The 69,597-nt window shown below is 50.6% G+C and overlaps 2 protein-coding genes and 1 long non-coding RNA gene across 21 annotated transcripts; 1 reads left to right on the forward strand and 2 right to left on the reverse strand.

Annotated features, from left to right (window-relative positions):
- Positions 1 to 2,180: 2,180 nt before the first annotated feature.
- TAMALIN (trafficking regulator and scaffold protein tamalin) lies at positions 2,181 to 10,174 on the reverse strand. 6 transcript variants are annotated; one of them, XM_033866695.2, is made up of 10 exons: positions 9,921 to 10,003; positions 7,765 to 7,814; positions 6,957 to 7,064; positions 6,489 to 6,558; positions 6,106 to 6,160; positions 5,898 to 6,000; positions 4,659 to 4,752; positions 4,487 to 4,553; positions 3,849 to 3,915; positions 2,181 to 3,390 (listed from the first exon to the last, which is right to left on the reverse strand). In XM_033866695.2, the coding sequence occupies exons 6-10, from the start codon at positions 5,959 to 5,961 to the stop codon at positions 2,876 to 2,878; spliced, it is 807 nt and encodes a 268-aa protein (XP_033722586.1). In that variant the 5' UTR covers positions 5,962 to 6,000; positions 6,106 to 6,160; positions 6,489 to 6,558; positions 6,957 to 7,064; positions 7,765 to 7,814; positions 9,921 to 10,003; the 3' UTR covers positions 2,181 to 2,875. The 6 variants fall into 6 exon arrangements, with proteins under 6 accessions (XP_033722586.1, XP_073644752.1, XP_073644751.1 ...); XM_073788651.1 differs by lacking the exon at positions 9,921 to 10,003 and adding an exon at positions 8,283 to 9,912; XM_073788650.1 differs by adding an exon at positions 8,283 to 8,551 and having other exon boundaries at positions 6,106 to 7,064; positions 9,921 to 10,057.
- ACVR1B (activin A receptor type 1B) lies at positions 10,092 to 53,195 on the reverse strand. 12 transcript variants are annotated; one of them, XR_012324395.1, is made up of 10 exons: positions 53,038 to 53,195; positions 36,205 to 36,444; positions 35,125 to 35,373; positions 31,960 to 32,190; positions 29,219 to 29,386; positions 28,063 to 28,219; positions 26,612 to 26,736; positions 23,202 to 23,332; positions 13,496 to 13,601; positions 10,092 to 11,734 (listed from the first exon to the last, which is right to left on the reverse strand). XR_012324395.1 is itself a non-coding variant. In XM_019947188.3 (10 exons), the coding sequence occupies exons 1-10, from the start codon at positions 53,126 to 53,128 to the stop codon at positions 21,625 to 21,627; spliced, it is 1,641 nt and encodes a 546-aa protein (XP_019802747.1). In that variant the 5' UTR covers positions 53,129 to 53,195; the 3' UTR covers positions 21,487 to 21,624. The 12 variants fall into 12 exon arrangements, 11 of the variants coding, with proteins under 11 accessions (XP_019802745.1, XP_073644742.1, XP_073644745.1 ...); XM_019947188.3 differs by lacking the exons at positions 10,092 to 11,734; positions 13,496 to 13,601 and adding exons at positions 21,487 to 21,750; positions 30,585 to 30,707; XM_019947186.3 differs by lacking the exon at positions 23,202 to 23,332.
- LOC117314253 (uncharacterized) lies at positions 11,557 to 20,201 on the forward strand. Of its 3 annotated transcripts, none has more exons than XR_012324396.1 (6): positions 11,557 to 11,691; positions 12,281 to 12,593; positions 14,543 to 14,739; positions 16,604 to 16,701; positions 16,789 to 16,878; positions 18,414 to 20,201. It is a non-coding gene; the product is annotated as an uncharacterized lncRNA (long non-coding RNA). The 3 variants fall into 3 exon arrangements; XR_012324397.1 differs by having other exon boundaries at positions 18,436 to 20,201; XR_012324398.1 differs by lacking the exon at positions 16,604 to 16,701.
- Positions 53,196 to 69,597: the final 16,402 nt, after the last annotated feature.

The raw sequence follows: 69,597 nt of genomic DNA on the forward strand, positions 1-69,597 counted from the left end.
GGGAGCCGCTGTCTGTCATCACTGCAGAGCAGCTGTTCAAACAGGGAGCTTGGGGAAGCTCCGTTTTCTTAATCAAATGTCCTCCCTCCCCAGGACCAGGGAGGGCAGGGCAGCCAGGTGCGTGCGCCCTGGCTGGAGCCGACAGCCAGCCCCGAAGGGATTTGGTGAGAAGGACCCACAGATGCCAGCTACAGATGGTGCAGGGCAGGGGCCTCCCCACCCCACCCTCCAGGGCTGAGAGGTGGGTAGGTCGTGGTCACCCCTGTGCAGGGCTGGCCCCAAGGAGGCATTCCCATATATTGAGCACCTGCCACACGCTAGGCTGTGTGAGTCCCTGGAGCGGTGTTAGTAACACAGCTGAGTTTCCTGCCTTAGAAAGGCAAAAGGCAGATACAAAAGAAGTCAGTAAAATTACCAACTGAGAGTAAGTGCTATAAGGAAAGAAAAATAGAGGGCTCAAGGTAAAGCATAATGGGGACAGGGAACTTCTGATCAGATCACGAACATCTCTTTAAGGAGGTGATGTTTAAGATGAGATCTGAGGCTGGAGGAACCAGTCTTGCAAAGAAGACTGTTCCAGGCACAGGGAACAGTATGGGCAAAGGCCAGAGGCAGGAAAGAGCTTGGCATATTTGAGAATAGGACTAGAAAGAAGAGTGTGGCTTAAACATGATGAGTGACACAGAAGGAGAAACGATTTGCGCTTGAAGAGAACTGCAGGGCCCAGATCCTGCAGAGCCTCGTGCAGGGCATCCCAGTACAGTTGCAGAGGTTGTGCACTGCACAGAGGCTCGCAGCTGCCAAATCGCTGGGCCCGCGTGGCTGCCGTCAACCCACAGGAAGGGATGCGTTTTTGTAATTTGTCTGCCCAGAGGGACAACACATTATGGCTAGGCCACGATAAAGAGTTTGGATTTGATTTTTTTATTCCAGGGGAAACCATAACGGGTTTTAAGCGGAGGAGGGTTGTGACCCAATTTCCTTTTTGGAAAGATCACCCTAACTGCTGTGTGAAGGGGTGGTCCAGGGGTGAGAGATGAAGCAGGGAGCCATTCAGGAGGCAAGTGCAGTGGTGCAGGAGGGAGAGGCCTCCCTCCTGCCACTTAGACCTCTCAAAACCACCCCTTGTATGCTGATTACTGCCAGGGAGAAGCACTCAGGAGGCTCAAAACTCAGGCCCAACTCTGCCACCTACTTTCTGTGTGACCCTGGACAGGTCACTTGCCCCGGGTCACCTCAAAGAAGGTGGTGACCACCTCTTGAAGATGCTTTGAGCACACACTGTATTTATCGAGGCTCTATTATGCGCTAGCGTTGGGCAAGAAATAAAGCAGTGAGTAAGACAGGAGAGGTCCCTGAGTCCTGCTGTATGGAGTGTATATCCTAACAGGGAAGGGAGCCAGGCAAAACCCAAAACCCATCCGGGTCGAGACAGTTTCAGAAGGGGGTGAGTAGTATGATAGAAATAAAACAAGGCTCTATCAAAGCAGAGGGTGCGACAGTATTTTAGACCAGATGGGACGGCCTTGGGGAGGCCAAGCTGAGTGCCAAAGGAGTCAGCTATGGACGGAGCAAGTGCAGAGACCCCAAGGGCAGGGCATCTGAAGTGTACCGTGGGCGAAGTGGCCAGAGCAGGGAGCGAGAGGGGAGGCAAGAAAACGAGGCAGGCAGGAGTCAGATATCCCTGCGTAAGAGCTGGAATCTTATACTAGGAGTGATGGGAAGCTTTGAGGAGTTCTAGAGCAATGAGTGACCAGTGATTGGGCCTGTCACAGGTTGGGTGGGTGATGGCTAAGGTCTCCTAAGCAGGAGACCCCAGACCCCTGGGAGAAAGGATGCCAAGCAGTTGTTTACACAAGGATAGTTCAGAAGTATAGAGGAGCCTTGACCCCACCAGTTGTGGTATTTGGGGAGGGAAGTTCTAGATACATTAAACACGAGACCCAAGTTCTGAAGGGGTGTGGGGCCTCTAGTTCAGGCCCATACATGTAAGTTAAACTCTCCCAGTCTGTTTCCCTGGCTGCAAGCTCCGAGTAAATTAGATGTAAAATATTGTGTGTGTGTGTGTGTGTGTGTGTGTGTGTGTCTGTGCGTGCGCGCGCATGCTGGGGGTCGGGGTGGTGGAGTCAGAGCTTGCCCGAGCCCAACGCTCCCCCTCGGGCAGTCACCACACTGACACAGATGCAAAAAACCGTCAATTTTATACAGTCTGTGGTTCAGAAGCAACAATATGCAAAACGGTGGAACAGTCTGTGCTGCCCCCATCCCCCCAAGACAGGCCCATTCCTGTCCCCCAAGGGGCAGAGGACCCAGGACCCCTGCCAGGCAAGACCCCACTTAGTTACAGGCTCCTGGGAGGGGCCAAGCCCTTAGGGGTCAAGGCTGGGAGGGAGAGGGACCAGCGCTGGTTAACTGGAACTATGTCTGTGGGGGGATGGGGAAGCGACTGGGCATAGGCCATTTCTCCCCAAGGCCAAGGGTGGGGAGCAAGTAAAGCTGAGGAGAGGGCTTCGTGGGGCAGGGTCCTCTCACCCGGAGAAGGGGTTTTCTTGGACACCCCACAAGGCACTACTGACCCAGATGTAGGATGGCACGCCCCATCTTTGGCCCCGGAACCTCTCCCAACCCCGAGCTCGCCTAGCTCTCCGTGCCCACCTCCCACTGTGGTTCTGGGGAGGAGTAAAGGGGCCTGGGGCTCGGGTTCATTCACCACTCTGCACAAGCCAGGAAGGCAGGCCAGCTGGGGCTGGCGAGGACCCTCTCCCGCCGCCTTGGGCTCCCGGAGTCTCCGCGGCCAGGCGCCCGCCCCCGCCCCCTTTTTGCACTGGCTGGAAAGAATAAATAAATAAATACCTTCCCCCGCCCGCCCCCGCCCCTACAGCTGGCTCTCCTCCTCCTCCAGGGAGCGGTTGAGTCCGGGGATGAACTTGAGCAGCCGCCGGCGGAAGCTGCGGTACTTGGTTTTGCGCAGGCCGGGGCCGCACAGGGCCTGCTCGCGGGCCTCAGTCCAGAGAGCGCTCGGCGCGCCCACGCCGCCGCCGCCGCCGCCGCCGCCGCCGCCGCCCCCGGGGCCCGCGCACCGCACGCTGGCGCTGCGGCTCAGCACCGCCCGGGGCCCTGGGGTCGGAGCGTCGGCGGGGCCCAGGCCGGGCGCGCGCGCGGGGGGCGGGGGCGGCGGGGGCTCAGGCGGTTCAGCGCCCCCGAAGAAGCACGTGTGGTAGACGGCGTCGTCCGCGTCGCCCCCGGCCCGCCGCGCGCCGCCGCGGGAGCCCCCGGGGGCGGCCAGCAGAGGCCCGAAGGGCAGTGAGCCCGGGAGCAGGCCCGCACCGTACAGGCTGGAGCGCACGGACTCCAGCGTGTCATAGATGCTCGGGTCCTTCACCACGAGGCCTGCCGGGGCAGAAGACACGAGGGAGGGCCGTCAGAGGGCACGGGTAGGAGACCTCAGCTCCTTCCTGTTGACCATCTGTGTGGCCCTTGGGCAAGTCACAACCTTGAACCTCACTTCTCTTGTCTGTAAAACAGGAATTATACACTCAGATGCTTAGGAGGGTCACTTATGACACAAGAGCCACGGAAGGGGTCTGAAACAAACTCGTGGAGCCCTCCTGTTCCCATCTGTAAAATGGAGATGGTGCTATCTCGTACTTTCCTTCAGGGAACAACTGTGAGAATAAACTAAAAATGTGTGTGCATCAGCCTGGGGCAGCATTGCACCCAAAGTAGTAGCTCAACAAACCTTTCTTCACTTTGGAGGGGGAAGTAACCCACTAGTTCTGCGGGGGAAGCAGGAATGGGGGTATCAGTAGGGGTGCAAGTGGCCCTTCACACACCCCTAATCTACTCACCGTGCACCAGCCGCTGCTCCTGCACCATTAGGGACCTGTATTCTCCCCACTTCTCATACAGGGTTTGCTGTAAGAGACACGCCCCGCCTCACTGTCAGGAGCTAGCAAGAAACTAGCAGGAGGTGGGTACAGACTGAGGGATCAGGGAGTACACAGAAGAAACCTTAAGGTTAAAAGGAGGTTCAGGACTTCCCTGGTGGCGCAGTGGTTAACAATCCGCCTGCCAGTGCAGGGGATGCGGATTCCAGCCCTGGTCCGTGAAGATCCCACATGCCGCCAAGCAGCTAAGCCCGTGTGCCACAACTACTAAGCCTGTGCTCTAGAGCCTGCGAGCCACAACTACTGAGCCCGCGTGCCACAACTACTGAAGCCTGCACGCCTAGAGCCCGTGCCCCGCAACGAGAAGCCAACGCGATGAGAAGCCCGCGCACAGCAATGAAGAGTAGCCCCCGCTCGCTGCAACTAGAGAAAGGCCGCACGCAGCAACGAAGACCCAACGCAGCCAAAAAAATAAATAAATAAAATAAAATAAAAGGAGGTTCAAGCAGATAAACGACCCCTAAAAAAGAGTGCGGCCGGTAGGGGCAGGGGCTTGGGAAGAGGAGGGTGGCGACTGGACGTTATCTGGGCTGCTTTACCTTCAGGTACTGCAGACGAGCCTCCAGTTCCGCCTTCCGAATTGATGTCCCATACAGAGTTTCCAGTCTGAGGAGGTTGGGGAATCAAAGGTTAAGTGGGCCCACAGGGTGGGGAAACACTGAGAGAAGCTGAGCTCAGGAATCCCTCAGGGACCGCAGCACTTGGACGTACCTGAGAACGTTGCCAGACGCCTTAATGATGTCAACAATTTCCCGATGCCGGATGCCTTCCACGTTCAGGCCGTTGACACTAGCGATGGTGTCCCCTGCCAGGCAGAGAGGGGATCAGAATCTGCTCCACGGGGCATGTGGAAGAATTCCAGCCACCTTCGCCAGAAAGGGTAGGGGTAATGACCCCACAAAATTCTCCTGAACTCCCTACCCCCAGTCATGGTTCTGGGGAGATCGTGTCCAGGCCCGGCACCCCAGCAGAGGGGCCAAGGCCCTCAGACACCCACATTCTCACCTCACTCTCAGGAAGCTCTGTCCTCAAAGGCTGAGCCCTCCTGGCAAGCCTGGGCTGCCCCCAGAGCTGGTTATTTTGGTCCAGCCCACAGGCTGTCATGACACCCAGCCGAGACAGGAAGGGGGCAGGGTGAGAAGCACCGAGCTGGGAACTAACACCAGCCCCAGGCATGAGAAGCCTCAGCTCTGATACCCTGGGCCACTGCAGAGCCCCCTGACCTCAGGCAGAGCAAGGCACCATCTCCGAGGGCCCATTTCCCATCTGGAAAAGGGGGTGTGGACCCCTGCGGAGGCTACCATGGCGATTAGGAGGGAGGGTGGATGTGAAACTACTTTGCAAATATACCACTTAGCTACCAGGGGCTGCTGGTAAATAGGCAGGGAGGTAAGGGCTTAGGGAAGGAAATGGTGACAGGACTGGGTGGGGGTCGGTTGGCTGTCCCTTCCTGGGACTTGGGCCTCTAGATTTGGCCAATTCGAAGGGTCTCCTACCAGTGGCACCATTTCCTTGTTAGAGGAAGTATCACAGGTACCCCAGTTTGGGGCCAGGTTGGGAGCAAGACAGACCCTGATTCTCGATATCAAGCAGATCTAATGGAGTGGTTCCACCCCACCTCCTGCCCACGCTGGACTGCCAGATCGCCACGGGGAGGAAAAACAGCGGCACCAACACCTGCCATTTACCAGGCCCTGGCTCTGTGCCCAGGGGATTCCCTCACCACGCTGACGTGAGGACATGGTATTGCCCCCAATTTGCAGATGGCACTGCTCAGCATCACACAGTAAATGGCAAATTTGCCTAAGTCCAATCCGTGCTTCTTTCTGGCCTTCTCAAAATAGGAGGAGGAAGGGAAATTGTTTTCAGAAGAGATTTCTTACCCCCTCTGCTTGGGAGTAAGGTCATACCCCTCTTCCCAGAGCCCTGTGTCCCGGGTTCACGCCTCACCTGGTGTGAGCCCAGCCAGCTGGGCAGGGCTGGACTCATGAACCCGGCAGACAAAGGTCACCATCTCCACGCGCTGCTCCTCCCGGTGGTGAAGGCCATAAGTCTGTAATAAACAAGGGGACCCTCAGCCCAGCGGTGGGGCGAGATCCATCCAGCTCTCTGACCAGCCTCCCAAGCCGTCCCTCCCTCTGCACTCAGCTTCTCCCACCTGGATCTCAAAGCCGAAGGTCTGGTTCTCCTCCTTCTCCAAAGTCAGCACTTTCCTGCAGGAGACACAGGGGCCATCTCATCAAGACTGTCAGGATTAAAAGGAGCTTGCCAGTCCCAAAGCATGGCCCCCCGCTAAAGCTGGGAGTCTGCTCTGGTACATCCAGGCAGGGTTCCCTGTCTCCAGTGGCAAGTCACATTCATCACAGGTTGTCGGAATGTCCTTTTCCCATTCGCAGCTGAAATCAGCTTCATTGAGCCACACAGCTCAACCCAGCCCCTGGTGGGGGAGGCACGGGGACAGCTGACCCCCAGAACCGGTGGACTTGCTGAGTTTTTCAGCCACACTCCCAGCTTTCTAGTGAGCCCCAGAATACTACTTACTGATTTAGCTGAGGCCCCAAATTCGGCCACAGCCTGGAGCACCGTCCGCTGCAGAGCCCTGGGGAGAGGGCTGGCCCCACCCCCAGAGGCCAGTCACGAGGCTGAGCCCAGACCACAGCTGCTCCTCCCAGCTGCGGTGAGGCCAGCCCACCAGATGTGAGGGCTGGGGGGAGGGGAGCCTCGAGGCCGCCCCTTCCCGCACTGCAGGCCTGCCCACTGGACACAATGGTCTGGAGTAGCTCCAGATTCTCGTCTGCTGGGGGAGCCCAGAGTTTCCTCTGCCCACCCCCACACCCCCTTCCTTCCCGCCCAGCCAGAGGCAGAGTTAAAGCAGCCTGCAAAGGCCCCTTCAAGCCTCAGGGCCTCAGAAAGGCCCTGGAGACCCAGGCCTCTCAGTGCCCAACCTGACCCACATACCCCCCAAATGCTGAGCGGCAACTCCCCGCCCCAGCCTGAGCTCCTCCCTACTTTGAACGCAGGGCTTTCCCCCTCTACACGTATTGGGGCGGGAAGCAGGGTGACTTCTGTGTCTACTCCAGTGCTCTCTGGTTTTCTGGAAGGGTTGGCAAACTTTTTCTGCAAAGGGTCAGACAGTAAATATTTTAGCCTTTCTTTTCGAGCCCTAAATTATTTGACAGCCTCCGTCCTATACTGTTCTTTGTTTTTACTTGTACGACCCTTTCGAAATATAAAAACAACTCTTGGCTCAAGGCCAGTCTGGCCAGCGGGCCACAGTCTGCCGATCCAGTTTGGAAGAAGCCACGCCCAAATCAGGATGGGACCTGGGCAGAGTGGGGCCTGAGTCAGCACCTACTTCTGCCCTCACCTCAGACCCTTCCTAAGAGGCCACCACAGGACAGGACCAGCAGAGGACTGAGATTTGGGGTGCAGGGGCAGACAGACTGGAGCAGCTGGGCGTAGCCTGGCCATGGTTTGGGCCCTCGGAGTTTGCTGGGCTGGGAGGGCTCAGGGTAGCCCCGAAGACTTCCTGCTTCCCTCCTCCCAGATCCAGATCTCTCCGGGGAGGGGTAACTGGCAGGGACTGGGGGTGGGCTGAGGAGCACCTGATGACTCAAAAGTCCCTATCTCCTTCCTCTGCCACCCCCTTCACACAGCCCACACCTCCACCTGCCCCTCATTCCTAGCAAGGGTGCTGTGCTGAGAGGGTGGGAGAGTGACTCCCCCCTGGCTGGGCTGAGATGCTGTGTCGTGCTGCCCCCAACCCAGCGCCTCACCCTTTTGGACCAGGGCAGGGGCTGCGGTAATGGTGACTCACCGCTGCTGTTCGGGACTCTGGCTGAGGTTCTTCCAGCGCAGTCCCGAGCCCTGGGTGGGAAGGAGAGTCAGGAAGGAGCAGGTGAGAGGGAGCTGCCCGGGAGCAGATGGTGAGAGCCCTCCTTTGGGGGTTTCTCACCTGGGCTCTGGCCCTAGACCCAGCACCCCACTTCCTGTTGCCTGTGTGTCCGGCCCCAGCTCCACACTTACTCTGGTGCCGGCGTAGCTATCTGCAGAGTGCCGCCACCAGCACCATTCCACAGCTTTCTCCCTAAGCTCTATCCCCACAGCCGGAGGACTGTGGGGGCACAACAGTCTCCCGGGTTCCAGATGCATGAACCTCTAAGCCCTGTGCTGGTTCCCAACCTGGAGGGTAGGGGGTTTCATTACTCTAGATAGAACAGTCTCCACCCCCAGGGTGCACGTCTGCGGCGGCTCAGGCCCCCTAGACCCCACAAGCTGAAGCAGGGGCTCTTCCCAGCTGTTATTCAAGGAAGGGCAGGGGGCCCCTGGGCTTGCCTGTGAAAACACTCCAGAGGCCCCTGGGCCGGTCAGGTCTCTCCTCAGTTCTCATTCACACAGAGTGGCTCGGGGGAGCCGGGGTCAGAGGCCCAGGTCTGGAGGGCTGGACTCTCAGCCTGAACATGGAAAGGCAGAGGACAGAGGGGCCCAGCCTCCTCCCTCAAAGTAGACTGTTTCAGGGACCAACTATGGATTCCAGCTGCAGGTGGCCAACTGTGCCCAGCTCCACCTGGGTCTCTCAACATTGCCATATATTTTGTTGCTTTCTGGGACAAAAACGAACAAAAAAACAAAACCTTGGATCTCAAACTTGTCCATAAGTCTCACTATACTTAAGGAGAGACATTGGGAGGTTTTTTTTTTTTTTTTGACATGGCGGATGACAGAGCTGAGGGTCCCTACCTCTTTTGGGTCCTTGAGAAACTAAAGCAGTCTCTCTCCCTCCCTAAATTATTGATCCTTGGAAGAAGCCCAGTGCCAGACCAGCCCTTGTCCTGTGTGCCCCAAACAGCCCAGGGCCTTCCTGGTCGGTGCCCTTGTTAACCCTCCCCCCAGGCTGCCCCAAGGCCAGGAAGAGAAGGAAGCCCTCCTTCTCCAGAACCAAAGATTGGCCTCAGGGGTGGGGACAGTTCCCAAATGGGCCAGGGAGGAAGGACTGGGCCGCAGAGAGAGACCCCTTTGTCTTTCCACCCGATTTTCATAAAATGCAAATTCTCAACAAGCTGTTCATTGTGTTGGGGGGAGCCAGGGGCCAGGGGGAGAGGAGGGGAGCTGAGCTGGGAAAGGCCACCAGCCCCCTCTCCTTAACCTGGGTCTTGAGTTCCCCTTTCTGAGTGCTCGGGTCCCCCTCAGGCCAGAGGAAGAGCCCTGCGCAGGGGGAGACTCAAAGGGCGGGCGCGGCCCGCATCCTTCCTGCCCCGCAGGCGCCCTGCGACCCCTCCCACCGCGTCCGGTCGCGGCTGACTTCCAGGGACCGGTGGCCTCGAGCCCCGCACCTCAGACGCAGGGCAAGGCGGCAGGCCCCGAGTCCAGGAATCCGGGCGTCCCCTCGGAAGGGTCGGCGGCGCCGCACGCACTTCCCCCGCTAGAAGGCACGCGGCGCGTCCGCCGCCCTCCCCACCTGGAACCCGCAGACTCTCAACTTGACTGGGCGAGCGGCGGGACCCCAGCCCGAGGCCTCCCCGCTCCCACGGGAGAAGCCCGGGCGAGGCGTCCTGGGGACCTCGAGACGTCTGGACGCGGGGAGGCGGGGCTCGGGGGTGGCCGAAGACCAGCTAGGGCGAGGGGAAGGGGACCTGGGGAGGCGGCAGGAAGGAGAGCAGCGAGACGGGGCGGGGGCGCATGGGGAGTGGAGAGCCAGCCGCCAGGTCGGGGGCGGCGTGGAGCCGGGGTCGCGGGTATGGGGGATTGCTCCTTCTGAGCAGAGGATCGAGGGGACCCAGCAGGATCTGAACGTGTCCGTGGGGGATCAGCGGGCTGGGGAGGAATGGGGGAACTCGGGGACCCCAGGAGACTGCTGTGGGGGTCGGCAGGCGCGAATGGGGGCTGCTGCGGGTTGCGCGGGTCCTGAGGAAGGGACCCCGGAGGGTACCGAGAGCCGGGCGGGGGGCCGCGGGAGTTGGGGGGGATACGCACCTTTCGGCGGGGCAGGGTACCCCCGGACACGGCGAGCGCGCGATACAGCTCGGCCGGGTGATAGTCCTCCAGCGCCGCGTACAGCTCGTCCCCGGGGGTCCCAGGGCAGGCGGCTGCGGCAGGGGGGCCCGAGGCCGGGGTCGAGGTCGGAGGGGCTGGAGCAGCTTCCGAGTCGGGGGCCGGGGCAGCGGGGTCTGGGGTGGCCGCCGCCTCCTCTTTCTGCTGCAGCTTCCTGAGTCGGCGGAGGGTCATGGCTCCGGCGCCCCTCGGAGGCGGCGCTCGCTCCGCGCGGCGGGGCAGGCGGCGACTCGGGGATGCCAGCCGGGAGGGTGGTGTGTCGCCTCCCTTTATAGGCTCGGGGATCGGGGCGGGCGGGGAGCGGCCTCGCGGGGCCTCGCCCCCCGCACGGCCGGCTCCGCCCCCCCCCCCGGGGCGGGGGGGCCCAGCTGTCCCGGAGCCCCGCCCACAGCTCCCGAGGCATGCCAGGCTGGGGAAACTCTTGGGGACCGGAGTGCTCAATAGGGGGAAAAGCTAGCCTCAGAGGGGAGGGGGGTCCAGGGCATCGGGGGGCGGAGCATAGGTCTCCGTGATACCTGAGGGACGGGGAGCCTGTGAAGGGGCTTGTGCACGAGATTTGAAAATTTAGGGATGGATATCTTTGGAGATTCAAGCAGTCTGGCCGTGGAGCGACCGTAGGAGTCCTTAGGAGGAGGTTTGGAGGCCGCCCAGAGTAAGATTCTAGGAGACCCAAGAGGCTGCAGGAGACTTTAGGAAAGGAGAGGGAGGCAGGGGGAGGGGTGAGGTCCCTGATGGGAGGGAAGAGATGGCCCTGAACTAACTGTGCAGAAGCTGCTAGGGAGTGAAAGGGTCCAGGATTTCCCCCTTACCCAGCTGTCCCAGAAGAGTTCAAAGAGGCTGCCTCTCCTTCCCATGTCATGGGGAAAGGGAAGAGGGGGTAACCCAAAAAGTAGTGGACTTAATTCTGGCCTGTCCCCTCAGAAGGTCAGGAGTTGTTCCTCCTGGATAAACCTTTCCTCACCTCCTGATGTTGGAGCTCAGGTATCCTTTTCCCAGCCGATACATCCTTACTATGGGGGCTGACTCATGGCAGGGGATGTGACCGCGCTGAGTGGGTGCTCAGGGCTGGGGGATGGTGCTCAGCCATTATCTGACCTTTTTTGGGGAGCATCTTCCCCCCACCCCCGGCTGTGTTGCTGGTGGCTGCCAGGCCATGGGAGAGGTGGGAATGGCCCAGCTGTCGTCAGTGGTACCCGAATAAGAAGTGAGAGGAGGAAGTGGAAGGCCAGGTCTGGCATCTAAAGAGTGGCCAGCCACCGCAGGGCGTCAGCATCACAAGCCGGGGGCTCCACATCCCGACGTCTGCCACTGAACAGAAGCCAGGAATGTCCACATTGTCCCCTCCTCCAGTGTTCCCAAATCCGTTATGCCTTTCCAGCTGACATTTATTGTGCTGTGCACACTGTTCTGTGTAATCTTTTACATCTTCTACATCCATGAATGAATTCATTTGGTCTTTATAACAACTCTATGAAAACAGATACCATTATCATCCCTTACAGAGGAGGAAACTGAGGCCCAGAGAGGTTAAGTAACTTGCTTTAGGTCCCTCAGTGGCAGAGCTGATTCGTACCTGGGCAGCCTGGTTGCAGAGCTTGCAATCTAACCACCGTGTGATGCTGTCTTCCGCTGTTCTTCATTCACCCTGTGTTGAAGCCCTGCTCCGGGCCAGGTTACAGAGGCTCTTGGTCAGGTAGGGAGTGATACACGCACTGGTGCTGTGTTAGATGTGTGGCCTGCGGAGTACAGAGGGGCTAGTGGCCCAGCAGCCTGGGGAGACCAGGAAAGGCTTTCTGTCTCCTGTCTCTCTCAGTCCATGGGTCTGTCTCCGTCTTCTTGCTTCCTAGTCTCCTTGACTCCGTCTGTGTCTTCCCCACCCCCAGGCCCCTGGGGCCCCAGCCCCTACAGGAGGTGTGTGTGGGGGGTGCTTCTTCACCCTGCAGTGATTACACAAGTCCAGATGGCAGGATGCTCGTTGGGTGGGGGGCAGGGGGTGGATTGGGGACTGCCACGAACCAAGTGCTAGCTCCCTTAGTGCCTTCCTCTCCCTCCTCCCACCTTCCCCCTTGGCATCACCAAGTGGCCATCAGCTGAGGGGCCGAGGGGGCGTTGGTGGGGAAACACGGGACTCTATTGTGAAGCATTAGCACAGATGGACCCCTGGACCGTCTGCTGCCTGCTCCTGACAGACGGCATCTGCAGCGGGGGTGGGGATGGGGAGGCAGGCAAAGGCAGCAGAGGCAATGGTTTCTATCCTCCTCACTCTGTGCTTACTCATGCAGGGACCCTCAAAAGGGCATCTTGTAAGCTCTTCCGTACCGCCACCCCACCTATCCCAGAGGCTTACCTAAGGGACAGCTCCTCGCCTGAAACCTGGAGGAGCAGACACCACGGGTGTCACAGCACCTGTGTCTGCCAGCCCTGTTGAGACATTCCTCCTTCAGACTGACGTGGAGACAGACAGAGACTGCCCATCAGTATCCAGGCCAGCCTGCCTCCCGACCTCCAAGTCAGAGAACAGCACCAGAGAAGTGAAGCTTACACCAGTTTCCGCCTCCTGCCAGGCAGGGCACCCTAGAGAACCCCAGAGTAAAGGTGGGCCCAGGAGATGCAATTTCTGTCACGTTCATTGCATGATTTCCTCAAACCCTAGAACTTCAGAGCCGGGAAGGGCCCCGTGGGCCGGAAAGGACACCAAGTGGTCCAAGTCCTTATTCAACGGAGGAGGCGAACTGAAGCCCACCAGGGAGGGAAAGATGGTGGCAGAAGAGGCACTAGAAGCCACTAGAGCCCAGGTCTCCTGACTCTGGAGACTATTTAACTCAGCTGCTGGTAGCTCCCGCTGAGAGCTCAGAGACCCGCGCCTGCTTCCTCCTCCCAATCTTCCCAGTTTCTCCAGGGAGGTGATGGAGAGCCCAGGATGCCACACTGTGGGGTGGTGGTGCCCTCTGGTGGCCATGAGTCTCGGAAAATCTTCAAATCAGACTCCGAAGGGCTGTCTGGCTGGTGCTAGCCCCCCTCCTGGAATCCCAGCCAGGTCCCCAGAGCTCCTCTCTGGCCTGAGATGGTCTGTGTTCAGCTGAGACCCCAAGCCCCGCTTCGGTCACTGCGTTCTGGAGTTTCACACCTGTTAGGAAGTTGTGTGTTTGTCACCCAGCCGCAGGTGACACTGCTCGGTGAGAGGGCAGACAGCTGGTGGGCTTCCTGCACACGTCAGACAGTACACCAGGCCTAAAGCTTTGCTTTTTCCGACCCTCCACGACTTCCTCCTGAGCCCGAGTCTCTGGTCTAGCATCTGCTCTCCTCATCCCATCTTCTGCAGCTCTCTTAAGGCTGGTGGTGGCGGGGGGTGGGGGGTAGGGGGGGAGGGAAGCATGCTGCACGCCACCTGGGGCCTCATATTAGGACACCTCCCCCTCTGTTCTCCTACCCCCGGAAGCCTCTTTGCAAAAGCCCCATGGCTCTGGCTCCCGCAGACATCTGCACTCAATCTGTACCTTATTCCTGAGCGTGTCCCGGGCTTTCAGAGTGAACTCTCCAGGCTTTGCTTCCTTTGGATCCAGCTGTCCTGGCCCCTGGCTCTCAGGGTAGGCAGGGCTTGGCCTGTGGTAGGGGCACAGAGAGCGGGGGCTTGGCTAATGGACAAGGCCTAGGTGAGATCCCTTCTCTTTGGGACAAGCCCTTGCCCAGGTACCTAACAGTCAACGGTCCCCTGAGTCCCGTCCTCGCCCACCTGCTCCAGCTCTAGGCTCCCATCAGGAGGTCGGGGCACTCAAGGCAAGAGCTCCAGAAGCCCAGGCTCCTCTGGCATCTGAGTTAATGTCAGGGCTCTCGCACAGTCATTTCATCCCAGGACTGGGGGGCTCACCGGTCCGCCGGGGCTCCTCTCTGGGTACTGCCACTGCTTCTGAGTGGAAGGTGGGAGGGTGAGGGCCTGGGACGGAGCCGGCTGTGTGGGCAGGAATGAGGGGCTGGGCCCTGGCTCTCGGGTGCTGAGGGAGGCCTGGGCAGCTGGTAGGCAGCTGACTGGGCAGGGAGCGGTTGTTTTCCTTAATGGTTCATATTGCCCAACTGTTTCCACGGGCTCGTGTCTGTGTGTGGCACTGGGGTCCAGGGGAGCTCAGCAGCAGGGGCGAGGGGGAGGTGGATCCATCACAGCCCAAAGAGCTAATTCTAGGGGGACTGAGAGCCGGAGCCAGGCGGATCTGGCCGTTTATTTGTTTTGGATACTGTAGCTTCTGAGTCTAGTCCCAGCCAGAGGCCAGGGACCATCTTGCCTCCTAGGTGGGATGGCAAGGTATCTCGGGCTTGAACAGGTTAGACTGGCAGGAGGGAGAAAGGGTCATCTCTCTAGTTTTCCTTACAGTATCCACAAACCACTTCTAGGACAGAGGGCATGTATTATCGTACCCCACCTCATTTCAGACAGGTACAGACGGCTAGGACAGAAAACGACAGCTTTTAGGGCCCCAGACTCCCCAGATCTCGTCTCTCTTGGCAAACACAGCTGCTCTGGTGGTCCAGCCCTGGTTCCTTCTCCCCAGGGACAGCATTGTACACAAGGCTGAGATCCTCCCGTGGACTCCACACTGAAGTCGGCTTCTCCTCACTGTCCACATCTGATCGCGCCCCCAAACTCTGCGTCCTTTCCACCGTCTCTCCCCGTCCTCCAGCTGTTCCTGCTCTACCACCTCGGCAATTACCTTCTCAAGTCAGCACTGTGTTCTCCCCCCCAGTACAGGTAAGATCGCATCACTCCCCTGCTCAAAACCCATCAATGGCCTGTCATTCCTAGAGCAGGAATGAAAAAAGAGGTGTTCATTCATGGGACAACTCCACATAAGCGAGCTGTTGAGAAGAATTTGGAGACCAGGTCGAGACCCAGGAGGAAAAACTACTGAGATCAGCAGTCTGAGGCAGTGGTCACAGGGGAAGCGATGGCACTGGTGGCTCTCGGGATACAGTCTTGACGGCTTAGCACAGCATGGCTCTAAGAGATCTCCTGTGTGCGCCCCTGGCTCTCTTGCTCTAGCCATACTGAACCTGTTGTTCTTGAGCAACGCACTTTAAAAAAATAATTAATTTCTGGCTGCGTTGGGTCTTCGTTGCTGTGCGCGGGCTTTCTCTAGTTGCGGCGAGCGGGGGCTACTCTTCATTGCGGTGCGTGGGCTTCTCATTGCAGTGGCTTCTCTTATTGGGGAGCACGGGCTCTAGGTGCGCGGGCTTCAGTAGTTGTGGCACACAGGCCCTAGAGCGCAGGCTCAGTAGTTGTGGCGCACGGGCTTATCTGACCCGCGGCCTGTGGGATCTTCCAGGACCAGGGCTCGACCCTGTGTCCCCTGCATTGGCAGGTGGATTCTTAACCACCGTGCCACCAGGGAAGTCCCGACACACTCTTTTTGACCAAATCTCCCTCCTCCCCAGTCAGCAGGCCAGTGCCTATCCCTAAATAGATGTCACCTCTCTTGACGCCATCTTCCTGTCTGTTCTGTGTTTCCAGAGGATTGTGTGTCTACCCCATCATAGCACTTACCTCAGTCCATTGTAATTACCTATTAACTAGTCCATTCCACCAGGCAGGGAGCCCCTGAAGGGCTGGCTTTCCCTAGGCACCTCACCTGAGCTTCCACGACGCATTACACACGGCTCTGTAATGGGACTTGCTAAAACCTGCTCTACTCTCGATTCTCTGTACAAATCCTCTCGGTCTCGAAGGGCAGTGGCCACAGCTTGTTCGTCCTTGTATTCTGCCTACTGTTTTACACACTAAGGTTGCTGAACTCGTGCTTGTTATTTAATAAGAATGTATTTAGAGCCCAGTCCATCCTATCGTTCCTTAAACCTTCCTATCCCATTATCCTCCATCCTTGGCCTCCAAGGAGCATTCCCAGGTGGATCCAGAGCCGTCTGCCTTATTCCTTAAATCCCACCCTGTCTGGCCATGGGATGCCTAACACTTTTCAGGGTGTGACGCCAGGGGTTTGGTCAGACCAGTCTGGATGTTCCTGTGAAGGTCTGATTGAGATGTGATCAACGTTTAAATCAGTAGACTTGGAGTAAAGTAGGTTAGGTTACCCTCCACGGTGTGGACGGGCCTCATCCAATCAGTTGAAGGGCTTAAAAGACTGAGGTCCCCTAAGGAAGAAGAAAGTTTGCCTCCAGACTGCCTTCAGACTCAAGACTGCAACATCAATTCTTCCCTGGGTCTCTAGCCTGTCAGCCTGCCCTGTAGCTTTCAGACTTAACAGCCCCACAGTTGTGTGAGTCAATTCCTTTAAATATCTATCTATCGATCGATCGATCTATCATCTATCTAATCTATCCAACCCTATTAGTTTTCATTTCTCTGGTGAACCCTAAGAAACCATTCCTGTCTTGATCTACAGCTCTCCCTCCCTCTCCCTCCCCTTCATTATGCAGCCCTCACATGTTCCTGCATGTCTCTTGAACTTTACTACTCTACCCCTCATTTTGTTTGGGTTGTATTTAGCAAGCATGTTCTCCAGCCTATAGATCAGAAGACATGGCCGGGGGTAGGGGGTGGGGACAGAAATTTAAAACGTGTGAAACAAAACCCCTAGTGATACACCATTAAATGAACGCAGGTCTCCTGGGTCGTGGGCCTTACAAAGGTGAAACGTTAGTAACCTTCAAGGGCACGTGAAGAGGTCCCAGAATTGCTGCCTTTCTGATTTTCAAAACGGTAAGGGTGAACCTGCAATCCACAGCCTAGTGAACTTTAGGTCCGTGCTTGGCAAGACGACTGATCATTGATTGGCTTTTGAACTAGGCTGAGATCCACTACAAACCACTTCACCTTTCCTTCCGACAGACAGATCAGAGACGCAGCAGCCACAGGAATACCTGCCACTTCAACAAGGTACCTGGGATTCTGCTGTTATCTTTGTCCAAAAAGAATTAGGGCCAGGGTGCGAGGACAGTTTAATTAGCAGCCACTCTGGGTTACTAGGATATATGCCAAACTTCGAGCCAACTTCTAGAGGTAAGTTACTTGATTTTCTCCGGCCCAACAGTCTCAGATGGGAGGACAAATGGAAAACTCTGGGCAACAAGCAGAATTCTAAAATATTGCCAGGCTGCAGCCATGGACAGGTTCTGTGGTAAAATTTCACAGGGTAAACCTGTAAGGCGTATAAGGTCCTGCACTTGAGTTCAAAATACCAACTTCTCATATACAGGAAAGAGGAAGGGGGCTGGATTTTACTCAACCCAAACATAAGATGCAGTCCTGGGATGTGACCTGAAGGTGTCAAGCAGAGTCTGGGATTCTCCTTCTAGTCTGTGCTGCCAGTGAATGCCTGGGTGGAATGTCATGTGCTCTCCGTGGCCCCAGGCTTGAGCCAGGTTCTCGGAGAGCAGCCGGCGTGGGGGAAGGGCATGGCGCCATGGAGGCAGGATGTGCAGAGGCTGAGGGGCTGCAGTCTCTGGCCAGACACCCTGGACCCAAGGTCTTCTCCACCCTTGTGAGCTATGTGGGCAATTTATTTGTTTTCCCTAACCCTCAGTTTCCTAATCCAATCTCATACATTGTTTTGAGGATGAAAGCAGTTCACGTACGTAAAGCCAATTCTGGCACACTGCGTAGCACAGAATAACTTTTTTTTTTTTTTGCCGCCGCACAGCATGCGGAATCTTAGTTCCCCAACCAGGGATCAAACCCATGCCCCCTGCAGTGAAAGCGCGGAGTCTTAACCACCGGACCGCCAGGGAAGTCCCACACAGTAACTTTTTAATAAGTATCTGCTAATATTAACTGAAAAAACCCTAAGCTTTGCCACATTCATAGTAACGTAACAGCTGCCTTCAAATATGTTAAGGGACCTTACATGGAAGACAGAATAAGTGCTCTGAACCATCCTGGAGAGAAGTTGCAGGGAGGTTTCCCAGTTCTAGGTAAGGAAGGGCTGTTCACTGAGCAGATGGCCGGCAGGTGAAGGTTGTGGTCCTGAGTGTTACAGCAAGAGGCCCCCGCCACTCGGCAGGGATGCTGTGGGGGAGGTCAAATGCCTGATGGGTGCTGGACCTCTGGAGTCCCATCTAAACTTGAGAGTCTATGATTCTAGGACTTGCTCTCTTGGTTCCTCAGCCTGGAGATGTTGGGTTAGGGCTGTTCCTCACAGCCACCCGCACACTGAAAACCCCGGAGTCACCACTGAAGACTCCCATCTCAAAGTCGCTTAGCCAACCCCAAATTCACATTTATACTCCAAGTCAGGAGGGGGAAAGCTAAAACTGAGGAGGGCCCAGGCTGCCTTCGAGACTGGGTGGTTTGTGACTTACCAGGATCAAGACCCTCTTTTATATAAAGAGAAAAATGCTAAAAGACAAAGACAAATACAGGCAAAGCCCAAGAAAAGGTGCTGAGTTCGTCCTCCGCTCCCTCTCACACGCCAGGCCCTCCTTCTATGAAACACAGGGCAACAGCCTCAGGAAGACCCCGGATGTTCCGACAGGGTCCTCTTCTGACATGACCTGCTGCAGCTGCTGTTAACGTCGTACCCCAGCCAGTGGCGGGAGGGACGCTACCTGAAGCACCTGCCCAGCTCCTCTGATAAAGGCTGGGCAGCCAGTCCACAGATGTAAAACAGATGGCACCAGAAAAGCTCTGTGAATAAAACTTTAATAATGTACAGCAGAAACTGGACAGGCTCATTCTTATATTAAAACAAAAGATTTCCTATATTACAACTTATTTACATTTGCATACTGAAGAGGTAAAGTGTCTAAGTGGCTATCTTACAGTCCATTCTAATAAAATGTACAAAAACAAACAGAAGTACCGAGAATGCCGTTCGGGGGCCTTGACGGCGACCTAAGAACGGGCTTGGACTTGGTCTGTGAATCCAGAATCCAGAGGTGCAGGTAGCCCTATGGATCGGGGTTAGCCTCGGGGGCCAAAACCACAGCTTTAGTTTCTTCCCAACTCTCTCACTCCTAACTCTCGGGTTAAGAGTGGTGGCGGTGGGATTGGGAGCTTCCCCCCAAAACTGCTCAGTCTTCCCCAGAGGTGGAGAAGGAGGAGTGTGTGGTGAGGACAGCAGGGCCACCGGAGGAGTGGGCTAGTGGCTTGGGAGTCCCTGGGTCAAGGAGTGTTGGCAGATCCCAGAGGCTGGCTGCGGCGGGGGGGGAGAGGAGTCTGAGTTCCGTCATCTCCTCTAAACCGCTAAGTTCTGCCGCAGGGCGGACAGATGGGGCATCGGCAGGGGTGGGGAAGAAGGTCCCCCTAATGACACAATTGGTATTCGAGGGAAATTAGTCAGGAGCCAGTAAATTGGCTCAGAGGGTTAGGGGAAGATCTCCTTTAACGCAAGGAAAGAAGCGATACAGCAGGAAAATAAATAGGAAGGCCAGGGCACGGGGGAGACCAATGGAAGTGGGGGGAGGGCTCTCCCCTCCTCCACAAGCTTTGGCAGAGAATCGCTGGGCTGGAGGCAGGGATGCTCTGAGGCTGCACACAGTCTGTGCCTCCCCTGGGGGCAGGAAGGGGGCTCCGGATGAACGCAGCGACTGGGGGGGGGTCTCACTGCCCACCACCGGCCTCTTTGGTGGGGGACAGGTGGGCATCCTCACTCCTTAGTGGTCTTATATAAGAGCAATCACTCCAGGCTCAAAAGGCTCAGAAGCAACTACGAAAACTTCTGGTTTCAAAACAGTCACCCACTAACTTGAATGGGTCCCGTGGTCGGCGCTCCAAGAGTAGGACCCAAGCCTGTCTTGTTCACAGCTGTATTTCCCAGCGCCCGGCGCACTGCTTGGCATCCAGCAGGCACTCAGCGATGTCTGTAGCGTGAATGCCTGCAGGAGAAGCTGCAACCTGCTGGACAACACACGGAAGGCCAGGGCCCCAGTGCAAAACCCACTTGTGGAACTGGGAGGGGGGGCAGAACGCAAGCGAGACCAACCCCCAGGGCAGAGGAACTCTTGCTGCTGGGTGGGGGGAGCAGGCTCAGGTACAAGGACAGACATTTCCAGTGTGATTGAGCTGTGTGCGTTTGATTGAAGCATTTTTTGTGTGGTTGTTTTTATAGGGATTTCCTTAAAAACAAATAGATTGAGAGGTAATCATCACATAGAGATGGTTTTCCTTTTATAAAAACTTAACAATATTTAAAAAAAGTTAAAATCCAGACCCTCCCAATTAAATTAAAAAAAAAAAAAAAAAAGAAAGAAAAGAAAACCAAACCACTCCAGTTAAGTTATGGCTTCAAAGTTAATATATACCTAAGATATGCTGACGGAATCACCACCCACAACCGTGCTTCCAGACGTCGTTAAATACTACACTCAGGTTAAACAACAGGTTCAGCTCGGGCTGTTCCCTTTAGTAAAGCCCCTGAAGTGGATGCAAGTCTCACATCTTCCCTCCACCGTGATCAGATAATCCAGTAAAAGACCCATGCAGATGCCTCCCTCCCGCCCCAGACTCCCTCCCCACTCCTTGCCCCCCCTTCCCTTCCCCACCCTAAATCCACTACCACCAAAAATATACACTGCTGTTTCCAGAATGTGGGATATGAAAGACAGATGTGACATTCCGATCTGAGTCCCAAGATCTGGGCTTCAGATTCCTCGGCCCTTCCTCGACGCTGCCGAGGACACTGCCCTTAGGCTGGCTCATTTCCCACGGTGGCCGCTGACCACAACACCCAGACTGCCACCGAGATTCTCTCCCTGCCCATCCCACCCCGCCTCCCTTACGTCTGGACCCAAGAGCCTTGCCTGCCAAGACAACCGGGCCAGCTTTGGTTCCACAGTCTGAAATGGAGAAGGAGGGCCAGGCGACACAGGGCAGGGAGACCCACCGTGGAGGGGGGCTTCTGGAAGGGAGGGGAGGGAGACCTCCGGAAGGGGCACCAGGGAAACCAGACGCTGCTCACTACTGAACAGAGGCCCCAGCGCGCAGAGCCGGCGTGACGACCACACGCCTGACCTGCACATGCACGGAAAGCTCGAGCAGGTAAGTGCGCACCTACAGACACACGTGCGCGCGCACACACACACACGCACACACGCGCACGCGCACACACACGTGTAAGGGCGCGGCACAGACCAGGCACAACAGGGGACGCACCTCGGCACATGCATACACGGCTGGACAGACGGGCACTGGCAGTCCCTCCAGGTGTCCCGACGGGGCGGAGGGGAGCACGAGGCCCGGCGCTGCCGAGAGGGGCCATCCTTCTGGTTCCCCGGGCTGCCTCGCTGCGCTGGGGTTGGTCCCAGAGGAAAGCCCTCGGTGCCGCTCAGCAGGGGCCACGCTCGCTCCTCCCGGGCCCTCCCAGGCCGCCCGTCACCATGCCAGGCTTCTCGCCAGGTGCGCTGGGCTTTGCAGAACTTCCCACTACAGCCGGTCCAGGCTGTGGCACTGAGTTCTCCACACCGTTTGCTCTCAGAGGCTCTGTGCCACTAGGAGGTAAATATAAAAGGTGTCTGTGTCTCAAACCCAATGTGGGAGTGAGCGAGTCTCCCGGGCTCTGTCCCTCTTGCGGGCCAGGCTCCTGGCCACAGAGGGCTGGGCAGAAACGAGAGGTAGGCCTCCATCGGACGCTCAACACGGCAGCTCGGCTGTAGGTCCCGCTGCCCAGCAGCGTGTGGGGAGGGGCAGCTAGATCTTCACGTCCTCCTGCACGCTGAGCTGGGAGAGGGTCTTCTTGATGCGCAGCGCGGTCAGGCGGGCCGCGCCGTTGGCGTACCAGCACTCCCGCATCATCTTCCCCATCACCCGCAGCGCCTGCACAGAGACCCGGCGTCACTCGAGCCTGCCCCCGCCCCCACTGAAGCCTTCCTGGTCCCCAGGCTGCCGTCTCCCCCACCCGTGCTCCGCCCGCCCCCCACCCCCTGCCCCGGGCTCCCCCTTCCTTAAGGGACAGCCTGGGGAGGGGGACCTTCTCGGCAAGCATGGTTGGTCAGCCACTCCCCGGTGTCTGGGTGATCCTGAGAGAAATACCTGCAACGGCCTGTGATCTGAAAATCACTTCTGGAAGGTTTGAGTATCCGTGTTTATGACTGTTTACTGACTGCTTTTTGTAAAGCAGCGCTCGAGCCAGGCACAGCAGGGACATCCCCCAGCACGAGCACGCACGCGGCTGTGACCCCACGTTCACGTGCAGAGACAGGGTGGCGGAGGAGGAGGCAGCAGCCCCTGAGGGGCAGCCTCGTCAGAGGCAGAAGCTCACGGCCAGGGCCCGGACGGCACAGGCCAGGGGCAGCCAAGGGGCGGACCTGGAAGGTCACCTGTGGAGGGCTACGGAGTCCCCAGACTGCTGCCTCAGGCCTGTTTTCCAGGTTCCTTTTAGCAGTGGGACCCGTTTTCCCCAGCGGAGTCCCAACACACAAACAGCCCCGACTGAAGAGGGAGTGGGGTGCGGGCAGCTGAAGACCAGCTCTTTCTGCTTCCCTCACCCTCTGAAGTGAATAAACCCTGAGGGTTCCAAGGACCATTTTGGAAAAGGCTGCTCTGTCAGGCAAAGCGGAGGCGTCACCAAAGTGTGAGCGCAGTAATTCTGCTCTTCAACGCAGGCCTGCCCTCCAGTGGACACACTCCTTAAAGCAGAGCCACGAGAGAAAAGGGGGCCCAAGAGCACTAGCGAAGCAAACCCTGTGCCGCCAAAGACTCCAAGACCCCGCAACTCCATGCTTCTTAGGAATCTAGATCATACATTTGTCCTCGTTTCTGTTATTGCCATCGAATGCCACCCCCTCCCCGCTTCATCCGCCATCACTCCCCAACCCAAATTCTCTACACCCTCCTCGCTTCTGAGTTTTTAGAAAGGCCACTTCCCTCGCAGACATGTCTTCTCACCGAGTCCCACCCCCTCATTCTTCTACACCCTTCGTGGACGCCTCTTCTTAACTCTTCCACGAAGCTCAGCTCACCCCTTGGCTCCAGAGCCATTTTTCTAGTTGGGCAGGTCTAACAGCTCCCACTCAGTCTTTGTTCTGTCTCTTATCTGTGTCCTGGGACCAAGCCTTTTTCTTCTTCTAGGCTGTCAATTCCAAAGGGGACCCTCCAGTGCCCAGGACAAGGGCTCAGTATATATAATACAACAGCACATAACAGTCTGCAATGACCGACACGCTCAGGGGGTAGCCCTGGGGTTGGCCCCACTTTTGGCAAACCCTCTTCTAAGGGAGAGAAATCGGGCAGATAGAAAGGCCACGGGAGAGAGGGGAGCTTCCCACCTCGTAACTCTGCCACCAGTTGGGGATGTTGGGGCGGAGCTTCTGGTCGCATACGACCTTCCGCATCTCCTCAATGGAAGGGTCAGAGGGCACTAGGTCATAATATGGTAGCTGATATTCCTCATGGACTCCTGGGAGAAAAGAAAACGTCCACCGGAGTTATCAAAAGAAGGAAGAGATTACTCAAAAGCCAATGACAACACCCATGTTGCGATCTGTAAATACCACTTCCCACTAAGAGGAACTAGGGCTCCTTGGAGAGCCTGGTCAGTGCTAGTTATGGGACAAGAGACACACAGGATTAGCCAGGAATATCTTTTTCGTAACAAAAAGCAAGGAAACTATCAAAGACTACTGAGGCCATGTCAAAAGGTACCGACCTGAAAAGCTCCCAACGGGCCAAAGATGAGAACATTTAAGCAACAGTAAGACCTATGACTTCAATGGAAACAAATATTTTAAATCACCAGTTCGTGATGACACTAAAAACAAACAAATAAACCAAAACCTCAGTCGCCTTTGTAGAATGAGAGGGAATAAACTCATTATTTTGAAAAATGTCAAATAAATGGAAAGAATCAAGTATTTATCCTGCCTTTCCTCTTCAAATTAAACATCTTGGTAACCAAATAGACAATAGGGGAAGTTTCTCTTTAAAGAAAAAAATCTAGCTAATACATGAAGTTTGACAGGATCGGAATACTGGCATTTTTCAACCTCTAATACATTTGGATTTGGACAATAATCAACAACAGCTGCTAACATCACAAAAAGAGAGGTAACCACCATTATCTGTGTCTTTTAACAGAAGGATTTGGGGGGAAAAAATGATTCTAGTCTTTAGATGGAGCTCTCATAGGAAATTCACAGAAACAGTAGAACGTGTGAACTGCATAAGAGGTTACCTGGAAAATCTAGACAGGAAAACCCTACAGGATAAAGGACCTGGATTCTCCAATTTTGAAAACTGCAGGAGAGGGGACTTAATTGGTGTTCCAGTGGTAAAGAATCCACCTTACAATGCAGGGGATGAGGGTTCGATTCCTGGTCGGGGAACTAAGATCGCACATGCCATGGGGCAACTAAGCCCATGCGCCACAACTACTGAGCTCTCGCGCCTCAACTAGAGAGCCCGCGTGCCGCAAACTACAGAGCCCACGCGCCCTGGAGCCTGCGTGCCACAACCAGAGAGAGAAAGAACCCGCACGCCACAACTAGAAAGAGAAAACCTGCACGCCGCAACTAGAGAGAAGCCTGCGCGCCACAACAAAAAGATCCCGTGTGCCTCAACGAAGATCCCGCATGCTGCAACTAAGACTCGACGCAGCCAAAAATAAAATAAAAATAAATAAATAATAAATCTTAAAAAAACCCCCAAAAAACTGCAGAAGAAAAAAATTGAGGGGTAACCTGTAGATTATGAGACTTGGGAGTTATATCAATCAACTGCAGTGGATGGACATTTAAATTAAACCCTGATTTAACAAGCTGTTTTTTATAAAAAATTCACAGATAATTGGGGAAATCTCAACACTGGCTAATGTTATATGATATTAAGAATTAAGATATTAAGAAAACAGAATTACTGTCTGTTTTTTAAAGTGTGATAATAGTACTATATTTTTGAAGTCCTTATCTTCTAGAGCTACAAACTGAAATATTTTCCGTAATAAAAAGTTAATTTAAAAAAATCCAATGTAACTTTCTCATGCCTTTTTCCAGAAAAAAATTCTGCTGTTCTGAGCTGATGGGACAGATTTTTATTTTTATTTATTTATTTTTTTGAGATTAGCATTTATTTTATTATTTCTAAAAAATATTTATTCATTTATTTGGTTGCGCTGGGTCTTAGTTGCAGCTGGCGGGCTCCTTAGTTGCAGCTCGCTGGCTCCTTAGTTGTGGCACGTGGGCTCCTTAGTTGCGGCAGGCAGGCTCCTTAGTTGTGGCATGCGAACTCTTAGTTGCGGCATGCACGTGGGATCTAGTTCCCTGACCAGGGATCGCACCTGGGCCCCCCTGCATTGGGTGCACAGAGTCTTATCCACTGCACTACCAGGGAAGTCCCCCACTGCACTACCAGGGAAGTCCCGGGACAGATTTTTAAATAGAGTCTGACTTGGTTAATCATCTAAGGAGCAATTAGCTTAAACTCTGGCCTCAGTCTGCCAGAGTCTGAATCCTAGTTTATCAGTGGTGTGACCTCGGACAAATCACCTAATCTGTGACTCACCTTCTTCATCTGCAAAACGGTGACAATAACAGTACCCACACAGACCCGTGCGACCAGATTCAGCTTGATCTGTTTTATCTGTGTATCACGATCAAAATTTAAGATGTACAATACCTGGGTGCCTCCTCCATAATTTGGATTTTACCAAATGTATCACAGATGGAAAAAGGCAGTAAAATACAGAAAAGGGCTCTGCTGGAACACTCATCAGTTCTTTTTAATTAATTTAATTCACTTCCACTGACCTGGAATCTCTTACATCAAAGATAAATGGCTAAGGGCAGGGTTCTAGTGGTTCTTGACCTTGATCATGTGGCAGAATACTTAGAAGTCACCATAAAATTCTGATATACTAAGCCGATGATAAAAAATGTTTTCTGCTGGGCTTCCCTGGTGGCGCAGCGGTTGAGAGTCCGCCTGCTGATGCAGGGGACGTGGGTTCGTGCCCCGGTCCGGGAGGATCCCACATGCTGCGGAGCGGCTGGGCCCGTGAGCCATGGCCGCTGAGCCTGCGCGTCCGGAGCCTGTGCTCCGCAACGGGAGAGGCCACAACAGTGAGCGGAGTACCGCAAAAAAAAAAAAAAAAAAAAGTCTTCTGCTAAATCTGATACTACCTTTCATTGAGTTCTGACGTGGTTGAACACTTGCAAATGCCAAAGACTTAGGAGAAAATTGCATAAGAAAAGACTCACTGTGAGAAAATTCTACGCATTAGTAAGCTTTCTCCCACAAATTGAGAAATCACCACTATTATTTTATCAGTGAAACCCCACATTCCCCAGGAACGTGGCTTGAGAGCCAGTGTGTTAGAATACCCTGCCTCCTGTATGAAAGAGACCCCTGCATTAGTCCTGTGCTATTCCTACCCAGGGCTTTCCCAACCTCGAAAGACCAAGAAAGACAATGTGTTACCAAAAAAACCCCCCAAAAGCCCAAATGAGTCCCCGGAACGGTCACCACTACATAAAACACTATTCAACAAGCTGGTCCAAAGAGTAAACACACTCTTGTCCCTGCGGCTCCCCGGTCCCCTCCCTCCTCTTGGATGAGAACCCTAAGTATGATGGGTGCTGGCGCCAGGCATCTGACAGGCCGTTAGGAGAAAGAAGGCAGGACAACTCTAGCCCCTCAGGACTCTGGACTGCGAGGGAGGAGCCAGAGAAGGCAGGAAGAAAGGTACCTCCAGAGTTGCATCTTCGAGCAATCTCCCAGTACACGAGCCCAAGGGCGTAGATATCAGCACACTTAAAGGAGTCGAAGTGCTTCATGTTGATGGTTTCATCAAGTACTTCGGGGGCCATGTATCTGCAAGAGCAAAGGAAACGTGATCACGCATAGAAAATGATGACTTCCTTCTCGACTCAAAGTACTGATTCAAGGGCCCCCTGAATGTGGGACAGAATCACCCCAAGACAGCCCCTTGGGGAGGAGGAAGTGATGGATTCTTATTATTGCAAACTCCCATGCTTTGGATTCGAATCTAAACACCTTAGCAAGGTTTGGTAATACTAGCCTACTCTTATTTCTACCTCTATTTTTTAACCGCCAAGATTTATTTTAAGCGTGTTTTGATTTCTTGGCAGAGGTATGCGTACTGTAGGCCACAGAGCAGGAACAGTACATAATATCTGGTTGCTACTGGGGGCTTGGACTTTATTCAGTGCAGCCAATAATGGGTTGAGCTTAAATTTCAGTCTGAACTTCTTTTGTTATCTTACCCGTGCAGGTAGTGAGAACTAGTTCTAGGTAGTCATCAGAGTCCCACTCAGTTAGTTCATGAGTACTGCTTGAGCCACTCCCCACTGCCCACAGAGGCCAATCAGCTCACCTCAGGCCTCACACTTTGGGGCCTGGGTGGCTGCAATCATTCAGGTCAAAAGGAAGGGGAAAAAAAGCAGCAGCACAATTAGTGAAATTCACTGATACTCAGCAGAGAAACAGCCCTCCTCTTCCATCCTATGAAAAGTTGCATTTCCAGCTCGTGAAGTCGACCTGGAGTCACAGTCAATCTGTTCCTTATTTCCTTTGTTTTTGGCCATGCCATGCGGCCTGTGGGATCTTAGTTCCCCATCCAGGGATTGAACCCAGGCCCCCGGCAGTGAGTGCTCGGAGTCTTAACCATTAGGCCAGGGTACGCCACGTTCCTTATTTCTTATGTCACTTCTCTGTGACGCGGGGAGGAGGCCCATAATCCTTACGCGGGGCCCTCATCTCCACCCTGGACTACCTCTGCTCTAGCTTGGCAAACCTGCTCTCTACACCCTAAGCAAAGCATGCTCCCTGCCTCCTGTGGGGTCCTGCCCAGGCCACCCCTTCAGACTGCAACATTTTCCCTCTCCCCCAGCCAAGCCTGGTGCCTGTCTCCCTTCTAAATCTTGCTCCAGGTTCTCTTTCTCCATGGCCTCCCCTGCCCAATGCACCAGCACCTATGGGTATAGGGTCCTCCGGAGCTGTGCCGCTCGCACTTGTATCTGTGCGATGCAACCCGTGTGGCTTTCCAGTGTGGGGAGCGGGTGTTCAATTCAACCGCCAGCTGTCAGAGTAAGGACCACACTGCCTTCTCCCACGCAGTTGGGCAAGGGCTACTCAGTACCAGTGTCGGGCAAGCGCGAAGGCCCAGGGCCTTCCTACCGTTTGGTTCCCACCCTCTGGTTGGGGGCAATGTCAATGGTGTCCGTGACTGCATCGTGACGGACAGCCAGGCCCAGGTCTGCAATGGCACACATGCCATTTTTCTTCACCAAGATGTTCTTTGACTTTAAGTCTCGATGAGCAATTCCAGGCTTCCCTAGCAGAGAAAAAACAAACAAACCAACCAGGGATCTTTAAAGACAGACAGTACAAGTGTTAAAAGCATAGTCTCTGCAGCCAGACGTATGGGTTCGAGTCCCCGTTTTGCTCCCCACTAACCCAGTAACCCTGGAAATGCGACTTCACCTGTCTATGCATTGGTCTTCTCATCCATAAAATGAGACTAAACCCCAGTACTGACTCCAGGGGAATGTTGTAAGGATTAAATGTACTGTATTAACTTAGGTAAGTCAAGAGCTTAGAAGGGCATGCGTATGAGCTAATATTGCTATATTAATACTACTCCTGCTCGCCTTCCCCGAACTAATAAGCTCCTGTACAGAACTGCTGAGGACTTCAGAGAGAAGCTGCTGCGCTAGCTACGTTCTGAGAACCAAACGGGGGAGGTAAGGACTGCTACTTGCCCTGAAGAGCCCAGCAACAGGGTCAAACTTTCGCGGCTGGTTTTCTGTCACGGGCAGCAAGAGCTGCTGCCCGGTCGACCAGGCACGAAGGAGCAATGTGCCGCCTGCCAAGCCCAGGAGCTCCCAAAGAGCTGATGTCAGGCCACAAGCAGGGGTGCCCGCGGTCGCCTTCCTCCAGGAGGGCCCTCCTAGTTTAGCAGAGCCCAGTGTCGAACCCATCAAGCTGACCCACTGATGAGGGTGTGAACCTGCTAGACTGACGCTCGGCACAGCAGCTCCTTCGATTTTCTCAGTCCCCTCCTCTACCAGTGATCCGTGGGCATCTGAGATGACCACTCAGTCAACGGCAGCCTCCCAACCGACAGCCACGCCAGTCCATCGGGGACAAACCACCCACACTTCCGTCAGGAGTCCCCCGAGGAGCTCTGAAGGCAGAGGCACCTCTTGTTCTCGCTGGAGTGAGGCCAAGCTCCTCTCGCTTAGACCAGACCCCAGGCCCTGAGGCCCAGATCCTGCATTCTCAGGGAGAAGGGGTTCTGGGAGCTCGGTGGGGATGGGACAGGCCCACTCACCTTGGGTGCCCACAATCTCCATGTGCAGGTGTGCCAGACCGCTCGCGGCAGACAAGGCCAGCTTGATCATCCCCTCGATGGTCACCGTGTACCGGTTTAGATAGTCAAACAGGGAGCCGTGCTCGTGATAGTCGGAGACGAGCCACAGCTGTGTCCAGGTGCCGTTATCTGCAGAGAGCCACAGAGCAGGTCCAGAAAAGGCACAACTACCAGCAAAAAGGTCAAGGTAGGAAAGGAAGAGTCTGTGTGCAAGCCCCAGTTAGACCCCTGTACTCCCCGCTCCCCGCCCCTACACCTCCTGAGGCCCCTCTGTGCCCGTCTCATCCACCACCGTCCACAGCTTTAGGCTCCAGGAAGGACAGAACAGTCTTTCTTTCTTAGACCCGCTCCCTTACTTCTCGTAGGCAGGATTCTGAACCGCACGCACCCTGATTACACCCAAATTTGAAATGCGAGGCACCCCGAGGAGGAAGCACATGCTTAGGCAAAGTAACAGGATCATCTGTTTCTTCTGCAACACTGCTTCTGATCCTGACGGGACCCGCTCATCAAAACCATGACCGGCCGCACCCACCCCCGCCAAGGAGGAAGGCTTCGCAGGCCCTCCTCTGTGCTCCAAGACCCTGCGAGCACAGCCCAGCCCGAGCACCAGGCTCATCTGCAGCGGGTCCTTGAAGTCCACTGCTCTTACCAGGCCATGAGCTCTCTGTGAGAGGAGGAAAGAGCTCCTTTGCGTATTATTGTGTTCCAGGCCAAAAATGCTTTTCAACGCATGAAGAGCACACTTACAAGTATTCCAGAGAGGAATCTTATCATCTCATCCTCAGAAGAGCAATGGGAGGTGGCGAGCACACACTTTCCTACTAGAGGAGAGGGGTATGCAGTGTACAGCGGGAAGGAGGAGTGGGAAGAAGGGAGGGAGAAAAAGAAAAACCAAAAGCTGGTAGTCTAATTAGCTTGTGCTGCTGTCAGTAAGAAGACTGGGAAATTGGATCGAGATCGCCCAAATTCCAAGCTGGCCCTAGCTCCAGGACGCTATACTATCCGTATCATGTTAAACAGGCAACAACAAAGGAATCCGAACTTCCTCCTCCCCTGGCCCTCGCGTGGGTTTCAACAGCCAGATCCTACTCACACAAGCTGCCAGAATCAATACAGGCAGTGGCTCCTGGAAGAGCACCAGCCTGTTTCCCTGATTACGAACGAGCGGTCCACCGAGCACACCCCTTTACACTCAACTAGCCCTGACATCTTGAGGACCCTGCCCATGAGTTAGAAGGGAAGACATCTTCTGACCCTCTAAAATATATGTCGGATTTAAATGAATAATCAAAAGGTAATGCTGTTTTACAAAGGCACAGCTTACTCAGAGGGAGTAAGGAATTCTCTCTTCCCCTTCCTCCCTTGCGTGAGAGGTCAAGTCTCTTCAGCCTGGGGGCAGGTGAGGCCACTACAAACCGCCGCGGCAACGTGAGGAATGAGCGCCCTGCTGTTGTTTTAGGAAGGAAAAACAAACACTTAGCATCTTCCGCAGCCTCTGCCAGCACCAACTTCTAAAAATTACTGGACCACGGAACAAACTGTGTCCTGACCGCCGGAGACACTCTTCTAAAATGCAAATGCCTTCACCCACGGTCTTTCTGACTTCAAGTGCGCTACCTGCCCAGGTGTCGGCTGTCCCCTCTTCCTGGGCACTGTAAGGTCAGGGACTGTGTCTTGTTCTTATATGTGATGATTCCAGGACCAGACAGCAGCCAGTGAATATTACCGAATAAATGAATGCAATTTCGATTACTACCCACTCTCTATAATAAAATACAATCCTCTCAAAAAGGCCCTTCCTAATCTGGCCTCTGCCACCTCTCCACCCATGTCTTTGGCTGGAACATCCCAAGTTACCTGCAGGTTCCCAAAGACACTTCCCCTTTGCACATGTGCCTGGAGTGCTCTTTTCATTCGTTTTTCTTTCTGACCAACTCCCTGCCACCTTCGCCTCAATCAAGCTCAGGTGTGATATCTGTGATCCCCATCTCACCCCCAATTTGCGCTCACCAGAACAGCTGTTGTTTGATTACTTCCTATAAACAATCATTAGTTTGTCTCTTTGCTAGTCAGCGAGGTCCTTAAAAATGAGCACATGCCTGGGCACACGAGAGAGACTCAAAAACTACAGCGAAATCAGCAGAGAGAGGGAGGAGGAAATAAGGAACCTCAGGTACAAGCGGACCCAAAGCTGAGCTTGGAGGCCACGGGGAGCACCCGGGGGGAGGCAGGCCGTGTCTCTGCTGCACCCGCTCCACTGCAATAGTGTGTATGATGCTGGTCTGTCACTCAGTGTGGATCGCATGCCTTTCCAGGGCCAGCCTTTCCTGGCAGGGGTTGAAGCCACCCTTCTTCGTTCCAACCGGAATGAAGGTAAATTTACTGGAGCCCCTGCAGGGACTACCCTAGGGGTGGGTTTGGGAGTATCACAGAAGGGAAAGTGAGCAGGTAGGATGAGGGTTTACTTATCTGCTTAATAACTGCTTATTTACTTGCTTAATAACCTGGATTTCTGTACAAGCTTTTCATAGAAGAGAAGTTTGAAAACCATCGCCTTACTCAGATCCCCTTGCTATGGGTAATAACTATAAAGGCAAACAAAACTGTGCTGTCCCACAACCGTTCAGTTTCCACAGTCACTCCTCCATCTGGGACTACTGTTGGCTGTGGGACACCCGTATCCAAACCCAGCCCTTTACCTTTATTGTCAGCAGCAATAAACCCAAGGATGTTCTCATGGCGCAGCATGACTGTCTGGTATATCTCTGCTTCCCGGAACCAAGACCGCTCTTCACGAGAAGAGAATATTTTCACAGCCACGTCACCACCCCTCCAGCGGCCGCGCCACACTTCTCCAAACCGGCCCTTGCCAATAATCTCCTGTAAAACGATGGTTCGGGCCACTGTGCGCTGGACAAAAAGGGGTAACCCTACGGACCAAAGAATGGAAAGAAAGCAGACATTTGTGCATTTGCTGAACTTTGCAACGCCCACTCTCATTGCCACACTGGAAAAGCCCTTATCACAGTGCCTCCGTTCTACACTGGTCCAATGACCACGGAGCTCGGCTGCCCCTACAACCGTCCAGGTAATCCTCCGGAAGTCTAAGCTGTGCAGCGCTGACAGTGAGTGAGCGAGGACGGGGCAATGTATACGATTGGCTCCCCCTCATCTAAGCGATTTCTCCTCCCAGTTAGTACGGACGGACGACAGATCTGAATGTAAATGTCTGACCGGATTTACTAACTCTTCAGCCAGCCTCCGGGGGGTCAATCCACCTACAGCTGCTTTATGTGGAAGAGGAAAGCGGAGGTTTGAGTGCTGGGGGCCGCCTCTGCTGCTCCACTCATTGGCCACTGGAGGGCAGTGCTGCGTGGCCCATGAGAGCCGACGTGTGGTCAGGGCCCACCAGGTTCCCACCTCTCTCCAGGGAGATCAAAGTTCTGCTCACTGGGAGCTCCACATGCAGGACTGGGCGGGGGGGGGGGGGGCTACCCAGGCTTATTCTAAGATTACATTTACTGCCTTTATAGGACTCGTTTATCGCCTCATTTGACCCATGCAGCAAGTGTCTCCCTGTCTCTCCAATCACCCCCACCATCGTGACCCTTAACTCTCTCCCTCTCCCTGACCAAACAAATAACGTGTCGTTAACCCCTAAGTTGTGTACTGTATGTTTAATACTATGCAGGAGGCACCTGCATAAATGATCTCATTTCCTCACAACCACCTATATGGTAAGTGGTGTTATTATGCCCATTTTACAAATGAGAAAACTAAGCATCAAAAGGGAAGGTTAAGTAACTCATTCGAATTCCTACAAGCTGTAAATGGCAAAGCATCTAAGACCAACTCTAAGGTTTATGCTTTTAACTCCCACAGTACAGAGCCACCAAATGCTTCCCAATGCAGCCCCCTCCTCTCCAGGTCCCCCCTCGCTGGCCCTTGTCCCGGCCCTCCTTTGAAAGATTTCCAGTGGGCCTCTGCGCCTCCCAGCTCACCCGCCTTGCCCTGCCCTCCCCAACAGGGGGCGTAAAGCACAGCAGCCCGAGGCTTTCCCACCCTGGCCTGGGGACGGCGTGCTGGCCTCTTGACCATTCCCTAAACCCCCAGTGAGCGTTCATGCCTTTCTGTCCTTTTGCTCAAGGGTTTTCCCTTGGCCTGGAATGTTCCCTGCCCTCTTACCACTCTCAAAACGTCCGACTCGTGACCCCTTTAGACACGACCTCCTCTGTGAGACCGTTCTCCACAATCTCTTCTCTCCCATCCTGGCTCGGCCTCTTTCTCATTTTGTTCGCCCTGTATCACCCAGAGGGTATTCAACGCATACTTGTTAGTGTGAACTGAACGTCACACAAACAGCAATGACTGGGCTTCCCTGGTGGCGCAGTGGTTGGGAGTCCGCCTGCCGATGCAGGGGACGCGGGTTCGTGCCCCAGTCCAGGAAGATCCCACATGCCGCGGAGCGGCTGGGCCCGTGAGCCATGGCCGCTGAGCCTGCGCGTCCGGAGCCTGTGCTCCGCAACGGGAGAGGCCTCAACAGTGAGAGGCCCGCGTATCGCCAAAAAAAAAAAAAAAAAAGCAAGGACTTAGTACCTTAAGTCCACAGAATTAAAACCCCAGCACCTTGGAAGCTTTGCATATTCTGAATTAAGAATGGACTAAACCATCCAGAGAGGAACAGTTATTAACCATTTTACTCCAGATGACCGGGCAACTGCCCTGGACCTGCCCTAACCTCAGCTAATCCTGATCTTACAAAAGACTCCAGAAACTCCAAGCAACCCTCCTCCAGCAGCAAGTCAGGTCACAGAGTCAGTCAGTTCTAACCACTGCCCTACCCTCCTTCAGCAAAGAACAAGCCATATATTTTCTCTCTTCCAAAAATATGCAGCTTTTAAATATATCCATCATCTTGGCACTCTCTACTGCAGAGCTTAATAAAGGCAAAACCACAGAAACTCAGGAGATGCCAGAGCCCAAAGCATTCCTGTGCTCAGGAAGGGATGTCTGGCCATGGCTGATGGCGGCATAATTTCCCTACAGAAGAGCCTTGTCACACGGCGAGAAAACATACATAAACACGCACAAAGCTCTCACAGATATGATCCTGTCTGTCTTAGTTAGAATGGCAACAGTGACCTTTGTGGATGATTTTTTTCTATAGGAAGAGAATACCACCGTCACTAAAATAATCGTCTGTCTTCACAAAAAGACTCTTTTGCAGTCATAGCCACATCTACTAGCTAGCTGAGCTCTACCCTGCGACTGAGACAACCCAACTCTCTTTACCCTAAATTCCAGTCTCAAGTCAAGGTCCACCTAAGAAAGGCTTGGTCGCTCACAGGCAGCTCTGCAAGTGGTGCTGACGCCATGCTGGAGGCCCCAGCTGCCTTTATTTCAACCGCCACCAAAAACCCTTGGGCAACTGGCACAAGTCAACGACTCACCCAAGCCGGGCTCTCGGCTCTACTCGGTGTCCTTAAACTCCCCCTGCGGTCGCGCGCAGATCAATGATTAGCTGCCACCACCTCACAGGAACCCGGCACACTCCTGTTTCTCAAAAGGGGCCCTGAAACTGAGTACTCCACTGCTCAGGTGGAACCAGGTGAATTTTCATAGCTGTACGGTTACAAGACTTGGAGAGGCAGGGATCCCGGAATGGAGAGCTTTGCACCTGACCTTTGGAATTCCAGAGAATGAAAGATTTTCTGTGAACCCCATTATCTTATCTTATTACATGTCAGACTCCCAAAGAAGGGGAATTATGAACGCAAATGGCCAGCCTTCTTCCTGAACACTCCATCCTGCTGGGAGGCAGTGATGGAGGCCAACAGCAGACACGAGGCCTGAAGAAGCGGTACCTGAGCCAGACCCCGACGTGGAGAGGTCGTAGACGAGATCCTGGAGCGTCTTGTCCTTGGAGAGACACATCTCACACGAGGGGTCCTCCACGTCCAGCCTCTGGCGGTTGTGATAGACGCGCTGATGATAGTTAATGACAAGGAAAACAATGATGATGATGAGAAACAGGAGGAACACTGGGCCGGCAATAATGCCCACCAGCTCCACAGGGCCCCACATGGAGGGGTGCTCAGGCTCCTTGAGGTGACCTGGGTCAGGTGAGAGAGGAGAGGGAAAGAACAGAGTAAAAATGAGGGAACGCCATGGCCTCATTTTTCCCCGGCTCCTCCCTCCAGGTGGAAACGCCCTTTTCCTCTCCCTGTGTTCAAGGTGCCCTTGATCTCTCTGGTCTTACTGGGCTCCGTATCTGCCTGGATGCTCTCAGATACAAACCACTCTAGTTAAGGTACCCTTTGCAACAGTCAAACCCACAACCCGCTCTGTAATTTCACAGCATGTCATGGTGCTCTTCCCACCTCCACGCCCCAGGCACGTGCCATGTTCTGCTCCCCCACTTGTGACGGCCTCCTGAAGCTCGGCCTGGTCTCTCTCTTCCTCCTCTCGCCTCCCCAGTCATACCTCCTAAGTGGCGGACCTGCGAAGGCTGGTGTCTAACACTCCTCAGCCTTGATGGCCGTCCTTTCCAGCTCTAGCTCCTCTTCCCATTTTGCCATCACCATCACGCCAGAAGCTTCCTTCAGATGGCTTAGGGGCCGCCTCCTTCGGGATCAGCCCCAGGCCCTCCCGTGGGGACCCCTGCCTGGCCCTTCCACATCTCACCAGCCGCCCATGGCTGCTCAGCCACGACCCAAGTCGCAGCTTTCACCTCTGCGGCTCACTCGACAATCTGTTTCCCCCATCCTCGGAGCTACAGACCGGACCTGGGAGGAATGCCATCCCATGTCACCTCCGGGAGCATCAAAAAGGCACCTTTACCTATCCTCCAACAAAGGGGTGGGGGCACAGTAGAGAAGGATGAAAATGACAGGGGTGCCCTACCTCCACGATGAGCCAATAGTCCAACAAGGGTGTCCACTCACCGCTGGGCACCCTCAGGTCGATCTTGTTGCAGAAGTCAGTGTAGCAGCAGTGCGTGTTGCGCAGGTCCTCGGAGCTCAGGCAGTAGAAGGGCTTCCCGGCGGGGACCAGCTCCACTTTGGGGATGCAGGTGCGCACATGGTGCTCCATCCCGTCCAGGTTGAAAATGGAAACCATGCAGGCCCCATCTGTCTCACACGTGTAGTTGGCCTGTAAGCAGCTGGTGCACGCACAGAGCAGAGCTGCGGGACATTTGGGAGCGGACACTGACATCAATGGCGAGGTCTTATCCCAGGTCCTTTTCCAGACTTAGAATACAATCCCCCAGCATACTTGATGTTCCAAAATAAGGCGCTTTTATAGAGATGGGGCCAGAAAGATGACATCGTCAGTGGGGGCCCAACCTTTGCACCTGTTTATTCTGCTCACAACAAGGCTTTCTGGGTCCCACCATTGTCCTCTAAGTGCTCTAGTTTATGCCTACAAGAAACAGAGAAACTGCCTTTTTAACTTTTAGACTTTGACTTATTTAAAAAAATTGTTTTGTGGCTAGGAAAGCCTGAGGATGGGAGGAAGGCACCTTCCCTTGGGAGACTAGAGGACCCCTCTCCCCACGCACTCCAGCTGACACCACCCGGGCTCCCTGGAGTCATCATCAACCCCATCTCCTTTCTCTGCACCAGGAACGCCCACAGTTTCCTGAATGCAGTGTGCGTGCTCTCACACATGCTTTTGCTGCAATGCTTCTTTTCCCAGCTAATGCTTACAAGTTCTTTAAGATTCAGCTTAAACGTCACTTCCTTTGAAAAGCTTCCCGACTAGTCCAACAACCTCCTCCATCCTTTAGTCCCCAGCAGGTGCCTCTCTCAAGAGGGGGCAAAAAGAACACCCTCCAAAGAAGATAATATTAGTGCCTACCTCATACAGTCACTGTGAGGATTAAATGAGCTAACGTACAGAAAGTGCTCAATAAATCTAACCCATTCGGAAAGACAACTGATATCACTTTATTTTTTTATTTATTATTTTTTTAAAAATTTATTTACTTATTTTTGGCTGCATTGGGTCTTCGTTGCTGTGCGCGGGCTTTCTCTAGTTGTGGCGAGCGGGGGCTACTCTTTGTTGCGGTGTGCAGGCTTCTCATTGCGGTGGCTTCTCTTGTTGAGGAGCACGGGCTCTAGAGCGCAGGCTCAGTAGTTGTGGTTCGCGGGCTCTAGAGCGCAGGCTCAGTAGTTGTGGTGCACGGGTCTAGTTGCTCTGCAGCATGTGGGATCTTCCCACACCACGGCTTGAACCCGTGTCCCCTGCATTGGCAGGTGGATTCTTAACCACTGTGCCACCAGGGAAGCCCTGGATATCTCTTTTAAAAGCACTATATATATATATATATATATATATATATATATATGTATATGTATATGTATAAATTTTTTTTTCTTTCAAATAGGTAGTGCACACAATCATCTCTGGAACTAGTGAGTTTGGCTGGGTGTGTATTATCCGTAAGTGTGCACTGTTGACAGGAAATTACTGTAAATGAATTTGGTGCCTCTGAAAGCCAGCTTGGCAGCCCTGGAATCTGAAATCCTTTATTTATCCGTCTAACAAGAATAGCACAGACAGCAGCCGTTGGTTCTCCCCAGCACTGTCTCCCATGAGCCTAACCCAGCCCTGACCCCTTGGGATGGGCAGGAGGGTGGCTTGAGCCACTAGGATACTGAGGTTGGGACTCCCAGTGCTGAACGAAGCATTCACCCAGCGGGGATGCAGGGCCCACCCGAGGCCCCGACTGGACACTAAGCCAATACTATCTGGATCCCAAGAGGGAACATATTCAAACTATGGCCCCTGGAGAAGAGACATTTATGACCAGTCCCGTGAAAAACCAGCCTGTCGTAACTCACCCCTTTCGGCTGTAAACAGTCTATCTTTGTCTCTTCCTCTAAAACACTGGAAGGCATCTCCTGGCTTTTCAAGTCCAAAGACAGATTCCAAATATCTCAGGGTCCAGCCCCCTCCTTCCCCAGGCTTTCTGTAAGTGACACGATCCTTGCCATCCCCAGCGAGGAAACAAAGCAGGGCGAGCACAGACAGGTAAGTGGACAGTGTGGATCTCCACTGCACCGCCTGTGGGATTTTTCTCACCGCGTCTGATCAGAACCCTTTCTTCTGGGAGAAATTCCAAAACACGCAGCTACCTGCTGAAGGGCTCGGGTAGTGTTCTATTTTAAAGGCAGGAAGTTTAAAGCAGGTACCCTTTAGACTAGGATCCCAAACATAAAAGGAATTTTAAAAGTAAACTCCTCCTAAATTTCCTTCTTCTTGCTAACTGAAGTTTACTTCTGCGACTCTGAGAACACTCAGCCCACACCTCTTTGACTCACCCTGGAGTCCTGACTACTCATCCACGAGCGCAAACGCCCATTCCTCTTGGTGTCAATGGGGACATTCAGGCACAAAAGGGGTCCCCGTGGCGCGCACACCTCTCAGTACACGCGCCCCGACGTCCGGCGATGAGAACAGCCTCAGGTCTATTTTGGGAAGCAAGAAGGGAAAGCGAACAACTCCCAGAGGGCTATTCTGAGCACAGTGGGACACGCGGGCCAGACCCGCAGCCGCCTTTGGAAAAGCAGCTCACTTCAGAGTCCGTCAATTAGCAGGCAGGGAACCAGAGCCTCTGCTCCCAGACACGCACTCTCCTTTCCTTGGTTCGTGGCCTCTTTCACAGTGATTCATCCTGGAGAACGAGCACACCCACACGTGGCTCATTATTTTTGGGAAGTACTTAAACAATCTTGGTGTAAGACAGGAAAGAACAAAAGTGGTGAAATCTATGCTAGACGGGACGAAGGACGGAACTGGGAGCAGGGCCATGCGGCTTTGTGATAAGGGATTGGGCAATAAGCCCCTGACTCTATCTGGGCTTCGGCCGCCCAGCCAGAAAATACCATTTATGTTACAGAGATGGTATGAAGATCAGCCCACATCTGCTAAGTGCCGTGGGTACGCTGAGAAGACTGCTCACATCTGTGTACATCTCTGCTTTTACAGAGTGAGAAGTCTGAAAAAGCTATTTTTGCAATAACCATCACTACTGCCCACACCCCTGCAGAGGTTTCAGTTACTCTCACTAGAGCCACAGCAGAGCATCATGGCAGGAACAGGCCACACAGACCCAGTGCTCAAATACCAGCTCTAGTGTTAGTCACATGGCCTTGAGCAAGTTAGTAACCTTCCTGCACCCCAGCTGCCTAATCTGTAAAGTGGGACTGTTAATTAGTTCACAGGACTATGTAAGAATTACATGAAATAAGAGATTTAAAAAGTGCTCAGCAAATAGATGCTCAATGAATTTTAATCCCTCCCTTCAATGTAAAACTCAAGTAAACACATCCATGTACAATGTGTCTCTCTAACCACTAATTAGGAAGTGACAGCAAGACCACAGCAAGGAACTGCTGTTTGAGTCTCAGCTCTGCCAGTAACTGGTCGCGTGGTTTTGGGCAATTCATTTAACCTTCCTGAACCTCATTTTCCTCACCATTAACCAGAAAGAAGGGGTTGAACCAGATGACCTCTAAAATCCTCCACTTGAAATCTGAATCTAGCTTGTTTTTAAATTCACATTGTCTGGATCACTGATTCAACACTGGGAAGTTCTGCTTTAATTCCATATACCTTTTCCTGAACTTTATAAAGACAGACTAGTCTTTAAACTGTCTTCTGTTAATATTCATTTTTCATTGAAACAAAGTAAGTGACAATAAGATTACAAAACATCTGAATTTACTACAACTCCACTAGTACACTACATCACAAACCTAATTGTGATTTCTTTGAAAAGTTAAATCTGGACTAATGATAACAGCCCTTTATAATCTGTTTCATAGCGACTCATCAAGTGAAATCCGCCTACTACACATGTGTACATAGACAACACATACCTAAAACTCCCAGTGTTCCATCACCAAAGAGTCACGTAGTAGAAACAACACAATTAGGAAAGCCGATGGCAGAAGAGGAACAAAATCAATCTACAGAAAAGCAATTAAAAAGTGGTCAGAGTGCAATTCTCACTAGCACAGCATTTTGTTACTAACAAGCGAGTCAAACCTGAACTAAAGACATTTTGGCAGGATTTGAACATGGTGCCAAAGTATGATTAGGAGGCGGTCTGTGGTAGGATGTCAAAGCAAATTTGATTCGTGAGACAGGATGTGTTTGGAGGAAGGCTGACAAGTCCCGGCCTGGGCAGGCTCTGTCTCACTGCATCTTATGTAGGCACTAACACACGGGGCCTGAGCAAAGGCACCCCCACCGCAGGCCCCTCTCTCCTGCCCACGGCATACTCTAGGAGGATACAGTAAGGCTGTTGCTCACTGGAAATTCCCAAGAACCACCATCCAGGACTAAACTCACAGCCACTCAATCCACATCACCGGGGGACAGGATGTGGGAGGAGCAGGGTGGGGGCACCGACCTCAAAAGGTAAGAGGCATGCTGCAAGACACCCACCTTTGTGCTGGTAGATGAAGGTCCACGAATGTTTTAAAGCTACAGTTTCTATGATTTTTAGCTTATGTATATGCTCCTTGGGGATGGTAAGTTTCATCAATTTAGCGTGGAACAGGGTCCCATTTAGGGACACTAAACCTGCCTCTTCCAAGCTTCACTGGGCAACCTTCTAGTTCTACAGGAGCTAAAATGTGGTGCCCAAATAGCCCGTGCCACCCTTCCTCTTCATGATTTTACAACTTGATCATAAGCTGCCTCTGAGCCCTCATCTTACCAGATGACAGCATCTATCAGGCAGGCCAAACTGATAAGAACAGCCTATTACAACCCATGATTATTTTAATTATTCTTCCATGGACCCTATCCAAACTCCCTACAGCTTACTTGGGATAGAACAAAGACTACAATTCTACACAACTCTGTGATCCTGAATAGCCAAGATGATCTTGGGAGGAAAAAAAAAGAGAAAGAGAACAAAGTTGGAGGGCTCACACATCCTGATTTAAAACTTACTACAAAGCTACAGTTATCAAAACAGTATGCTACTCCCCGAAGTACAGACTATAAATCAATGGAATAGAATTGAGAGTCCAGAAACAAATCTATACATCTATCATCAACTGATTTTCCACAAGAGTGTCTACAACATTTTGGGGGTGGCAAGACTAGTCTTCAACAAACGGTGCTGGACAACCAGAAATCCACATGCAAAAGAATAAAGTTGGCCCGTTACTTCACACCATATACAAAAATTAACTCAAAGTAAGTCAAAGACCTAAATATAAGAGCTAAAACTTATATTCGAAAACTTCTAAAACTTTTAAAATGAAAGTAGGGGTATATCTTCATGACCTTGGATTTGGCAACAGTCTCCTAGATATCACACCCAAAACGCAAGCAACAAAAGAAAAATAGATGAATTGGCCTTCACCAAATTAAAAAATTTTTGTGTCTCAAAGGACAATATCAAAAGAGTGAAGAAAAGAGAACTTACAGAATGGGAGAAAATATTTGCAAATCATGTATCTAGTAATGGTCTTGCACCCAGAATATGTAAAGAACTCTTCAAACTAAACAACAGGGCTTCCCTCATGGCGCAGTGGTTAAGAATCTGCCTGCCAATGCAGGGGACATGGGTTTGAGCCCTGGTCCAGGAAGATCCCACATGCGGCAGAGCAACTAAGCCTGTGCACCACAACTACTGAGCCTGCACTCTAGAGCCGGCGAGCCACAACTACTGAGCCCTCGTGCCACAACTACTGAGCCCTCGTGCCACAACTACTGAAGCCCATGCACCTAGAGCCTGTGCTCCGCAACAAGAGAAGCCACCACAATGAGAAGCTCGTGCACCGCAAGAAGAGTAGCCCCCGCTCGCCAAAACTAGAGAAAGCCCGCATGCAGCAACAAAGACCCAACGCAGCCAAAAATAAATAAATAAATTTATATTAAAAAAAACCTCAACAACGACAAAAAATAATTTTAAAACAGGCAAAGGACCTGAACAGACATTTCTCCAAAGAGATACAAATGACCAAAAAGTACATGAAAAGATGTTCAACATCATCTCAAATGCAAATGAATTTCAAATTCAAATGTAAATCAAAACCACTTCACACCCACTAGGAAGGCCATAAGAAAGTGTTGGTGCAGACTCAGAGGAAACTGGGACCCTATACACTGACAGTAGGATCATAACCCGGTACAGCCACTATAGAAAGCAGTTTGATGGTTCCTCGGTAAGTTAAACATCGAATTACCACGTAACCCAGCAATTCCACTCCCAGGTGTATATCCAGAAGATTGAAAACAAGTGTTTAAATGAAAACTTGTACTCGAATGTTCATAACAGCACTATTCACAACCGTCAAAAGGTGGAAACCCCAATGTCCACCAAACATAGAAAGGATAAACAAAATGTGGTATATTCATATGATGGAGTATTACCCAGCTATAAAGGGGAATAAACTACTGATATTCACTACACTGTGGATGAACTCTGAAACATCATGTTAATTGAAAGAAGCCACATACTGTATGGGCCCATTTATATTAAATATCCAGAAAGCATTATTAGTGGTTGTTAGGGGCTTGGGGGAGAAGATGGGGAATGCTGGCTTAATGGGTTACTGGGTTTCCTTCAGGGTAAAGAAAAAGTTCTGGAACTAGAGAGTGGTGATGGTCTGTGTACCATTATGAAGGTACTTAACACCACTGAATTATATACTTTAAAATGGTTAAAAATGGTTATATGTGTTCTACCGCAATTTTTAAAATACCATAAATCTCTGTAAGACAGTATGTATAATATAATCTCAATTACAAAACAATAACAACAAAAACCTAACACGAGCATACCAAAAACAATGGAGGTACAGTGTCCTTCCCAAGTCCCAGGAACCTGTAAACTCCTAAAGGAGGGAACCAGTGTCCTTCTCTGCTTCATTTTCTCACTGGTATCCAGCACAGTGATCAGCAAATAGCGCCATGATTAATAAGTCTCATTCAACAGATCTCAGCCTAGCAATCTGAGAGGGAAGGGGCTCTGCCAGAGTGGACATGCTTTTATCCGTTTTATATACCTGTCTACATTTTCATTTTTGAAAGAGTTTTACTGCTTTAAGAAGACAGAAAGAAAAAAGAAAGGGCTTCCCTGGTGGCGCAGTGCTTAAGAATCCGCCTGCCAATGCAGGGGACACGGGTTCAAGCCCTGGTCCGGGAAGTTCCCACATGCTGCGGAGCAACGAAGCCCATGCTCCACAACTACTGAGCCTGTGCTCTAGAGCCCACGAGCCACAACTACTGAAGCCCGCGAGCCTAGAGCCCGTGCTCCGCAACAAGAGAAGCCACCGCGATGAGAAGCCCGCGCACCACAACGAAGAGTAGCCCCCGTTCGTTGCAAACAGAGAAAGCCCGCGTGCAGCAACGAAGACCCAATGCGGCTAAATATAAAAATAAATAAATTTTTTAAAAAAAAGAAAGAAAAAAGTTGTTCAGTAACTACTGATTTAGACAACTGCCAAAATGTTTATGAAAATCTTGAATCGGGTTTAAAAATGGAGGTGTCTGGCACTAAACTATCACAAAGTAGAGGTAATGTTTGTTTCTCCAGGGGGTGGGGGGTTGGGGAGAAGACAGCGGGTGAGGCTGCAGAACTGACACAGTACCAGGCAGAAAAGTCCTGCTGCATTAAAATACAGCAATCAGATGCTATTGCTAACAAAGAATCAAGCTGCATTTCCAGCCTTCACAATCATCAGAATTAGATTGTAAAACTACACTAAAATAAAACAAAACAAAAAGTCTTAAGCACCCAAGAGCCATGATAAAGTCAAATTTTACATGTGTAGTTGGTGGTATCGAAAACATCCAAAAAGTATACTGGTAAAAAGCACTTATGAAAAAAATGTAACTGACTTAATAAAGGAAGCTATTTGTATGACGAGGGGGAAAAACGCACAGATTTAACAATAAGACATTTGATAAGCTTGGTGTTTAATTTCAATCTGGGAAAAGGTCTCAGAGTGGGTTTTGCATAAGAGAAAGGTGTTTGAAAAGCCAGCTCCACACTATATCTATTCTACAAACTGCCTTTCTGACATTCTACTTGGAGACAAACCCAACCCCAGAGAGCTGTTTAAACAAGTCACCCTTAAGCCTCAGGTCTAGAGAATGAAAGCTTTGTTCTCACTCGAAAAAGACGTTTGATGTTTATGCTAAGGAGACCTGTCACTGCGACTTAACTTATGGCTGACTGTAAATGCCTGAACACCTAGCAAGGGCCCACCTGCTGCCCAGGAGAGCGTCAAGGTAAAGCTGGAAGGAGTGGCATCACTATGACAGAGCACGTCCGGTGTTCCTGGGACCTAAATGTCCAGACTCGGCTGTCACATTCAGGCTGCCTACTAGTAACCTGGTATTTCTCCTTTACTGACACGTTTATATTGACAGGTACAACCATTCTGTTTTCTTTCTTTGCTGTACTTAAGCAGACACGCTCGTGGCCCGTCAGAGCAGGGGAGGGTACTTATCAGTGGCAGTCCTCTTTGCTTCCTGACCTACTTACTATACTATGGATGTGTGGAGAGGCCACAGGGTACATCACAGTTTTGAGGGAGAAGAGGGATAGGAATGACTGTTTCAGGCAACTGGGACAATGAAGGAGAAAACAAAATCAGCCAGGACGGAGAATAAAACTAAAGAGGCTGAGATCAAGTTCATCTGGCTGGAATAAAATGGGCAGGTGGTAGAATAAACAGAGTAGAATAAACAGAGATGCAAGAGGTGAGGTAGGAAGTGTGATTAGGATGTTCCAAGTAACTCACAAGTGTTTGCAGCATTCTGAGAGACTGGGATAAAAACTGTACATACAGGAGACAATAAAATTACAGCAGGACAGAACTAGAATTATTTACCTAGGATTTTGCTGAGAGGATGGAAAAGAGATGAATGAATTCAATTAAATTATTAAGTACTTAAAATACACAAGGCTCTGTGATAGGACGAAGACATATAAAGAAAAATAACGTAGCTCCTAGCATCAATTTTTATGGGGTAGAGAAGCGAGAGTGGGAGAAGCAGAAAGCTATAAACCAGTGTGAACCTCTATACCACTGACATGGATGAAAGAGAAAAGCAGAGAGGATGGAGTCACTGGCTGGGGGATAGGAGGAAGACAAAGTGGGTCCCACATTGGAGGATGGCTGGATTTGGACTAGGCTAAGAAGAGAAGGCCAAGACCAAGAAAAGCACAAGGCATGTGAGGCCCAAAGCAAACAGATGTGACAACAATGCTATGGTTCCAGTCAGAGGCGAGGGCAGCAAGGGAGACTCGGCCAGACTGCATGGACTGTGGTGTGATGCCAGGCTACGGGGTCTGGAGCTGATCCTGGAGGCCACATGAAAGTGACACGGAAGGTGCACTTTCCAAAGTTAAATCCAGTGGTAGGAAGGATCATAAGGGAGAGACAGGAGGCAGGGACTGGTTAGAAAGCTACTTTAATAGTCATTACAGTACATAGTAGAGTACAGGATTTAGAGCATGTGCTTTGGAGTCAGACAGACTTTAGGCCCACTGCTTAACCTCTCTATGTCCCAGTTTTCTCATCTGTAAAATGGGGATGAGAGTGCCTCAGAGAATAGTTGTACAGAGTACGCGATGTAGCACAAAGGCTCCGTGTAACACTTGAGTAGATAGTAAACATTCAGTAGATCAGATGCTTTTATCACTACTGTCATCCTAGTGAATGAGAAGAGTCAGAGCTCTTTGTGGTTTTATGGTTCTTCTAACAAGCAGAAGTCAATTTGTGTGTAAACGCCTCAATGGCAAGGACAGAGTCGTTCCTCAGTATCCCTCTCAACATTAAGCTTGGCCCTGCATGTTAGGAATGAACGTTGACTGAATGTGATTCAAGCTTATCTACTACAAGCGTAGAATGTAATGTCTACAAACATACACCAAGACAATATGCAGAGATTCGGGGTAAGGCAGGTTCAACACAAATACTTATTTAAAAAAATATCCTTCAATTCACAGATTCCTCAACTCAAAACATCAAAACCATCTGAAAAGTTTATCTCCAAAGCACCCACCATCTCCTCTCTCCTCCAAACACTCACAGATATCTAGGAAAAGGTAACAGGCAGTAGGTGAAAGCCACAGGTGGTCAAAGGACTTCTTTCCACATGCAAGGTCCATCCATGGGATGACAGGTCTCAAGGCGCCTCAAGCCTATCTTGGGAGAGTCCTGTTGTTTCCCTCTCCTGTTTTCCTTCTCCTCACATCACCATCTGACTCACCACACACACATTTTTAAAAACAACGCCTATTTACTATTTCACAGTTTCTGTAGGTCAGAAGTCCAGGCACAGCATGACTGATGTCAGCCGGGGCTGCTTTCTCATCTGGGGCTGGGACCTCTCCCAAACTCACTCGTTGCTGCCGAACTCTAATGCCCTGTGGAAGAAGGACTGAAGCCCCCGTTTCCCTCCTCGCTGATGGCCAGGGACCACTCAGCTCCTGAAGTCAGCCTGCAGTTCCTGCTCACGTGGCTCCCATGGGCAGTTCATACATGGATGTTTACTTTCTTCCAAGCCAGCTGGAGCATCTCTGCCTTCCTCTTCTGCAATCAGCTGAGAAAATGCTCTGCTTTCAAAGGGCTAGCTTGATTAGGTCAGGCCCACCACGACAGCCTGCCTATCTGGAGGCGCACTGATTTAATCCCGTCACAACACAGTTGACCCTTGAACAACTCAGGGGTTAGGGGCACTGACCACCATGGAGTCAAAAACCCAAGTATAACATAACAATCATCCCTCTGGATCTGTGGTTCCGCACCCACGGATTCAACCAGCCTTGGACCGTACAGTACTCTAGTCTGTATTTACTGAAAGAAATCCAAGTATAGGTAGACCCATGCAGTTCACACCCACGTTGCTCAAGGGTCAACTGTACCACCTGCATTCATGCGTGACTGAGTAACTGGGAAAAGGTGTGTATATACCTAAGGCTAGGAAACTTGAGGAGAGGAGAGCAGCGGGGGGACTGTGGTAGACAGAATCACCTTGTATTTTATTTCTTCATTGTCCATTTCACCAGCCAGAAGGTACACTTCACCAAGGAAAGCATTTGTCTCCTTTTGTTTACTGTTGTATCCCTGCACCTACAGCAGTGCCAGGTATATGGTAGGTGCTCAAGGGTTAAAGGAACCCTTAGATCACCGTAGCAGTATTCGATATACGTATATATATACCTGTTTAGTTTATTCACAGGCTGGAAACGGGACTCCTAACTGTATACATTAAACTTTTGGTTCAGTGAAACCATTCAGGAATCCTGGGAATTCCACATGATATAATTTTCTCTCTGCCACAATCATTGTATGGCTTTTAACAAGATACAGTTGATTCTCGTTATTCATGGATTCGTATCTGTGAATCTGCCCACTTGCTAAAATTTATTTAGAACCCCCAAATCAATACTCTCAGTGCTTTCATGGTCATTTGCAGACATGCGCAGAGTGGTGAAAACTTTGAGTCACCCAATGCACACGTTCCCACTGAGGCTGAACAAGGCAATGCTCTGGCTTCTTGTTTCAGCTCATGCTGTTAACATGTGTCCTTCTCATGGTATGTTCAGTGCCAGGCTTTTTGTGTTTTTTCTTGGTGATTTCACTGTTTAAAACAGCCCCCAAGAGCAGTAGCTTAGTGTTCTGAAGCTCGAGAAGACAGTGACGTGCCTTACGAGAAAGAAAATACATACACTGACTAAGCTTCATTCAGGCACGCATTACAGTGCTCTTGGCCCTGAGTTCAATGTTATTGAGTCAACAATGTAAATTAAATGAGGTGTCTTTAAACAGAAACACGAACAACACAAGGTTATGTACCAATCAGCTGATGAAAACGTGTGACCAGCAGCTGCAGGGAACTAACCCTGTGTCTCCCCCAGGAGCAGTGGTCCAGTATTTGCGAATCCTGTGTTCAAGTGGGCCTCACAGAACACAGTTACGGCAAATAACACGACCTGACTGGATTAGCCCCATTTTACAGATGAAACAGTGAAGCGGACAGGGATGTGATGTGGCAGCCCCCCGCGCACTCCAGCACACCATCCTGCTTTATTTCCTTCACAGCCCTCATGACTGATAACTGTGTTTACTCATTTATTTTCGGTCTGAGCCACTGCAATAGTCAGTTCCTTGAGAGTTCGGGATTCTTGTCCACCTTGTTCCCTGTTACCTCCTCATGCCAAGAACCATTCCAGGCACATACCCAACCGAATGAATAAAGAAACCTCCTGTATGTAATTGTGTAAATATTAGGGGGATTGATTCTTTAAAGGGAAAGGCAGTTACTTTCATTGTGTTAAATTCAAAATATTTAGCGAGACAAATGCAGGCTTCAGACTAAGTGGAGAGAGAAGAAAACCCGAAAAGAACACCAGAGCTGCCTGAAGTGGCGCTGTCTCAGACACCCGTGGGCAGGTATGACTGCTGGGGGTGGCAGCTGCACAGCTGCACCAAGCTCCCGAGACCTACAGAGGAAGAAGAAAGCTACACTCTGGAACGGTATTTATCCGCGACGGAAAAGCCAGCAAAGCAGAGAGAACAGGCAAGAGCAGAGACGCTGCCTCCAGGCCCAGCCGCAGGTTGAACCACGTGTGAGAGAAGCTGAGGAGAGCAAAACCCGAGAGCTGGACTCGAACCTGGCCGTGATGCCGCCCCTGCAGAGTGACAGAAACGTAGCCGAGACTGCCGGGGACTGGCGGCTCCGGAGCCGATTCCCTTCAAAGGTTTGGACACTCCTAGGCCAGGCGGAACTGATGGGCTCCGGAGGCCCGCAGCACTTCCAGCATCGGGGGGAACTGATGAGCAAAAGGACTCCAGGATTTTCTTCTTGTGAATACAGAGAGGAAAATGAGGTAAGACCCTCTTACATCAACCCTACTGTAACAGACAAATAGCACAAGAACTCGAGACAAAGAGGCGGGATTCCAGAATTAATGTTCACGGCTGCTCTGAGCAAAAACTGAACAGTAAACAATAAGGATTTCAAAATTAAAACAAAAGAGCCACTCCAGTATTCTAATCTAACCTTCAAAAATAAAGAAGATCTCAAGCACCGCGGACTGAGAATTCCATTCCACCTCAACACCCCGCACTCCTGAGTTATTATGAGAACAGACTGCGAGGCAATTCAACTCGTGCTCCGAAATGCAACAAGCAGCTTCAGCAGGCCATGCTGGAAGAGGCAGCGCCTCATCATCACCTCCTGATTCATATTCTGGTAGCAAGGTTACAATTAGCTCACCGGTGGAGAATACACCTATTTATAACACAGTAGTCCACCTGAAAGACACAATCGTCTAAAAAGGTTTTTAGACAAAAATGAAGTGCAGCTTCTTCCTGTACTGACTGCAGATTCCCAAGGTCCTTTCAGATGAAGTCCTCAGTCTAACCTTCCTGTGTTCACAGGCACCATTCTGGCCACCTCTCAGCCTCCATGTTCTTATGTAACATTTACATAGTGCCATAAACATACCCGGAGTTGCGTAAGAATTAAAACGTTGCCAAACCAATAAAGCCTAAAGCAGGTCACTCCCTCCAGACTGCCTTTGATTAGCAAAGGTATGCTGCCCGGCCTAAGATGTAAGGGCCTGTCAAGAGACAGAAATTAACTTGAGGAAATCTGAAACGGGTCCACAGAAATGCACAAAGAAGAAGAAATTAACCACACTGTGACATATGATGCTTCTATCAATCCCAAGAATTACTCTGGCCCATAAGATAAAAAGTAACCCAACATTGCCTGGTCTCTGAAGTCAGAAACTGTGTCTAAAAATACCTCCCAGCCAACTGGCTATCAGTAAGTCAGTCTCACAAATGTCCCAATAAGAGCGGCACAGACTAGTTCCTTACTTTACAGAGGCAAAACTGAGGCAGTCACAGAAAGGTTAAGTGCCTCATTCAAGGACAACCTGTAAGGGAGCAAAGTTCAGGGGCTGGAAACCAGCCTCCTCCCTCCATCTGGCTCTAACCTTTAACCAGAGTAGCCATTTTATTGTTTTAATCACATCTGTTCCCGGAGCTCTTAACAAAACTAATCTGAGATTCTCTTTTTCTCTATGAGAGTTCACTTTCACCGTAGTTCGAATTCATGTCCACTCAACAAAATTACAAGACTTGGCCTGAAATTAAATTTTTAGTTTACTCACAGAAATTAAAAATATTCCTATCAGAACCTCAAATGTCTCCCTTGTTGCTTTTGTCTTAAGAAAGAAATATCACGCTCCCCTGCTACTAATTCAATTTTACGTTTTCAAGTACTAATGTGAAAATTCCAAAGGCAGGCCTTAAAACACGGCCCACCTATCAAATGATGCTGTTTATAACCTGGAACTCATGCATCTTATCACTGGCCTTTTACTAAGTCGACATTAGTTCACTATTTAGCGCAGACACCGACCCCTTGCTGCCCTCATGTCCTGTCCAAGTACCAGGCATCAGGGCTGGCTGGTTCTGCCATTCCTCCAGCCCGCCTCGAGGATCACAACAGAGGAAGTGCAGGGGAGGACAGCAATCAACTTCTTGTTATCCCACAGCCTCTATTTTCCCAGAACTGATGTCTTACTTGAAGCCTTTTGCAACAGTGGTCTCTGTAGCATGCACTATTGGCAACTAGATGTGTCCCGGAAAAAACTGTAGTGTCTGGCCAAATTTAAAGGCCTTCGAGAATGCTTGCTGGACACACAACCTTATTTCCAATTTACCAAAAAAAGAAAGCAACTTCCTATTATGCCCACCCATCCTCACGCCAACAACATCCATTTCAGGAAGGTTACAGAAAATGAACTCTGCCCCATTCAGAACCAGCTGGATTATCAATTAAACATTCAAGGCTCACAACAAGAAATATCCCACCAGACACTACACCAAACCAACAGGGACACGGCTGTTAAAAATCTTGGATATATTAGGAACAGGATAAAAATTCCTATGGAAGGAATTTAAAGATTTATTCATCACATGTAAAATAACAAACCTGAAGGCTGAGTCTCCTTACTTACTACCCTACTAGAGAAATAACATCGTGTTACACACTCCAAGAACATGGCCCATAATAAGGCCCAGTAAACAACATTCATGAAAACCATTAATTTACCACCAGTGTCAGACTGTGTACATACACCTTCACCATGTCTATCAGACCCCACGACACATTACCTATGCCACAGAGCGGCGAAGACCCAGGAACACGCATGAGGCGCCTTAGCAGAAGCATTAGCCTGTGAACAAAGACCCCACCGCACAGGCTGCACCACTGGGAACAAATATCAAGGCTGGAGGTAATGAACTTGTTTTTGAGACTCCAAAGTGGGATGAGGTCTTTTGTTGATTGTCTGGTTTACGAAGGAAGCCAGAACCCACCTAAGAACCATTCTTTTTAGTGGAGAGAAGAGAGCCACAGGACATACATTTGATCTCCCACTGCTGGAAGGTTAGGGGCTGCTGAGAAGTCAAAGCAGCAGGCTTTGTACATCGGGAGCCGATAAAGACCTGGATCAGCTCTCCCACATCTATCTGTGGGTCAATAATCAGTTCAATATAACTGCCAAGCATAACCTTCATCTGCTACCCCAATGCCAACACGCATTTGAGACGACACCCTTAAGTTAAATATTTTAGGGTTTCATCTGCTCTCCTCAAGCCCCCCAAGCCTCACAAACAAGACACCCAGCTGAGTGTCCCACAGAAACGGGCTACCTCTGCAGCGGGAAGGGTGCGGGTGCTACCAGGGAGCAGAAGCCTGTGGGGTTTGGAAGGTAAGGGGTGTGTGAGGTGGGGGAGTGTGTAGGGAAGGGGCTGTGCTGGAAGGTAAATAAATCCTGCCCAAGGGCCGGGAGCCGCTCCAGTACTGGGGTCTTTAAATGATCTTGGGGGTGGGAGGCAGGTTCTAGGATGTCACCTGAAAGGCATCCACAAAGTGACGAAGTGAATGGGCCCCCTGGGGTAGGGTGGGAGAGGCGAGGTGAAAAGCAAATACACCTAGATGCAGATTAACTGTTCTGGAACTAGGTTTCCTAGGGTTCGAGAGATTCCAAAGCCAAGCTCCCAAAACGTTTAGGGCCCTGTTGGTCCCATTGCCTCCACAGAGCTTCCGCGGGGCATGTGTATTGGAGGGGTGGGGGGGCTGGCCCCACTGAACTCAAGGGACTGCGCGAAGGGGAAATGTGACTCGCTTTCCCAGAACATTAGAGAGGAAGGAGAAGGAGGGGAAGAGGCACCCCGAACGCAGGAGCTCAAGGAAAGGTTTGAGACCCCTTCCCCTTTCATCTGAGGTGCGCAAGGACTCTCAACATGAGGATACCTCGGAGAGGCGAAGACCCCATCGCCCGAGCCCCACAATCTTGGCGGGAGAAAAGGCGCCCCCCAAGGAGCATCTGGAGAGAGGGAATGAAGACCACCGCCCCTGGACATGCTGAGGGGCAGAAGCGTGGACCTCCAAATATTGGGGAAGGAAGCCCGCACTCCCCTCTATGGAACATGGGGGTGCTGGGAGCGCGACCCCCGAGAGCTCCCCGAATCCAGTTTCGCCGGGAAGAGGGATCGGGTCCCCAGGGGCCCGGCGTGAGCTCGGTCCCGGCTGGACGGCCGCGCCTCGGGGATCGGGGAAAGCCGACTGGGGGTCACCGCGACTCCCCCGCGCCCCCCGCCCGGCCATATTGAGTGCGTGGGGAGGGGGCGCGCTGTAGCCAGGGGCCGCTGCGCGAGGCCTCGCCCTCGCCCGGCCCTCTCCATCCTGGCCCCCGCCCCGGGACTCACCCTGGATCCCCCGCGGCCCGGACCCGCCGCTGCCGGCCAGCAGGAGAACAACAAGGAGGAAGAAGGAGGAGGCTCCGGCCGACTCCGCCATAGTAACCACCACCGCCGCCGCCGCCGCCGCCGCCGCCGCCGCCGCCGCCGCAGCCCAGCAGCGCCCAGCGCGCGCGCGCGCGCCCCCGGCGCCTCCCCTCCTCCCGCGGCCCGGCTCCCGCCTCCCTCTTCTCCGCCCGGCGCCGGCACGTGCACTCCCGGCGGAGCCGGCGCCGCGGCCGCCGCGCGCGCCCCCGAAGGGCGGGGCCGGGTGCGCGCGGGCGCCCGCCTTAAAGGGGAGTGTCCCAGTTAAAGGGGTGGGAGGGGTTCGCGCCTCGGCCAACCTCACCCGTGGGTGCAGAGCGCGGCGCGGGGGAGGCCGAGCCGGACACGCGACTTCTGCTCTGTCCTGCGCTCCCCGCAGCGCAGCGTGATCTTAACGGCACCGACCCCCATCCCCCGCATCGAATGTTCTACGAGTGCCGTGCGTGTTCCCGTTCCCTTCATCCCTACTGCTTAGCCTCAGGCTCCCGTCACGTCCCATCGCGATCGTCGCAACCGTCTCCTAACTAGTCTCCCAGCCCCAAGTGGCCCCCCTGCGATCCGCGGGACGCACAGCCACCTGTGTGATCGAATCATGGGATGCCCCTTTTCAGAACATACCGGGCTTTTTAATGACAGTACTCAGTCTTGGTGAGGGTGCCGTGTGAAGCACTCCCACTCTGCTGCAGGTAGAATCCTTTTGGTAAACAATTTGGCATTACGTATAAAATGTCTTAGAATATTCATATCCCTATCCCCTGTCTTCAAGAAATAACAGAGATGAGGACAAATATTTGTGAGAAATGTTAACTGTTGCATGTTCATCATTGTAAAAAAGCTGGAAACAAGTACTCAATAATAGAAGACAAATTATGGCCCATCCATATGATGGAGCATTATTTAGTAATTAAAAATTATGTTTATAAAAATAATGACGTGAGAAAATGTCCACGAGATGTTACATGCAAAAGCAAAATACAAAACTATTTACAGTACTGTTCTAATTTTGTTGACACTATATATCTGCATGGAAAAAAGACTGAAAAGAAATTGCCAATATTATCACCAGAATAATTTTTTACTTTTTCTGTAAACATTTCAGTATTTTCTAAATATTTTACAAATAAGCTAGTGTTACTTTCAAATTTAGAAAAAAAATGCTTATAAAAGGTAAACTGAATCACCCATATCTTTCTGAAAAGAGTTCACTTTCCTTAGCTTGAAAAAGCGCTTGAGATCACAAAAAGGACAGGGTTTTGGACCCAGAGTTCTGGATCTGAAACCTCCTTTTCTTACTAACTGGCATGAAAACGTAGGCAAGCTTTTTAACCTCTCTAAGCACAATTTCATCATCTGAGATGTGAGGGTGGAGAGGATGACCAAAGGTGGGAGTTGGGGTACGGGGGAGCTTCTCAAATGGAATCCCCACCTTTGAAGTTGTCACAAACCTGAAGAACACCCCTCCTCATATAAAGAAAAAAACTGGACTGTAGACACACTCCCCAGACACAACTCACACACACACACATGTGCAAAGTCTTGCAGAGGCACCATGTACACAAGGGTCAGTAGCTGGATGAGCAAACACCTTATTTTTATACTGCTCTGCCTCAGGCCCCCAAAATGGGCATTCCCCCCTCCATTTTATCTAACTGGTCTCCCAAACTCTGTTCCACCCACCCTTAAGGGCTCCCAGCTGTGGTGGGCACAGTGTAAGGTTACTGTGTTAGTTTCCTAGGGCTGCCTTAACAGAGTACCACAAACTGGGTGGCTTAAAAGAACAGAAATTTATTGTCCCAATTCTGGAGGCTAGAAATCTGAAACTAAGGTGTCAGAAGCCCCATCCTCTCTCTGAAGGCTCTAGGGAAGAATCCTTTCTTGTCTCTAGTTTCTGGTGGTTCCCAGAATTCTTAGTGTTCCTTGGCTTGCGGAAGCATAACTTCAATCTCTGCCTCCGTCTTCACATGGCTGTCTTCCCTCTGTGTCTGTATCTCTGTGTCGAAATTTCTCTCTTCTTATAAAGACACCAGTCATCAGATTAGAGCCCACCCTAATCCAGTACGAGTTAAAATCATTTTAACTTGATTGCATCTGTGAAGATCCTATTTCCAAATAAAATCACATTCACAGGTTCTGAGTAGACATGAATACTGGGGGCACACTATTCAACACAGGACATTCACCAACACACGCAGTTGGGAAGGAAAAGCTGACCCCTCAGGAGCACATTACTGAGACCAAGGGAGAGGAACTGTCCTTCCTTATACTTTGCTAAGTGCTGCCGCTGTGGCTGCAAGACCAAGAGTCGCAGGGGGGACCTGTGGTTGCTCTACTCCTAAATGACAAGGGCAGTCACATAGCTGAAGGTACAGCCCAGGGAATCAGAACGCTGGGTCCACAGACCAAATACCAGCTCACCTGCTAGCCTTTGACTGTGGACAAGATATTTTACCTCCCTAAACCTCAATTCCCTCATCTGTAAATTGGAACTGATGTTAGTTCTACCTCATAGAGATATTGTGGGGATGGATGAAGATACTGTCTTTAAAGCATTTGGCACGGTCTCTGACACCTAGGAAGTGATATTAAAAGAAAAGCTATTGTGATGATGATGATTTAATCTTTACTATAATCCTATGAAGTGGTTGAGGCATGTCAGGGTGTGCTCAATTTACAGGTGAGGCAACTGAGACCTAAGGAAGGTAAGCCACTCGCCCAAGCTCATGTCTAATTTAGTGTTGAAGCCACAGCCTCCTGGTCCTGTGCTTCTTCAACATCACAGCATCTCATGCTTTTCCAGAGACTGGTTTTCAAGAGCCAGCTGAAGGTGGGAAATTAGACTTGATGGGGTTGGGGAGGGGTGCGTTATATTCCTCATACGCTATTCCTGAGAGTTTGCAGCAACTCCTCAAGTCAGAGTTTTACCAGATGATGCATCTACCTTCCCTTTTAGGTCCCAAGCAGTACGGAGACAGACCGCCCAATCTCCCTGCGCTCCCTCCCACAGCCTGGCTCTCCTCCCATCCCTGAAGACCTCAGCAAAGCATCCGCTTCTGTAAGCCTCCTGAATCTTAGGACTGGACCCACATCACATCTACGAACTACTCATCCGCCTTGCTCTGTCCCTTTGTCATGGGATTCCCCAGAGCTACCAGGATTTACTTCTCCGGGAAAAAGTCTTACACCCCAGGCTCCACTGACTAGACCACCCAGTGTCACAGCTGCCATCTTGTTTACAACACACCAAGACACTCCACGGCAGTGAGAGGCCCGCGTACCCCCCCCCAAAAAAAAAGATACCAAGGTAAAATTGTCCAATGTTTAGGCATGGCAGTACACGCGGAGAGTGGAGGGTGAAGGGGGCTGGTGGTGGAGCTGAAAAGTAATGTGGGAGAGAGAGACAGATGTGGAAGTCCACATGGAAGTGTCCTTTTCTCCAGTATTCCTGGACGGGTTCTAAGCAGGGGGGTAAAGTGATCATATTTGTATTTTAGAAAGACCACTTTGTTGAACCAAATGAACTTGAACTTTGTGCAGATGGTTTGGTGGTAAGGAAACCTAAGAGCTAGTAGCTCAGACAAAATAGGAGGAGGACCTGACCCTAGGCAGCAGCAATGGAGACGGGAAAGAAAAATAGATTCAAGAGATTTTAAAGAGGTAGAAGCTACAAGATTGATTGGATGTGAGAAGTGAGGAGGAAACAGAGAAGCCCATTATGTTTTCAGTATAATCTGATGTGGGTGACTGTCTGCTTGGTGGCTAATTCAGCAGATTAGCAAGAGCAAGTTTGGGAAAAAGAAAATGAGCTCCCCATTGGACATACTGAGTTTGAAGGGCCTCTTGTAGGAACCTGGAGCCATGGAGCTATGGATTGGAAATCAGCAGCATATCATAGTTACGCAGACAGCTCAGGGGTATGCAGTAGTTCTGGAAGTACAGCAACACAGACAGGAAAGAGGAGACAGAGAAGGAACACTCAGAGAAATAGGAAAAGAACCTGGAAAAAAACAGAATCATGGAAACCAAGGCAGGAGAGGGTTTCAAGAGATCAGTAGTTTCTAATGTTGAGAAGGAGTCAAGTAAAATGGGAAACAAAGAAAGTCTAGGATTTGATAACTTGAAACCCAGTGGTGACTTTTACTTGAGCAGGTTCAGCGGAAGGTGGAGTGGAGGCCTAACTTCAGGGGGCTACAAGTGAACGAGAGGTGAAAGCTTAGAAAGACTGAGTGTCAGACTTCCCTGGTGGCGCAGTGGTTAAGAATCCACCTGCCAATGCAGGGGACACGGGTTCGAGCCCTGGTCCAGGAAGATCCCACATGCCGCGGAGCAACTAAGCCCATGGGCCACAACTACTGAGCCTGTGCTCTAGAGCCCACGAGCCACAGCTACTGAGCCCGCGTGCCACAACTACTGAAGCCCGCGTACCTAGAGCCCGTGCTTCGAAACAAGAGAAGCCACCACAATGAGAAGCCCATGCACCACAACAAAAGAGTACCACCGCTTGCCTCAACTAGAGAAAGCCTGCATACAGCAACGAAGACCCAACACAGCCAAAAATAAGAAAGGAAGAAAGAAAGAAAGAAAGGAAAAAAGAAAGAAAGAAAGAAAGAATTAAAAAAAAAAAAAGACCGAGTGTCATCTGTTCTTTAAAAGAACTTGGCTGTGATGGGAGGGGGAGATTTGAATTTCCTTCAGAATGATAGACCAGGTTCCCTGAGCAAAATTTCTGCTAAAGAAACAACCCAAAATGCTTGGCAAACTAGCAAGAAAGTGAAGAATACTCAAGTCAGAAACTAAGGAACAAAGAGAGGAAAGCAGAGAACCAAAGCTGGCTTTCACCTTGAGAGCATTTGTATACCAGGTGAACTTGACCTTTGGTGTTCTGAAGGTGAGCAGGATGCAGAGGACAGAAGAGAAAGTCCAGGACTGCCCAAGGTGTGGGAGTCTAATAAATCTTCCTCTGCTCAAATCTGAGACCCACAAGAGATAAGATGACACTCGGTCAAAGGATGAACTAGAAATAATTCACTCCTCCAGGAGGCTGCCAGGAAAACTGCCTGACTTGAACCTTGGTCCTGAGTGAGAAAAGGGGAACATCTTCCCTGCGAATTCCGAACTACAAGTTGGCCTGCATCATTTAATTTAATTCCAAATTAACCCTACCTGGGTGGTCTGAAAAACTATACACTATTTAGATTCAAGTGGGCCTGGGCTGGTAGTACCCCCTGGTAGTACCTGGAAGAAAGAAGAGCAAATAATCTCTAGAGGACCCACCTTCAACTCAGGCTACAAGGAATTCTCACAGACAAAATTCCAAGAAACATAATCTATGTAGTCAAAAATCCAAAAACAATTAAGTAGGGCTGAGAGAAAAATAACGGTCAACCTAGAATTATATACTCGTAGAAAATGTCTTTAAAAATATATATAAGTGGGCTTCCCTGGTGGCGCAGTGGTTGAGAGTCTGCCTGCCGATGCAGGGGACATGGGTTCATGCCCCGGTCCGGGAAGATCCCACATGCCATGGAGCGGCTGGGCCCGTGAGCCATGGCCGCTGAGCCTGCGCGTCCGGAGCCTGTGCTCCGCAACGGGAGAGGCCACAACAGTGAGAGGCCCGCGTACCACAAAAAAGAAAAAAAAAAAAGTATATATATATATATATATATATATATATATATATATATATATATAAAAGTTATGTATGAATTCATGCCTACTTTACTAATTGTCAGATATTCCCTATTAGAAGGGAAACAGACTATATAACTTCCAGGTTAAGAGAAGGAAAAAAATAGAATAAGAAAATATAAGCAATCCTGGGCTTCCCTGGTGGTGTAGTGGTTAAGAATCCATCTGCCAATGCAGGGGACATGGGTTCGAGCCCTGATCCAGGAAGATCCCACATGCTGCGGAGCAACTAAGCCCATGCACCACAACTACTGAGCCTGCACTCTAGAGCCCCTGAGCCACAACTACTGAGTCCCGTGTGCCACAACTACTGAAGCCCACGCACCTAGATCCTGTGCTCTGTAACAAGAGAAGCCACTGCAATGAGAAGCCCATGCACTGCAATGAAGAGTAGCCCCCACTTGCCACAGTGAGAGAAAGCCCGTGCGCAGCAACGAATACCCAACACAGCCAAAAATAAATAATAAATAAATAAATTCTTTAAAATAAATAAAGGCGGGAAGAAAGAAAATATAAGCAATCCAAAAGGAGGCAAGAAAGGGGAGAAAAAAAAGGATAGTATTAAGGTGAGATAAATAGAAAGCACAAAATAAGATGGTGAAAGTAAATTCAAATACATCTGTGATTACAATAAATATGCATGGGCTAAATAATCCAAATTAAAAATACAGATTTCTAGACTAGAGAAGAGAAAGAGAGAAAAGGGGATTTCCAGAGGACATACAAGGTCAAAGAAGTGTTTGCTGCATTTTGTTGCTTTAATAAGAAGGGAGAGATTGCAACTTAGACTGCAATAAAGGAGTCAGGAAGAGTTCAAAAATATGGAAGAAGAAGAAGTAAGTGATGGAGCGAGAAGCTGGAGGAGGAGGTGAAAGAAAGTTTATAGGCATGAGAGGGTCACCTGGATGTTCTCAGTCAAGTTTTGGGCATGGCCTGTTTTGGTACAACATGGTCAGGAGGCAGGATAGCATATGATGGAGGACATGCTTGAAGAGAGTAGGGAAATTTTGCAAAAGCCACTGTGGGGAATGGGATGGTGTCCAGGAACATAGGAAAGCAGAAGGTAATTGCCAGGGTGGCTCTGGGACCCAACCAGAGTTGCCGAACGTTAAGTTGAGGTCATAACAAGCCTCTTTGATGGTACAGTTTCCTCTAGAAATGCTCAGCATCCCAGAGTGGGAGCTGAAGAGGGGATGTTTGGAGGCTGAAGGGGTGGGGGAAGCGGTATAGGTCTGGTGGGAGAACAGGTGGGTCCGGGAGTTGAGGGAAGCAGAGGGAGGGCAGCTAAGGCAATGGAAGTAAAAGGAATGTGATGTGGCTGGTGGCTAAGGATGGGAGGCTGGCTAGAGGCACTGTTATGGGCCTGAGAATCCCGAAGGCCCCAGTCAGTGTTAGGGACCTGACAGAGTCAGCGGCTGCTGTCTGTGCTCAGGGGCCCCATGGGATGGTGCTGAGCTCTGCTGTTCTTGAAAAAAACCCTCCCCAGGCTTTTCCCCCTCACCTTCTGCTCCAGAGGCCATGGCATGATTGTAGATTACTATAACCCCCACACTGACCTCGTTCCACCCCAGTGCCTCCTTGGTAAACAGGCCCAGTGCCCTCAGCCTTGATGATTCATACTTTAGTTCTATCCGGACATGCCCAGAGGCCAAGCAGGATGGCTCTCCTGGTCATTCTCCTTTTGCTGTGGACCTCTGAGCTTTTGCCTATCTGTACCCCCCTCTTCTCCATGCCCCTAATGAAGCCCCCATCCAGAACCTCATACCATACACCTCTGATATTGCTAGCACTGTAACCTCCCCGACCTCCTGGTCACCCTTCCTGAAGTTACCAGGTACGCCATAGCAAACCCGTGTTCCCTCTCATTTTGTCATCTGCCTTCCTGAGAACATATGAGCTCCCTATTGCCCATGACACCACGCCAAAAGCATGGCATTCTAAATCTGCAGGGGATTTTTAGAGATAATTTAGTCTGACCTCATTGTTTTACAGATGGAAAAACTGAGGTCCAGAGAAGATAAATGACTTTTCCAGGGCAAAACCAAAACTGGTAGTCAAGACCTCTACATGACAAGCCCTTAATATCCATCCAGACTTACTTCCCCTACACATAAAAATAGCATACAGAGACTGACCATGTACTCTCCTAAGAGCGCTTTGTGGATTATTTATTTAATCTTCACGACAACGCCGTGGGAGCAGTACTACTGTCCACCCTATTGTAGAGATGGAGAACTGAGGTACAGAGAGATCAGATAATTTGCCCAAGATCATCCAGCTAATCCCAGTTCTGACAGCTCCTCCGTCATCCCGGCTCCTCTCTCTCTCTCTCAATCCCTCCCCCTTTTACACACTTATACACTTGCAAGCACACCTGCCAAGTCCTCAGTCATAGTCTTCCCCCTGCTTGGACAACCCCTGCTCCCTTTTTTTCCATGTGGATTACAAGGGGGTATTGCTGTCACCTGCCTACACCCCCTTCTCCTAGATGAATACATGGTCTGCCCTCTGGCCACAGATGATTGCACCAGCGTTGGGCATCTGAACCAAGGGAAAGTAGTAAATAGACTGGCTGAGGTATTCAGCTTCTCTTTCATGAGCATTTGAACTAAGGAGGCGTAGAAACTGTGTTACTTAGATGGTGGCAGGAACTACAGAGTAGTAACTGGAAGCCGTGTGGTATCAGGATGAGCTAGGAGAAGAGAATGGAATGGAGTCAAGGCAGGGAGAAGGCCGGGGGTGGTCACCAAGGTGGGCTAGTGCACACGCACCCTCCAGCCTCAGCCCCTCTAACAGTCAAATTGTCCTCCACACATACCCAGTCCAGTGTCTTCAAGACCCCATGAGATCTGGCCATATTTTCCCGTTACCAGTTTCTCTGAGACGCCCATGTACCTTTCCAGGAAATCCTCTTTTTTCACTTCTACTGGTTTGAGTGTGTTAATCCTTGTAGCCTAGGGTTCCTGGCTAGAACCCCAGGTCGAGGAATTCTACCCATCGTTCAGAACGAGCTCGGAGCCTGACTGCTGTAGGAAGCCTCCCCCCTTCCTGGGTGGGTAGCCTCTGCTTCCTCAGACAGATCATTAACCCTACCACTTCCATTTCCCTCCCAATGTTCAGGAAATACTAACTTTGGGGCACCCAGTTCTAATTTTGCCATTTGAAGCTGGACTATCTTTACTGTTACCATTTTCTGTTCTAGAAAAATCCATGGACCCAGGCATCATTTATTGATCCTGGAACATGTTTTGAGTGTCTTTGTGCCAGGCACCGGGCTAGGCCCTGGGAATGATTCAGATGAAGTTCTTAGTTCTTTGCCCTACAGGAGTTCACAGGCCAGGAGGGAAGTCTATATTCCCCTTGCCAAACTGGTCACACCAACACGGCCTCCGGTTTCATGATCCCAGACACACACACACACACACACACACACACACACACACACCCCCCAGACGTGACTATGAACGCTGTCACATTGTCACACACACACTCAGACACGGGCTCTATCTTGTCTCCTCCTCCCGGTTCCTTCATCGCCTTCCTTATGCCATGTGCCCACCCATCTGGGGCCTGAGCTCACACGCACACTGCTGTCCGCTCAGGAAGATGCCCTGGAGTTCCTGCTCCACTCACTTTTCGATCATTCTGTGGTACGGGAATTGACACCATAGTCTGAGTGTGTGTGTGCCTTCATGCTATTTTAAGACCCCAGCACTTTGCAAAAACCTGGTGGAGAATACTGCCAGAGCCAGAGGGCGGGGGAGGGGAGGCCAAGCAACCTGAGCCCAGGCGGCCGGGCCTCCGCGAACCCGGTTAGCGGAGCCAGCTGCAGACTCCGCTGTGAACTGCTGCTTGCCCGGCCCGGCCTGACCTGGCCCTCTAACATCTCTCTGCCACGTCCAGCCCTCATCCCTCCCCAGGAGTTGTTTTGGAGTTTGCACACCATGCAGCATGTAAAATTGTTTGTGTTTCTGGAAACGCACGCGCACGCAGAGAAGTCTTGAAATTCTTCTTGGAACGGTTCCAGGGATTTATTTATGAAATTCCCAAGGGGTGGGAGAAACAGAAGTCTGGACTTTGCAGACTGAGTGCTGCGCCGTCATCTCATCAACATAAACAGCAGCTCTGGTGTGCACTTACTAAACACCCACCGCGAGCCTGGGCCGGGCTGGAGGGGTGGGGGCAGGGGAGCATGCACAGGTGCTCTGTCCCCAAGGCAGCAGGGGTGCCCTCCCTGCCATCCCACAAGAGGGAAAGACAAACATGATATTGACATATTTTGCCCATGGTCCCTCCTGCCTGCGCTCTCTTTTCTACCAGCCTCCACTTCCTCACTCTCTGGCTCTCTTTCTCCTGGCGTCTGCAGCCTCTCTCCCCCTGCCCACGCCACTGCGGAGTCCATACTGTCCTGTGGATGGATGTCTCCGTCCTCTGAAGAAAGGCTTCGTGGCTAGTTTCTCCACGAGTGAGAAGCTGAGAGCCAGCTGTCCTGTGCTGCCACCCCCGCATCGGATCGTTCTGCTCCGATCCCTGGCAGTTTGGCAGGGAACAGAAACGGGGTTGAGGCGCAGGCATGGCAGGGTCTGCCAGCTGCTGGAGAAAACTGAGGTGTCCAGGCCTCTGAGGATGGTTTCTAAGTTGTCCCCCAGGACGTGCTGTGAGAGCTTCAGAGGGGAACTGAATGGAGGCGGATAGTCAAGCTAATGGAGTTGGGGAGAGAGCCTTAATTCTGCTCCCAGTGGAAAAGCGTGTAGAAGCTTCCTGCTGCAAGGCACGCTTCAGCAGGTCTTCTAGCCCCAGTCAAACCTTCTGATGACTGAAGCCCCAATCAATGTTATAACTGCAACCTCATGAAAAACCCTGGGCCAGAACAACCAGTAAGCCACTCCCAAATTCTAGAACCACAGAAGTTGTTATGTGAGATAATAAGTGCTTATTATTGTTGAAAGCTGCTAAAGTGTGGAGTAATTTGTTGCATAGCAACAATACATGACTTCCAGGCTTGCATGATACATCCCCTTCTTTGGCCATTAGACCCCATCGCCTACAACCCTCTCCCTGTTCATTCAGCTCCAGCAAAAATTTACCTAGTTGGCTTTACCAAGTGTTCTTTTTTTTAAACATCTTTATTGGGGTATAATTGCTTTACAATGGTGTGTTAGTTTCTGCTGTATAACAAAATGAATCAGTTATATGTATACATATACCCTCATGTCCCCTCCCTCTTGCGCCTCCCTCCCACCCTCCCATCCCACCCTTCTAAGTGGTCACCGAGACTGATCTCCCTGTGTTATGCAGCTGTTTCCCACTAGCTATCTATTTTATATTTGGTAGTGTATATATGTCAATGTTACTCTTTCACTTCGTCCCAGCTTACCCTTCCCCCTCCCCGTGTCCTCAAGTCCATTCTCTACGGCTGTGTCTTTATTCCTGTCCTGCCCCTAGGTTCATCAGAACCAGTTTTTAATTTTAGATTCCATATATATGCGTTAGAATACAGTATTTGTTTTTCTCTTTCTGACTTACTTCACTCTGTGTGACAGACTCTAGGCCTATCCACCTCACTACAAATAACTCAATTTCGTTTCTTTTTATGGCTGAGGAATATTCCATTGTATATATGTGCCACATCTTCTTTATCCATTCATCTGTCGATGGACACTTAGGTTGCTTCCATGTCCTGGCTATTGAAAATAGAGCTGCAGTGAACATTGTGGTACATGACTCTTTTTGAATCATGGTTTTCTCAAGGTATATGCCCAGTAATGGGACTGCTGGGTCATATGGTAGTTCTGATTTTAGTTTTTTAAGGAAACTCCATACTGTTCTCCATAGTGGCTGTATCAATTTACATTCCCACCAACAGTGCAAGAGGGTTCCCTTTTCTCCACACCCTCTCCAGCATTTATTGTTTGTAGATTTTTTGATGATGGCCATTCTGACAGGTGTGAGGTGATATCTCATTGTAGTTTTGATTTGCATTTCTCTAATGATTAGTGATGTTAAGCATCCTTTCATGTGTTTGTTGGCAGTCTGTATGTCTTCTTTGGAGAAATGACTATTTAGGTCTTCTGCCCATTTTTGGATTGGGTTGTTTGCTTTTTTGATATTGAGCTGCATGAGCTGCTTGTATATTTTGGAGATTAATCCTTTGTCAGTTGCTTCGTTTGCAAATATTTTCTCCCATTCTGAGGGTTGTCTTTTCGTCTTGTTTATGGTTTCCTACCAAGTGTTCTTTAAAGTCACTTATAAGCCTGATGTTTTAGAATACAGATCCTAGAAAATAAACTAAGAAACGAAATCATCTATGATTAAGAAATAGACTCACAGATGCAGAAAACAAACTTACGGTATAGTTTGTTTGTATGATATATACACAAACACTGTATAGTGCAGGGAACTATATTCAAGATCTTGTAATAACTTATAATGGAAAAGAATCTGAAAAAGAATATATATAATTGAGTCACTTTGCTGTATACCTGAAACATTGTAAATCAACTATACTTCAATGAAAAAAATTTTTTTAATCAAAAAAAAAAAAGAAGACAGTCTTCAGGTCTCTGCCCCTTATCTATCCCACCATCTGAGAGGAACTTAGCAGAACTTGAGGTTCTGTTGCCGCCCTTGCAAATATCGTGGCTTTACTTCAAGACCTTAAAGGTAAGCTCCCAGGTGAAAATATGGAATGGTCTGGCAGACCTGAGACAGAAGGCCACAGAAGGCCACTGCACTTACTGCAGGGGTTGTAGGACTTTTAAAAATAAAGGTCACCACCCAGAAAATAATCAAATCAGGGGACAAGTAATTAAGTATGTTAAGTAAAAAAGGGACACTGGAAGAATAATAGGGACAATGTCCTTCCGACAGAACCTCCCCTTCCCTAAGCAGCCCAGCTCTGCAGTTCAAGCTCCCCACTCTCTTTAGGAAAAAATCCCCCAATGTCCCAGTGGCCTCACAGACTTCCGGAAGTTTCTCCCTCCATTGGGAAGCCCCAGCCTGGTTACTCAGCATGAGCTGGGGTGTGGAGACGTGCCTTCTAGCAGCCTTTCCCAGCTGAGGCAAGCAGGTGTGGGCAAGTTTACTCCTGGGAAGCCTGTTGTGAGTGGGCTGGGAGTAGGACAGGTCCATCAGCCTGCCAGGGCCTGTGTGCATGCGTGTGTGTGTGTGTGTGTGTGTGTGTGTGTGTGTGTGTGTGTGTGTTGGCACAGTGCTAAAGGCACAGAAACACATACCCCCCACACCTCTAAAGCTATACTAAGCAACCACGACCTGCCTCTTCAGGCTTATGGGCAAATGTACCCAGGTGAAGATGACCGGATGGATTTCCTTAGTGAGAAGGGCCATGGGCTCTGGGCTCAGACAGATCAGAGTTCATATCCCAGCTCTGTTACTTACTAGCTGTGTGATTTGGGGCCCATCACTTAACCTCTCTGACCTTTGGTTTCCTCATCTGTAATATGGGAATAATGACTTTTATCTTGCAAAAATTTTGTGAGGATAGAATGAAGCTGTCCTTTATCACTTGCCAAAGGCTGTAGACAGGAGAGTTATGACTTCCAATAGGTCCATGACGCAGGCACTGAAGTCGGAATGCCAGTTTTTAACCTTACCATGCTGGTCTCCTCACCTGTAAAATAGGTAAAAGAATGGTCCTTCCCCATAGGTTTGTCCTGAGGATCAGACAAGTCAATACATATATAGCAGCACATTTAACAGTGTCCGGCCACAGGAAGTGTTCCAAACATGTCAGATATTGTTCTATAGACTGCCTAGCACTGAGCCTGAGCTCACACCGCTGTGGTCTTTGTCTCAGGACCCAGCCCCGTCACAGAGCCACTGTCCCAGCTCGCCTTGCCTGTGGCTTCTGACCAGTTTTTCTTACAGCAAAATCTGGTTTTTCCTCAAGCTGGTCCTTCCCAGGCGTGCTGTTGTCATGGGAACCTTCAGGGGCCGCCTGGGTTTGGGGGAGGAAAGGGTTGTGGATGAAAGCTGAAGAATCCCACCGCTGCTGTTGCAGCCACTACAACAGTAGGCTGGCCACCATTCTAGCCCCCAGAATAGATCCCGACAGTGCCAGAGGGAAGGGTTTATGAGCGCTTACTCCTGTCCTGCCCCAGCGCTGGTCAGGTGGGTGAAATCCCGTGATCCAACACTCTCCACCATCATGTCTCCATCCTACTGTCAGAAGAGGATCCTGATACTAAACACCATTGTTTCTTTCTGGGGCTGAACAAATACACAGCTTAGAATAGGGATTTGTAATTGATATATTACTACTGCACCTTCAAGACACACTATAGGACTCCAGAGTGGGTATAATTAGCCTCACTTTACAGGTGGAGAAACTGAGGCCTCAGAACACCTAAGCGACTTGCCTGAGTCATTTAGCCAGTAAAATGTGGAACCAGTCCCTGGAACCCAAGTCTTTTGATCTTTGCCATTGCCCCGAAATGCCTGGGACTGGAGGGGAGTTTGCCCTGGAGGGTGCAGGGAAGGGAGGGAGGAGGGCCAGGAGCCAGTCCCCGTAACCCAGTGTGCACCACCTGCCTCTCCTCTGGGAGGTGATTCTGAGAGGACGAAACCACTCTCCTCTCCTCCCCCACTAGAATTCCACTCAGAAATTAAGGCAGCCTTTTTTTTTTTTTTTGAGTCCTGCAGAATTTCTAAACTTGGACTTCAGAACTCCACTCCTAGGAATTATCCCAAGCATATCCATATACTTCCTGACCCTACAATTCCAGCTGTAGGAATTCATCCTAAAGAAATATTGTAATCGGACACTTGCATAAAGATTTGAAAATCGGGAATGTCATCACAGCTTCAGCTGAAATAGTGAAATATTGGTAACAAATGAATATTCAAAAAGAGAGAATCGTTCTTGTAAGGTACATCTATACACATGGTTATAGAAACTTTAATGATGCAACAAGATGTTTATGACATACAGTTAAAAGGAGAAAGGCAGGTTATAAAATATGTACTAAAATATAGTATATTCTAATATTTATGTTTTAATTATCATAAAAAAGAGCTGGAAGGATATTTAGCAAAATGTTTACAAGAGTTATCTCTAGGCAGTGAAATTACAAATATTTTCCTCTTGACTATATTATCAACATTTTCAAAGATGACTAGATATTAATTTTACTTTTGTAACTAAAACAATCAATGGAGGTATAACGTAAGTAAGACACAAGGATGTACTGTAAAGCACAGAGAATAAAAGCAATATTTTATAATAACTTTAAATGGAGGATAATCTATAAAAATATCAAATCACTATGTAGTGCACTGGAAATTAATATAACATTGTAAATCAACTATACTTCAACTAAGAAAAGTAAACTGATTTAAAATAGACTTATCCACAAAGATACACGATGCAGCATGATTTGCAATAGAAAAAAACAGAAAAGCTATGTATATGGATATATATATATGGAATGACTTAATAAATTACATAATACACTGTTATTAAATATTATGAAATCATTAACATGATGATGAATTCTGTATAGAAATATTAAAATGTTTATTATATAAAAGAAAAATACTGGACACAAAATACCCTGTGCCCCGTGATCGTAAGTATGTAAAGTATGTATGCAAATATTTGCTTCAATTTGGTAGGGCGAGATTATGCATAATTTTTTTTCTTTCGTTCAAATTTACCAAAATATGATACCTAGCCTTTTCAATAAAAAAAAAATACTCATGGGATGATACAGTGCCCTGAACCTTATTTCTGAAACTATTCTAGAGAAATGGGTGCAGAGAGTTCTGCCATCCCTTCCTCAGTCATTCATCCTTTGCATGTAAAAATAATAACATTATTGTAATTATTTCTTGATTACCTACTGTATGTATACATACCTCATTTCTAACTTTCACAATAACTCTGTAAGACAGTAGATTACTTAAGACTGTGTCGATTCTAAGTAATAGAAATCCAGTCTAGCTATTTAAGAAAAAACAAATTTTTTTCTTCTTTAGTTTCTCCCAGACTCAGTGCAGCTGGTCTCAGGCAGTGCCTGGAAGCAGGATATCAAATGGACAAGACTCTCCGTTTCCACCCTTTTCCTCCCTGGGCCTCTGCTTCATCTGTGCCTCTGCTTCCCTCTTCTCTGATGCAGACCAGCATTCTCTGCATCCCATCCACAAGGAACATGTGGCCCCTGACAGTCCTCAGGTCTATGCTCAGCACAGCTGCACAGGAAAGATTCTGGTGTGACGCTCTCTGGGTCACAACTCCTCATTCAGGAGGTAGGGACTGATGGTTCAGCTTGGGTCAAGTGTCAACCTCTGGCCCAAATATCTGTGGGGAGTGGGCTTGGTCATGTTGTACAAACACGGCTATCAGGGACCACCACTGTTCCTATAGAAATAGGGAAGAAGGGGTGATTTCCAGAAAAAGTGTGTGAGCGTGGAGAGGTGGAGGTGGGTCAGGTAGCTGGAAAGAAAAATCTATATATGCTAGACGAAGCAGGTATTACTATTCCTCTTTCTACAGATGAGGACACAGAGGCTCAGAGAGGTTAGTCTACAGGCTCAACATCATATGCAGAGCTTGAAAAGAGCAGAGCTGGAATCCAAACCCAGGTCTGCCTCTCTCCGAAGTCCACTTCATCACACCACTACACGTAGTTACTGATGAATGCAAGTAGTCAGACCAAGAATGTCCTAGACACCAAGAATGTCCTAGTGTGGCTGGAACGTGAAGATGGAGGAGGGCTGTGGAAAGAGATGTGGTCAGAGCTGCGGGCTAGGTCAGATCGAGCAATAGGGGCCTCTGTTAAT

The sequence above is a fragment of the Tursiops truncatus genome, chromosome 11 (genome assembly GCF_011762595.2).
Source record: "Tursiops truncatus isolate mTurTru1 chromosome 11, mTurTru1.mat.Y, whole genome shotgun sequence".
In the NCBI taxonomy this organism is placed as follows: Eukaryota; Metazoa; Chordata; class Mammalia; order Artiodactyla; family Delphinidae; genus Tursiops; species Tursiops truncatus.

What these genes read in the sequence shown, in the direction of transcription:
- ACVR1B (XM_073788641.1), bottom strand. Translation starts at nt 53,128, where the DNA reads ATGGCGGAGTCGGCCGGAGCCTCCTCCTTCTTCCTCCTTGTTGTTCTC. An exon ending in CACGTCGGGGTCTGGCTCAG is followed by an intron (nt 32,191 to 35,124) that starts GTACCGCTTCTT and finishes TTTGGTCCGTAG; the next exon opens with GGTTACCCCTTTTTGTCCAG. An exon ending in CAGAGGGTGGGAACCAAACG is followed by an intron (nt 26,737 to 28,062) that starts GTAGGAAGGCCC and finishes TTGCTCTTGCAG; the next exon opens with ATACATGGCCCCCGAAGTAC.
- TAMALIN (XM_033866694.2), bottom strand. Translation starts at nt 10,172, where the DNA reads ATGACCCTCCGCCGACTCAGGAAGCTGCAGCAGAAAGAGGAGGCGGCG. An exon ending in GTACCCTGCCCCGCCGAAAG is followed by an intron (nt 7,815 to 9,920) that starts GTGCGTATCCCC and finishes CTTCCCACCCAG; the next exon opens with GGCTCGGGACTGCGCTGGAA. An exon ending in GGAGCAGCGGCTGGTGCACG is followed by an intron (nt 3,391 to 3,848) that starts GTGAGTAGATTA and finishes CTGCCCCGGCAG; the next exon opens with GCCTCGTGGTGAAGGACCCG.